This window comes from Pelobates fuscus, chromosome 5, assembly GCF_036172605.1.
Source record: "Pelobates fuscus isolate aPelFus1 chromosome 5, aPelFus1.pri, whole genome shotgun sequence".
Taxonomy (NCBI): Eukaryota; Metazoa; Chordata; class Amphibia; order Anura; family Pelobatidae; genus Pelobates; species Pelobates fuscus.
This window is the reverse complement of record NC_086321.1, coordinates 269,549,133-269,621,221: the sequence shown is the minus strand read 5'-3', so window position 1 is coordinate 269,621,221 and position 72,089 is coordinate 269,549,133. Positions and strand designations below refer to the sequence as shown.

Here is a 72,089-nt window from a genome sequence, read left to right as displayed (position 1 = left end):
ATTGTATGGCAAAACAGGAGGCTTCATATTTGCTGTTTTAAAGCTGAGAAATCATACATAGAGAAGCATGGGACACAGGTCTGAAATAGAAGGTCCGGAAAGTAGCTTTCCTAGACCAATCTGCCGAGGATAGGAGATTGGTTAGAGAACTTCCTGCACCCAAGGCAGAAGATGCAGCCGCACCTCTGACTGAATGAGCACCAAAAGAGGGGTCAATCCCTGCTAGAGTGAGTAGCCACCTAATCCAATGGGTAATAGTCGGGCAGGAGTCTGGTTTATATGACTCCTATGACTTATATGAGGTCGGACATATGATACGAATAGAGAACCCGAGGGTGCTCTGAGTGGAGTCGTAAGAGAGATGTATTGGTGAACGCATCGAGCCACGCAGAGGGAAGGTCTATCAAGAAAATTGGGATAGAAAACCGATGACGAACTAACTTTAGTACGTCTCGTAATGCTAAAGTGTACCCAGTCCGGGGCAAAAGTAACTGAGTGGAAATCGAAAGCTCAAATGTCATAAACTTGACAAAAGGACACTAAGCAGAAAAGAAGTGCCACCTTAGCGGAAATCTGGCACAAGGAAAGTGCATTATTGGTGGGGCCAAGCTTCCAAAAAGGAAAAAACGTGCCCGACATCCCAAAACTTGGAATATCTGGTCAGACAAATACCTCGTAAAAGCCTGCAAATAGATGGGTCAATTGGGGTATGAGCGGCTGAAATGGCAGATCTGAAGACATTGATAGAGTGATAGGATTTGCCTTGATCATATAGGGATGAGAGGACATTCAAAATGTGTGTGAGAGATGCTGAAACTGGATCCGTGTTCCTTCCCACACACCAGCAGACCCAAATCTGCCAAACGGAGATGTAGGCTTGTTGAGTCCCATACGAGTGATTGAGCCATGTTCAAAAGTCCTGCGACATGCCAGGATCCCCTGAAACGGTAGAGTCTATGAGCCATAGATCACACTGAAGAGCGAGGGGATGAGATTTGCCTGCTGGGTTCCAGAGTAGATCCTGATAACGAGGTAACAGCAGAGGGAGGTGTACTGACATCTCCAGGAGGGTTGGGAACCATGACTATGCTTGCCATAATGGCGTTATTAGAACTATCTGGACACCATGAACTCGTAGAAGTTAGAGAGTACGTGAGATCATGGAGAAGGGGGGAAAAGCATACGCCCCGTCATCGGCCAGATTTGGAGAATCATCTACCGCAAGGGAGAGTGGATCTGGTAGCCAACTGAAGTAGTAGTAAGACAAGACGCAAAGAGATCTATGTTGAGTGGTCCAAGTAACAGATGAATGCTGTGGAAGATCTGTGGATTCAATTGCTAGTCGCTTGCATCCATCCCTCCAATGTCAGGAGAACCAGCGACTAGATTGTCGGGACCTGGAAAGTATTCTGCATGAATGGACAGATTCCTCAATAGGCAGAACTGATATAGTGATGTTTCGTGATGTCGGAGAGGAGTTTAGAACGGGATCCCCCGAGGCGGTTCACATAACGGACCGCGGATATGTTGTCCATTCGTAGTACTAAGGAGATATTGTACATGTCTTTTGGGAAGTTGCGAATCGCAAAGGAGAGTGCGATAAGTTCCAAACAGTTGAAATGGAGTGCTTGTTCCGCAGGGGACTAAAGGTCTCCAGTTGAAATTTCAGGGCATGCTTCCCATCCCAGACGACTGGCATCTGACTCCCGAATAAAATCTGGTTTGGAACCGAATATGGCTTTTCCGTTCAAGGCGTCCATATTGTGGAGCCACCAATGAAGTTCCAGCCGTACGTTGTTTGTTAATTAATTTAGTTGATTGTATGAGGTGGACAGATGTAGGTAAAAAGTCTTCAAACGTTGCATTGCTCGATAATGCAGTGGTCCCGGAAAGATGGTTTGTATGGAAGCTGAGAGGAGACCGACCATGTGTATGAGATCTCATAGGTGAATGTGTTGAGAGAACAATAGTTTCAAAATGTCCTTTTTTATGGCTCTGATCTTGGATGAAGGTAGTTGAAGGATAGCTTGTATGGAGTCTATCTTAAATCCAAGAAATTGCACTGTTTGTGAGGGTTCTAGAGCGGAGTTTTGAAAATTTATCATAAATCTTAGATTTTGGAGTAGTGTGGAGATCATGTACGCTTGGTGACGCAGAGTCTGCCGATCTTGAGCCATGATTAGAATGTCGTCCAAGTAAATGATAGACCGAATTCCTTGCGAGTGGAGTAGAGTCATAACTAGTTTCATCAACTTGGTGAAACCCCAAGGGGCGGAACAAAGGCCAACGGGGAGACAGGTGAACTGCCAAATGTTTTGTAGCCAATGGAATTGGAGAAAAGGACAATGTTTTTGAGTGACCGGCAGTGAGGCATGCGTCCTTGATATCGAATTGGGAGAACAAGTCTCCCACACAGATGATGTCGCATACAAGATAGCTTTCCATCTTGAAGTGCCATCATAGAAGCCTTCCATCTTGAAGTGACGATACATGATGTGTTGGTTCAGGTCCCTCAGATGACTGGACGGAAAACTCCCGTCTTCTTGCGGACCAGAAACATATTGCTGATGAATGTGCGTGGGGAGGACGATCGTTCGACAGCTCCTTTTTTGACAAGTTTGTCTATTTCTAAATGCAAAGCAGTTTAGTTTGTCGTGGACATCCACAGTGGGGTCGTTGGATTGGATAGGTTGTGAAAAAAAGTTATGCACTTCGGCGTAAAGAATGCACAAGCACCTCAGACTGGGCAGCCTTTTGGGAGGCCACAGCAACTATAACAATATGCGTCACGCATAAAGAGCAGGCCTATAAGACCCTCATGCAATGGTACATTACACCGCTGAAACTCAAGCAGATGGGACTATCCACCTCAGACAGATGCTGGAAGGGATGTGTCCAACAGGGGACCTACTACCACCTCTGGTGGGAATGCCCTCTTATAACACAAATTTAGAGAGACATTGCAACGCTCGCATCACAAGTCCTACACGACACCATCCCTACAGACCCCTGGCTGTGGCTTCTATCCAAACCCCTGCCCGATACACCCCGTGCCCACAGCAAACTCCTGGCCAAACTAGCCCTAGCAACTAGAAGAGCTATAGCTACCCACTAGGGAGTGGCCACGACCCCAACACTAACAGACGTCAAATGCAAAATGACTGAAGCGAGGACGATGGATAGAATGTCGGCCCTCATCCACGAAACCACAACGCATTGCGACAAAATCTGGGATCCATGGCTTGCAGAGCCCTCAACCCATGTCTAACACACTATGGCGGTGCGCCACCCCCTTCTCCCATAACCCAACACCCCATCCATCGACCGCCACCAACAGACCCCCGACACTGCAGACGGCGATCACGACAACTCACTACTACCACACACTTACACTACCCCCATCGCACTCCAGCAGCAAAACAAATGCGGCCAGTTGACCGCTAGGATGCGAACTGCAAAAATAAAACAGAAGTTCCTAGGATCAATCCCCCACCCACCTCCTCCTCTTCTCTGTAACCCCAGCCTAATGAAATGAAGGCATAACTAGCAACATTAGGCAAAGACACCCCCACAACACAAGGGGACAAATGCGAAGATAAGATACGCTCACAACGCAAAAGAGATGGGCCAGTGGCCATGAAATAGGCACAGTAACAATACCCCCTGTCACCAAGCCTGTCACAACCACACGACACCACCCACCGAAGCCAAGAAGACGTTGTGACGAAACCAACCTCGCCACTGAGAACTGGAGAAGCCTGGTTGCCCGCCTGCTGCCTTTGGACTATGGCCCTGGGAGATTGGGCCCTTTACAAACAGTATTCGGCCCTAACAGAGTGCATGTCACTCATTCTGGCCCTTTAAATACAGTGGGGCCATTCGGTACTTGCCCTGTGTGAGCAGTGATACCCCCCAGATAGCTATGCCATGGAGCCTATTCATATAATGAAAGACAATGGGAAAGACTTTGGCTCCATGGCACCATGGCAATTAAACTGTATTTGTGTGGTCTGCGTGCCATTCACCTAATAATGTGCACGCAGACCTGAGCTATCTGGGGATATGTTAAATGTCTGTGTTTAATGTATAAAAAGTGACTTTATGTATTTTAAAGAGTTTTATGTTGTTTTGCAACCATGTGGTTAATGGAGTCTGCCTCTAGTCCTGGATAATTAGATTTCCTCTCCAATTATCTCCAGGGCAGAAGGGAGGAAGCCAGGATGCATTGTGGGGATGTTTTACTTTTACTGTTTGAGCCAGAAGGAACAAAAGATACTTTTAGTAACTTTTTAACCCCTGGTCGGATTCATGCCATTTTTTAATATGTTATTCCCCTGAATGGATTGATTGTGGGTATGTATTTTTATGTGAATGTGATGTATGGTTTTAAAGTTATGAAAGTTGTGTAAAAGTATATTTTGAACTGTACACATAATGGGATTAAGTGTCACACTAAGGGGAGGGGATGTGTGGGAGGTAACATCTATGTTATTGGTTATTTTATGCCTCACCCTGGGTGTGGCCTGTATGTGTACTCATGTAATAAAAACCAGGCTGGGTGCCCAGCACCTCAGACCACTGCTTGACCTTCAACACGGAGCCTTGTCTCGTTCTTGGGGGGATTCACTGTATGCTGATGGAGATTTGACTGCTAGGAGTGTAAGCTGATGTCTGCTTTTCCTATTCATCTGCTAGCAGCTATTTGTGAGGTTCCAGCTGGAGTGCTACCTTATTCACCTATATCCAGTTCGTGAGTTCTGATGTTCTGCAGTAGCTGTGCCTTTCTGAGGAAAGGGGATTATCGCCTAAACTGGGTTTTATCCTCTTGTATGCTGAAACGGTCCGTTACAATTGGTGGCAAGCGGCGGGATCGTTCCTACAGCCAGAAGGACAGCTACAGAACACCATTTCTTTGGATTTACAATTTGAGGGCAACGCATGTCTGAGTACAGCGACCCTGACAGCACCAGGATGGAACCAGCAGTGGAGTACAATAAGGGTGACATGGATGACCGGGATGCAATAAGGAAAGGCATCTGGTACCAGGCCCTGGATAATGTACAATACCAGCGGGGTGAGAGTCTCCCCAGTGAAGAGCAGCGGTTGCAGAAGCAAGTGGCCCTGCGGATGCCCTTCCTGGGAGAGCAGCCCCTGGAGGAATGGGTGAAGGAACTAGAGCACCGGGTATGGCAGGAGCTATGGCTGGAGGATGCCTACCAGGCGCTCTGGTGGTATATGGCACAGTATATACCCTGGACAGCCGAACATGACAAGCCAGAGGGAGAGGAGTTTGATGGTCCTGGCTTGTTATGGGAGTCCTTTGCAGAGCCTGGCTTCGGGAGCCCTGCGCAAACCAGACTGCAGGACATTTTCTATGAGAGGGAGGCTAGGCATGAGTGGGATGACCCCCATGAGGTAGAGCAAGACCTGGCTCACCTAGCAGCCCTGGAGTGGGAACTGGAGCAAAACTACCAAGATCTCTTCCGCTTCATTGGGAAGGCTCAGCAGGACAGTAAGGTGACAGACCCAGATCCAGACCCCTTCCGCTGGGAAGATATTGTAGAGATTTACTGGGAAGAACCCCAGGTGGCCTGTAGAGATGGGACCGAGGTCTCTCCACCAGCCCTGCAGGGAATTGGGAGCCCAGTCTCCATTCCCCAGCGGCAGGCTGAGTTACAGGGGGCAGAGGTAGTTGGTCCCACCCCCCAGCAGCAGAGTGATATGCCGGGAAGGCAGTGTGAAGTGCAGGGAGAGGAGAGCAGCGTCCTCCCTCCCCAGCGGCAGGCTGAGTTACAGGGGGCAGAGGTAGTTGGTCCTACCCCCCAGCAGCAGAGTGATATGCCGGGAAGGCAGTGTGAAGTGCAGGGAGAGGAGAGCAGCGTCCTCCCTCCCCAGCGGCAGGCTGAGTTACAGGGGCAGAGGTAGTTGGTCCTACCCCCCAGCAGCAGAGTGATATGCCGGGAAGGCAGTGTGAAATGCAGGGAGAGGAGAGCAGCGTCCTCCCTCCCCAGCGGCAGGCTGGGTTACAGGGGGCAGAGGTAGTTGGTCCTACCCCCCAGCAGCAGCATGATTTTTTGGGAATTGGGAGCCCAGTCTCCATTCCCCAGCGGCAGTGTGAAGTAGAGGGAGAGGAGAGCAGCGTCCTCCCTCCCCAGCGGCAGGCTGAGTTACAGGGGGTAGAGGTAGTTGGTCCTACCCCCCAGCAGCAGCGTGACTTTTTGGGAATTGGGAGCCCAGTCTCCTTTCCCCAACAGCAGGACACTGTATTAGGAGAAGAGACAGTCGGTCTCCCTCCGCAGATGATGGAAGTATGCATGGGAGAGGAGCTTATTACCACCTCTCCCCAGCGGCGGATTATTAATGGGCAGAGTGTTCTATCGGGAGAGGAGCTTGTTACCCCCTCTCCCCAGCGGCAGTTTAATGTACCAGGGGGAGACTGTAAGCCCCCCACCGGTGCAGATGGGACCGTGGTCTCTGCACTTACCACACAGGGGGTAGGGATGGTCGGTCCTACCCCCCCACGACAGAACTATGTATCCAAGGGGGAGACAACCGGTCTCCCCATTCAGCAGCAGAGCTATGCAACGAAGGGGGAGACAATCCGTCTCCAGCAACCAGGCTCCAACCAGACTACTCCGGTGGTAGTGCTGGCATCAGGACAGAGTACCGCTGGTCTCTGCCCACTCAGCAACCCACCAAGGCAGCCTACCAGTCCCCTGCACAGCCGGGGTGAGGCACCTGGACATGGACAACTTTCTCCTCTACCCAGGTGTAGTAACCATTTATTGTGGGTGGGCTGTACTGATGTTTCTGCTTTGTGGGTGGGTTGCTGGACTAACAAGGGCACTGACCGGCAGGAGGTCAGGTACCCTGTTAGTCTTTTTGGAAAGGGGGAGAGATGTGACGAAACCAACCTCGCCACTGAGAACTGGAGAAGCCTGGTTGCCCGCCTGCTGCCTTTGGACTATGGCCCTGGGAGATTGGGCCCTTTACAAACAGTATTCAGCCCTAACAGAGTGCATGTCACTCATTCTGGCCCTTTAAATACAGTGGGGCCATTCGGTACTTGCCCTGTGTGAGCAGTGATACCCCCCAGATAGCTATGCCATGGAGCCTATTCATATAATGAAAGACTATGGGAAAGACTTTGGCTCCATGGCACCATGGCAATTAAACTGTATTTGTGTGGTCTGCGTGCCATTCACCTAATAATGTGCACGCAGACCTGAGCTATCTGGGGATATGTTAAATGTCTGTGTTTAATGTATAAAAAGTGACTTTATGTATTTTAAAGAGTTTTATGTTGTTTTGCAACCATGTGGTTAATGGAGTCTGCCTCTAGTCCTGGATAATTAGATTTCCTCTCCAATTATCTCCAGGGCAGAAGGGAGGAAGCCAGGATGCATTGTGGGGATGTTTTACTTTTACTGTTTGAGCCAGAAGGAACAAAAGATACTTTTAGTAACTTTTTAACCCCTGGTCGGATTCATGCCATTTTTTAATATGTTATTCCCCTGAATGGATTGATTGTGGGTATGTATTTTTATGTGAATGTGATGTATGGTTTTAAAGTTATGAAAGTTGTGTAAAAGTATATTTTGAACTGTACACATAATGGGATTAAGTGTCACACTAAGGGGAGGGGATGTGTGGGAGGTAACATCTATGTTATTGGTTATTTTATGCCTCACCCTGGGTGTGGCCTGTATGTGTACTCATGTAATAAAAACCAGGCTGGGTGCCCAGCACCTCAGACCACTGCTTGACCTTCAACACGGAGCCTTGTCTCGTTCTTGGGGGGATTCACTGTATGCTGTTGGAGATTTGACTGCTAGGAGTGTAAGCTGATGTCTGCTTTTCCTATTCATCTGCTAGCAGCTATTTGTGAGGTTCCAGCTGGAGTGCTACCTTATTCACCTATATCCAGTTCGTGAGTTCTGATGTTCTGCAGTAGCTGTGCCTTTCTGAGGAAAGGGGATTATCGCCTAAACTGGGTTTTATCCTCTTGTATGCTGAAACGGTCCGTTACAGACGTCAAGTTAATATTAAAGGGACGAGGTGACCTTCTCTAAATAGAACATAACCTAGACTACAACACAAAACCTAACAGGTCAGGTATCCGAGTTCCAGAGTGTCAGGGACCAGGAACCAGACAGAGACGGAACTAGATGCAAACACACCTTTATTGATAAATAACAAATAAATAACATAAGCAAAGTCCAGGAATCAAGCAGGGGTCAGTCACCAGAGCGGGTAGTCAGACAAGCCAGGGATCAGGAGCACGGAGAGCAGCGGAGCCAGGAACAAGGCCGGAGTCAGGAACCAGGAACAAACAGGAAACACAGGAACAAGGAGACTTCTGGGAAACAGGAAACCACGCAAGGGCAAGGAGGTTCTGGGCTTAGCTGCTTAAATAGGCAGAACTGATTAGCAGCAGGGTTGATTACTGCTCACAGGTGAGTAACCGTGGCAACAAGCAGAAGCAGCTCATAGTAATTGCAGCTGAAACTCAATCACTGAAACAGAAAGGGTTGCTGTTTAAAACAGCAAAGAAACCCTGACACAGAGTTACCCTTTACTTTTTCGGGAAAACACCCAATGTGGTGTCTCCTGTCTTAGGACCCCATGACTACATAACAAAGATGAAAGTAAAATATATGACAAAGACCATTGACAGATAGCCGCCATAAGAAAAACTTCAATGATCGAAAAGACGGGCCTTTCAAGAACCGAATGTACCTTTAACCAAATCATTATCTTCTTTCTGTACCTGTACAGTTTCATTGTACCTCATGTAATTCGGCTTTTGCACAAGCCTAAGTTCTGTTTACAAGTTGTATTGTATGTCAATGCAAAAATAAAGAATTATAAAAAAAAAAAAAGAATGCACAAGCAACGTATACCCTTAATGGAAGCGAATTAGGGATAACAACACACGAAAAGGACTTGGGAATTGTTATAGACAACAAACTATGCAACAATGTGCAATGTCAATCAGCAGTGGCCAAGGCCAGTAAGGTATTGTCATGCATGAAAAAGGGCATTCATTCTCGGGACGAGAATATCATTTTGCCTCTTTATAAATCACTGGTAAGACCACATATTGAATATGCTGTGCAATTTTGGGCACCTGTTCTAAAGAAGGATATTATGGCACTAGAAAAAGTGCAGAGGCGGGCTACAAAATTTATAAAAGGAATGGAACATATCAGCTATGAAGAAAGGTTAACAAATTTAAACCTATTTAGTTTAGAAAAACATTGCCTGAGAGGGGATATGATAACATTATACAAATATATTCGGGGCCAATACAAACCATTGTGTGGAAATCTATTCACAAACCGGACTTTACATAGGACACGAGGCCATGCGTTTAGACTGGAAGAAAGAAGATTTCGTCTAAGGCAAAGGAAAGTTTTTTTTTACTGTTTACTGTAAGAACAATCAGGATGTGGAATTCTCTGCCTGAAGAAGTGGTTTTATCAGAGTCCATACAGATGTTAAAACAGCTACTAGATGCAAACTTGCAAAAACAGAATATTCAAGGATATAATCTTTCAATGTAGGGTAATAACTGCTTTATCCAAGGATAAATCTTACTGCCATTCTGGGGTCAAGAAGGATTTTTTTTCCTAGCTTGTTGCAAAATTGTGCTTCAAACTGTTTTTTTTTGCCTTCTTTTGGATCAACAGCAAAAAACAAATGTGAGGAAGGCTGAACTTGATGGACGAAAGTCTCTTTTCAGCTATGTAACTATGGAACTATGTCATAAATCTGTTTTCAAACCTCTTACTGTGTTTAATATCCATGGGTCCCGAGAGAGCATTTTCAAGTTGATAAAAATGGGTTAAAGGGAAACTCCAGTGCCAGGAAAACGATCCGTTTTCCTGGCACTGGAGGGTCCCTCTCCCTCCCACCCCCCAATCCCCAGTTGCTGAAAACCCCTTCAGTCTCTTACCTGAGGCAGCGACAGGTCCCACGTCGCTGCTTCCTCCTCCGCCGCCGCTCCTCCTTCTGCTTATGTCGGCCGGTGGGCGAGACTGATCTCGCCCGCCGGCCGAGGAGACCTAATGCGCATGCGCGGCAATGCCGCGCATGCGCATTAGCGCACCCCATAGGAAAGCATTGAAAATGAATTTCAATGCTTCCCTATGGGGAATAGAGCGACGCTGGAGGTCCTCACACAGCTTGAGGACGTCCAGCGACGCTCTAGCACAGAAAACCTGTGCTATAGAGCAGGAAGTGTCCTCTAGTGGCTGTCTAATAGACAGCCACTAGGGGAGGACTTAACCCTGCAAGGTAATTATTGCAGTTTAAAAAAAACTGCAATAATTACATTTGCAGGGTTAAGCGTAGTGGGAGTTGGCACCCAGACCACTCCAATGAGCAGAAGTGGTCTGGGTGCCTGGAGTGTCCCTTTAAGCGGCCTACAATAGGTACATTTGAATAATGTAGGTTCATTACCTGAAGCAGTGCGACCGCGCAGGGAAGCAGATCCACGTCCTCAGAGGGACCCTCTGTAGCAAACTCGCCCCTTTAACGGAGTTTGCCATGTATTCTTGGAGGGGGCTGCTGGCCCGCCTCCTACCCAGTGATTATGGTCCCGGGAAGATGTGGCCCTTTAAGTACAATACCCGGGCATATTGGATTTGTATGGTGCTGCTAGCCCTTTAAGAACCATTTTGGGGCATGGCGAAATTTTGGGAAAATTCCCCCTTAAATCTGTGTCCCCAGACCTATTTGGGACAAGGCCCCTTTATGACTGTGTCCCCAGACTTGTTTGGGACACTGCCCCTTTAAGACGGTGTCCCTAGACTTAGGAAATAACTTTTAAATGGCTTTTTCCCTTATGGTTCAGTAATTGGGGCTTACCGAGCCATTCACTGCACAGGCGGACCACCCAGAACTGAAAGTGTGCAGGCAATTTATCACCCAGGCTGGAAGCCTGCTGTAGGTAAATTGCCAAGATGCATAAAAGCAGGGAATGTGAAATTAAACCTCAGTTAAGTTCTGCTCCTGATACTGTGTGTCGTCCAGTTATTGGGAAAGGTGATGGGATACTATTGGATTTTTCTGTTGATTGTGCTTGTTATGCTGCTGGATTATTCTCTCACTGTGGGTACTGTGCCTGGGATTATTGCTTGTTCCTGAGCCACACCTGGACTACCAACGAAAAATAGTCTGTGAGAGACCAGCGTTCTGCTACGCCCTCTATTTGGGAACAGCTGTCAGTGAGAAGGGCAGGTAAAGCCCATGTTCCAGTTGTCGTTTGGTCGAGGCCTGTAGTCTGTGAAGGCAGCTCTGCTGGTGGCATGGTCTCGAAAGCGACCAGCTCTCCCAGAAAAATGATTATGTGAGCGGAATACCCTGCATAGGGACGATTGTGCTCTATTCAGGGAGGTGAACACTGAGATGTGCTTGTTCAAGTCTCTCATGAAACTATCCCCAAAGAGCAGACCATTTGCATCTGGACTAATTCTTTATTACTAAGGTCGACTAATTTGGTGTCTATTAAGAACAAGGCAGCATTGCGTCTCCCTGTAGAGATAACCACATTGGCGTTACCTAGGAGGCATAGTGCCCTTTGAGCCCACTCGCACACCATGTGCGGGTCTAATTCACCGCTCGTAAGAGCTTCTTCAGCCAATATAAAAATTTGGATCAATGGTCTGGCAACATCCAAGAGTTTATTGTGTGCCGATTTGAAACCTTGTTCAATACCTTTGCGTGGTCTTTCCCCCGATTTAGTTAGGAATGTGACAAACAGAGGATCGAAGTCAGAAGTTAAGGCCACTTTAACCGGTATGGTGTGCTGGGGACATTCAGCTCGTAATCTGGTTCTAATCTCTTTTTCTAATGGCTTGTTGAGCGACATCGCAGAAATTCCTGATATGTTCTGGTGGTGCCCACTCGGCAGAGCATGGGTGCTGAATAATACATGGGTCAAAAAAGGGTTGTCAGATGCATCCAGAAGTGTGTCGGTAGACTGGTCTGGAGTCTTTATTTTGTCAGAGTAATTTTTTGACTGAGTAGGCTGTATAACAAAGAAGACTCTTTAACGTATTCGGACGAAGAGGAATCTCGGGGCATATTTACCATGAGATCCTCATCCTAATAGTCGGCATAATATTCGTCTAGAACCTGGAGATTCTGGTGCGAAGTAGAACCCTCTAGAGGGTCTAAAATTTTGTAACGCAGGTGGTGTTAAAGATAACTTGACAGATTTAGCTGGTGCTTTACCTCTGTCCGCTGATGCGCTGTCCCCTTTCCAAGGGCGCTTGCGCAGCGCTTCATGATCTGACATATGAGAATTGTCTGAATCAGAATCTGCATGAGCAGGAGGTTGTGAGACGCTTAAAGGTTGCTGCTATAGCCTTAGGAATAAAATCCGCTATAGCGGAGTAGAGCAAAGCACGAAGCTCAGCGGAGATTGTAGGCTGATTGCTCAGACATTCTATAATAAATGTATGAAAATAACTATGCACAAGCTATAAAACAAAGTATATATTTGACAAAAAGGTTTCAGATATGTATATGTTGGAATATTGGATATTGGTGAGGTTACCACACGGTGAATAATAAGTCGGGGTCACCCAACGTAAATAAAGTGGGGTTAACCACTTAAAAATATTAAGGAAAGTGGGGTCAGCCACAACACGATATAGCATAGGTGGGGATCACTCACAAAGTTTGGTATAATAAAGTGGATTAAACAGTCAATTTGATGCAGTGAGGGTCACCCACAAAATATATCCCTGGTTAGGGAGTTTAGATATATATAAAACAGGGGGTCACCCAATTGTAAGGCTCAAACAAATAAATAATACAGGGGTCACCTGTAGGAATTGAATAATAAATCAATTTGATATGTGGTGGTCAGCCACAAAATTGTACAGTGTTCATTTGGCAGAGGGGGAGCAGGCCAGAGCACATCAGAGGATAGGGGAGCAGTATAAAACTGGCAAACAGTAAAAGTGGATGGACAATAATTTAACAAATACTTCTAGGTAGTTAGTTGAAGGTGTATAAGGAAAAACAAATATAATATAAAATATAAGATCACAAATATATCATATATGAATAAAAGTCAAAATGTAGAAGACTATAATTAGAATAGACTCACCTGAGAGGCAAGCAGCAAAAAAAGAGGAGTTGGGAGGAGCAAGATTACAATACATACTACTGTCATGCTCTCTGATTAGTTGATTTTTATTTATCTATTGTTAACAGTTTCTTTGCCGCTGAAGGTTTCAGTAAAGAAAGATATGCAAATATGAAGCCTCCTGTCTTGCCATAAAATTCAGTTCTCAGTATACCAAGAATTGACTGTCAGGTTAAAGCAAGACTTCAACTAAACTCAGCTCCGCATGCGGGGACTCATAGGGAGGGGTGACATGTGGTAGTAACATGGCGCCTTATTGACTGGTGGCTAGAGTTTCCGGAAGTGGAAGATGGTGTGTTGTGATTGGGAGAGGTGAGTAGGTTATCGATAAATTACAAGGCTGATACCAATTATCAGAAATATGCTAGATATCAGCAGAACCGATCATCGCTTTATCTCTAATCTGGAGGACATCAACCCAGCTTACTAGCAACATTACTACTATAATGATCTTGTATGGTTATGTTGCTTAGACTAGCAAGCAGCATTATTCAAAATCTGTGAAAGGTGAAAAACACAGAGCAAATTCCACATTTTAGGACAAATTTAAAGGACCACTCCAATTTAGCATTAAGCACATGAGAACTAATGGATACTCCAGCTTAGAAACTTCCAGTTATCCGGAGATGATTGTATACATTGGGAGCGGTGCCTGTCTGTTCCCAGGAAATAAGCAAATCGGTTCACAAATGGTTTGTCACATTGCAATGAGTTGGGGTGGGGTGGGGTGGGGGGGGGGGGGAGGGGGAGTCAATTGTTTTGATAGCTGGGTCTTAAGTATATGTTTATCAATAGTTTATGCTAATAAAAATGTAATTCAGAAGTTATTTTGATATCTTATATTAATAGACTAATTTGTAGACACCTTTGTTGTAGATTAAAGACACAGTGTGAATTTAATTGCTACAAATCCATATAATTTGCCTAAACGCCAAAATAGTCAGTTCTGATAAAAGATGGACAGTAGGAAATAGAAGGACAGAACATAGATTCTGATCGTGTCTCCTAACTAGGGAGCCTGGGCACAAATTGCAAACGAGGAGATTTATCAATTTATTCTAAAATTTGCATTTTGTTTTCAGTTGCTAATTTATTCATATTTATCAAATTGTTTTAAAAATGGTTAAATTTCAATATCTAAATGCCATCATTACTCGCTGAAATATCCATTTCAGCAATTTATGCAGTCACTGTTTAGATTAAGTTGTTATGGTGACTGGAGTGTTCCTTTAATTTCTCCCTTGGTAGAAGGAAGCTTGCTGTCTTCTTCAGATGAGGTGTAAGGAAGGCCCTGGGGGTTTGTGTTGCCATTTTCTTTCTGGGTACTTTTGCAGGCTGGAGGAACAAATCGCCAATATTTTCAGAATCTGACATCTTATAGGATCCATAGCACTTCTAGTTCTTCCATATTTTTTTATCAAAGCGCAGCATTAGTTTTGGACAATTTATTAAATATAATTTTTTTTAAATCTTTTGAAGGGTTTTGGGGGGGGGGGGGGGGGGAGGGTGGGTAGAGATTGCACTTTTTCTGCAAGTAAAGTTTTCTTATCTCAGTAAGTGTAAATACAGCAGTATTTTCTGAAAAATGTCCCTTTACCAATGTCAATTTCTTTTTGCAGCTGACATATTGAAGCCCTTACTGCTGAGCTCCAACTAGCTGAAATGACTGGCTCACCGAATAGATGCCATGGAGTGAATTGATAGAGGCAAGAATGTTAAAATGTTTTAATGTGCATAGTTCTGTTATCACACATGCTCTGCTCTCTCTACATCACACGGTGTGGGCGGGGAATTCGTTCCTGCGTGAAGACGTCACCGTAGCCAGCTAAACGCTCGAGGTCCACTTCGGACTCCTCTAAAATGGCGCCTCTGTTCTAAACAAAGAATCGGCGACAGCCCAGCCTTCCGCTTCACAAGTGCAGGATTGTTGTTAATTCAATGCAGAGGCTCATTTGATAGCGGCGTAACCGACTGATTCTCTTGAAGTGTCTAAGAAAAAAAAAACGCGATGGAAGGAAACATAGGCCCGATGACGTGCTCGCTAGAAGCAGGTAAGCCAATCAGAGAACTAATTTGTGTCACATGACGCATAGTGTCCGCCATCTTTACTGTGGGCAACTAGGCACCATGTGGAACTTCTACCATAAGCACTATAATGGATACTGTACAATGAGCTGTGCACGTGTGTGCTGTGATTGTCTGTTCATCAGTGCGGAGGGATCTAATGTATATTAAGCAGCCACTGCTCAACAGAGCTGTAAAATGGGATAGCCCAGTAAATCTGACCTTTTTTATTTTTTTTATTTATACCTTTGAGACAGTGGGTCAGTTGTAGTAAAATAACTGTTTTGAATTATGTGTGCCATTAAACTCAGCCATTACTGAAAAGTAGGATATGATTTTTGTGCCATGAGGTGCACTGAAGAAAAACACGGGTTTCATCTATATTGTTTACTCACTAAACAGTTTTGGCCGAAAGTTTGGAATTGGGTTTAAATACAAGTGTATAAAGATTAATCAGCAGATTTAGACAACAAATGTCTAGGACGGCATAGTGTCTCAAACCTAGCACATAAGGATATCTAAAGTTGTAAACCGAACATAATAGTGGTAAAATACTACATATAAAAGTTCAGTTTAAACATGCAGATGGGTCAAACATATAGATATATAATAGATGTAACACACAGAAGACCTGTTCAAAAGTTTTCAGAGTGCCTCTGACACATGTTCATTGCAACAAAACAATGTTGCAGTTACTGCTTGGTAAAAGTAGCTAATAATGCTAGATCACAATATAGAGCTTAAATAGCTCTGATGCATATTCATTGCCACAAAACAATGTTGCAGTTCATGCTTGGTAAGAGTAGCTAATAATGCTGATCACACTATAGAGCTGAGATAGCTCGAGCTGAATCACTCACTCTGTTAGAAAAATCGGGAGCTAGACTGTCAGAACTAACCTATAATAATAGGTATGGAACTAATGCAGCTGCTAATCGGAAAAAGTGAATAGCCACCCATCTCTGGAGAATAAAGAGGATGGAGGCTAGTTCAAAACGTCTGCTCACGAGCTAACAGAGAAATTGCTCGGGATTCATGAAGGAATGTGGAGATACCGGTCAGACTCCACACTTACAGCTGTTACTGTGAATCTCCGATGGCCCCTGATGCGCGCGTTTCGCCACAACTCATCAGAGGGGAGCCGATGTGTGGTAGGTACCTATTATTTAAAGGTCTTCAAACCAGCTGATAGGGGAGTTCAAGAAACCGTTGATTAAGATTAACCTATCACAGATACCTAAAAAAGATGACGAACATAAATCGTCACAGTATAGTTAACCCTATCGGGTCTCCGTGATCATATGTGGAAGTAAATCGATTATATATGGGATTGTTACTTACCCAGACTAAAGAAAATAAACAGAATGAGAGGAAGAGGAAGAAATTAGTATACAAATTGTGGGAGTGATAAAAATCAGAACCCTGTAAAAGAAAACCGTTGCAAATTGCAACAGTGATGGTAGTAACCCCGAGGGCAGTGTAAAACTTCTGTAGGGATAGAGATACACCACCTCCTAATTTCGTCTAATAGCACTAGGAATAGCAAAAAGTATTGAAAACATTGTACTTTGTGCAGAACTAAATACCCGGGAAGTCGTGATTACAAAGTAGCAGGTTGTTCTGAAACCCGAGAGGACGTGTGGTCAATGGTGAATATAGAGGGTTAATTCCGTGAAAAACTGAATAGTGCCTAGCTGGGTGCAGTTAACCCCATGAAGGCTGCACACAGGATAGATGTAGAACTGTGTGTGAAAAAGAATATATCATCGTCCATCGTCTATGTAAATATGTGGAGGACAAATTAGTCCCAAGAGGACTCAGGTCAGATATTTCAAGACCTGAGAAAGTAAAAACCGACATACAAATCAAAGAATGGAACAATATTTTAATTGACAGCTATATTAGACTAATGGAATTTCTGATTAAACTTGAAGAATCTCATTTAGAAATTGTCAATCAGAACTTGCAGACAGAAATCAACAACATTAAAACATTTCAAACCCATTTGGATTTCAAACAAATGGAAACCAAATTAAACAACAATCTAGAGAATTTTAAAAAATACATTAGGGAAAAGAAACATCTTAAGTACCAACGTGACTATAGGGACTTCAAGGAAGGAACCATCTTCAGACAGAGAAACATTAGGAAACGCTACAGTAGTAAACAAAGTTCCACATCGGGTGACACAGAATGGTCTGATTCTGACCATAGCTCAGAAAGAAACGATAGATACCCTGCTAGAAATAAAAACTTTGCACAAAGAAAAGGCATATTAAAACAAGCAGATAAAAATGTATCCTTTCCAGAACCACAGAACACCGTTTCTAGCATCAATACTAATGCCTCGAACTTATGCACTCCTTCACAATCTGGAGCACCTTCCTCTTCCTCGTCTTCTTTTTTGGAACATGAGTGGCCTCTACCCCAGAGAGGCAGACTCAGGGACAGAAAAAGATGGGGGTACAAGATCAACAAGGAAGGATACAAAAATCAATAAATCAAGACACCAGTGATAAAAATCTTATCATCAATCTGTCCTCCTTCCAACTCACCAATAAACACACATCTCTTCTCAGCAAGGGTCTATCTTTTGTTACCTCCCCCATTACCAACAAGTTTGACTGGGTGAAGGACACTAACATCTTCGGGCGCAAACTGGCGCTCAGCATCACCCATAAAAGACATGAAAATAAACTTGCTAGAGATCTAGGCATAACCCAGGAGGATTATCAACATGTCAAAACGATGGTTTCTCTCCTGGATGAACAAACCATCTCTTACCACTTGCAAACCCCCCAGCTGGTACACCCCTAACTTTAAAGAAGTATCGAGTGTAGACCTCTTTGTCCAGATGACTACTAAATCTCTTGAGTCCCTTCCTCCCCCCACCAAGGACATAGACAACTTAACAAAATTAGAACGAGAAGCACTTAGAGATTTGAGTGCAAATAAAGATATAGTCATAAAACCTTCGGACAAAGGAGGAAATATAGTACTCATGGACCAAGACAAATACATTAATATGTGCATGGAACACCTAAAGGACGACACTCAATACAGAGTACTTTCTCAAGACCCTACAGTCACCTTTCTCAGTAAATTAAAATCTCTGCTAAACCGAGCCCTGGGGGATGAACTAATCAGAAAAGAGGAATATCAATTCATGATTCCGACCTGTAACCCCACAATCCCTACTTTTTACTGCCTCCCAAAAGTTCACAAATGCCTAACTAATCCACCGGGGAGACCCATTGTTACGGGGAACAATTCCCTGACTGAAAAGACTAGCAAATGTTTGGAACAAGTCCTTCATCCATTCGTTACCAACCTTGACTCATATGTACAAGACCCAAAACAGACACTGCTGGCACTGGAGAATTTAGAGGTCCCTCCCTACTCTCTTCTTGCAAGTCTTGACATTGTATCTCTATACAACAACATCCCCCATGATATAGGACTACAGGCTACCTCCTATTTTCTGCATAGATCGACCAAACATAATCCTGAACAAATCAAACTAATTTTGACACTTCTTGAGTTTGTTCTTAGACACAATTATTTTGTATTCGATGGGGTATACTATTTACAACTCCGGGGCACAGCTATGGGCACTGCTTGTGCCTCTAGCTATGCCAATCTCTATTTGGGGTGGTGGGAGGAGAACCTTTCCAAGGACGCACCTATCAATCATTTTCAAGAATATATACACATATGGTTAAGATATATTGATGACATATTGATCTTTTGGACTGGCTCCTGTTCCAACTTCACTGAAATGGTTAAGGCCCTCAACAACAATCAAATTGGGCTACAACTGACCTATGTCATCCACGAAACACAATTAGAATTTCTGGATCTCAGAATTTTACTAAATATGGATGGAACAGTTGACACCGAACTACATAGGAAAAGTACCGCATCAAATAGTCTCCTACATTGGCATAGCTTCCATCCCTATCATTTAAAAGCTGGAATTCCATATGGACAGTACCTCAGGGCTAGGAGGAACTGTTCCAATGAGGCATCCTTTAAAATTGAAGCAGACAAATTAAGGATACGCTTCAAAAACAGAGGTTATCCCAATAAAATTCTAAAAAAGGCATTTCAGAGAGCCCTTTCTCAGGATAGAAGTTCCAGCCTCCATTCCATCAAAGCCACCCCATCCAACCAACTGATCAGATGCATTGGGACCTTTGATAAACAGTGGCAACCCATCAAATAAATTTTCACTAGGCACTGGCCAATTTTACAATATGATACGGATTTGAAACCAGAATCAGTGGCCTACCCAAACATCACTGCACGCAGGTCCAAAAATCTCAGAGATCTCTTGGTACATAGTCACCTTGAGAAGAAAACTCCATCCAAGAATTGGCTTAATGCACCTGTTGGAATCCACAAATGCGGACATTGCAAAGCATGTCCATTCATCAAACAGTCCAAAATTATCAAATGTACCAACACCCAAAAATAATTCAAAGTAAAGGAGTTTATAAATTGCAGTACCACACGGGTCATATACGTCATTACATGTTCTTGCGGCATGCAGTACATCGGCAAGACCTATCAAGAACTTAGGAGACGCACTCTGCAACATGTTAATTCTGTTAAAAACTTACATTTAAGCACTCCGGTAGCTAACCATGTATGGAATTTTCATGATGGGAATCCGAACCACCTTTCTTTTCAGGCCTTGGAGAGAGTTAATCTCAATTCTAGAAAAGGAAATTTTAATCTTATTCTCCTTCAGAAGGAGTCCAGGTGGATTTTTGAGTTTAAAACTCTTGCTCCAAGGGGTTTAAATGAAGAATTTAATTTTACCCCTTTCATCCATTCTCATTAAATATATATAAAAAAAAGTTTTTTGGACCCATGTACCTCATCTAAGTGCTTTTACCATTTTTCATAGGTGTACTTTAGGTATGGTGATATCTCTACATCAGTTAGTAGTTACACACATCTATAAACATGACGAACCATCAGTTCCTGTTTTCTACATGTTGATAATTTATTACATCCTTATTTGCTTATTTCAACTTTCTGAACTCAGGCAACCTTTTATCCAGGTTTTCATTTGGTTTTATTCAAGAACTTTGGCATCTGCATAGTGGACGATCTACACAAAGACTTACATCTTCTCTGTGCGCAGCCACTACGGGGTTATTGGTCACTCAGCAATGCGCTATTCCGTCTATACGGGACTACCCCTTTGTATTCTCAACCTGCCACATACATGAGATCTTTATATATGATTCTCTCTATCATAAACAAACAGTATTTGCGACTTATATGTTGGCAATAAATTAAAACCCTGTGACTTAAGAATTCTTTCCCTGGGATCCCACTCGGCTCAACTTATGAATTTTGGGCACTGTTTAGTGGACGTATTACTCCACGCACAGATCTACATCCATTCTGTACATAACCTATATGGGGTCAATTGGCACTCAGCTATGCACTATTCCGTCTTCACTGGACCCCTTTTTTTGTATTTACAACCTGTTAGTTGCATTTGATCAACTAATGTATTTTGGGGACTGTTTAGTGGACGTTTCACTCCACGTACAGTTCTACATCTACTCTGTACGTAACCTATATGGGGTCAATTGCAACCCAGCTATGCGCTATTCCGTCTGCACGGGACCCCCTTTTTGTGGTATTTACAACCTGTTAGATGCATTTGATCTTTTATTAAGATCTTACATATCATTGATTAAAAGCTAGTTCTTATAATTTAAATGCTGGCTTTATATCATTATTTGCTCACTTTAATTAGGCATCCTTTCCACTTGGATCCCATCTGGATTAATTCACCAATTTTAGCAGGTGTACAGTGGACGATGATATATTCTTTTTCACACACAGTTCTACATCTATCCTGTGTGCAGCCTTCATGGGGTTTACTGCACCCAGCTAGGCGCTATTCCGTTTTTCACGGAATTAACCCTCTATATTCACCATTGACCACACGTCCTCTTGGTTTCAGAACAACCTGCTACTTTGTCATCACGACTTCCCGGGTATTTAGTTCTGCACAAAGTACAATGTTTTCAATACTTTTTGCTATTTCTAGTGCTATTAGACGAAATTAGGAGGTGGTGTATCTCTATCCCTACAGAAGTTTTACACTGCCCTCGGGGTTACTACCATCACTGTTGCAATTTGCAACGGTTTTCTTTTACAGGGTTCTGATTTTTATCACTCCCACAATTTGTATACTAATTTCTTCCTCTTCCTCTCATTCTGTTTATTTTCTTTAGTCTGGGTAAGTAACAATCCCATATATAATCGATTTACTTCCACATATGATCACGGAGACCCGATAGGGTTAACTATACTGTGACGATTTATGTTCGTCATCTTTTTTAGGTATCTGTGATAGGTTAATCTTAATCAACGGTTTCTTGAACTCCCCTATCAGCTGGTTTGAAGACCTTTAAATAATAGGTACCTACCACACATCGGCTCCCCTCTGATGAGTTGTGGCGAAACGCGCGCATCAAGGGCCATCGGAGATTCACAGTAACAGCTGTAAGTGTGGAGTCTGACCGGTATCTCCACATTCCTTCATGAATCCCGAGCAATTTCTCTGTTAGCTTGTGAGCAGACGTTTTGAACTAGCCTCCATCCTCTTTATTCTCCAGAGATGGGTGGCTATTCACTTTTTCCGATTAGCAGCTGCATCAGTTCCATACCTATTATTATAGGTTAGTTCTGACAGTCTAGCTCCCGCTTTTTCTAACAGAGTGAGTGATTCAAAATAGCATTATAACTGCATTACCGACAACAAAAAAACGGCTTAAAACATTGGATACTTTGAGGTAAACGAGATGTCACTGTCCAAGCAAACAAAATTAACGGATTCGATCTGCTCCAACAAAAAAGATAACCACAAACAACATCAAGATGGCGCTGATGCTCAGGCACACTCTCCTGCCTCGGAGGGAATCTCAGATCATGTGATGTTCGGTGCCAGCTATTTAGATAACCTGGCCACGGAAAAGACCCTGCACACAATGATGCAAGATTTTAGAACCACCCTACAGAAAGATCTCAAGCAGATTGCTGCGACCATGACTAAGGAGTTTGCTGAGTTGGGGGATAGGACCACCCATCGAACGGAAGAATTATGCCAGGCCCACATCAAAGTAGTAGACTAAGTGCAAAAACTGGCTGAAGAACAACAAGCCATAAAGTACAAGCTGGCGGATATGGAGGACAGGTCACAGAGGAACAATGTCCGTTTCCGAGGAATAGAGGACAGTGTCACTCTGGAGGAATTACCTCTCTTCCTTAAACATTGTGCACTCGATTAACCCAAACGCTTCGGATTAGGCCTGGACTCTTGACCGTCTACACTGTCTACCCTGGCCGCAGAGATTTGCGGTGGATACACCAGGTGACATGATTGTCCGTTTTCATTATGAACTCCTGCTGCTAGGAAGCTTAATGAACTCCCATCTCCTTACCAGAACATCAGCTTGTATGCAGATCTCTCAGCCGCCACCATGGCCAGAAGACGAAAATTTGTGAACATCACCAAGACCCTACTAAACAACCAGGTAGCCCCGATGGGGTTACCCCACAAAGCTTTCAATCTGGCACGACCCAAGTCATATCGGATCCGGAAGAATGGATGAAAGTACTCACAGACTGGAGCTTATGGAAGCCAGAGAATACAGCTTCACCGATTTACGCATCGCCAAGGAAGATCCAGGGAGAGTGGACCATGGCGTCTCTGACATGGACAAAGGATCCAATACTTATAGTCAGGGGAATCCAAATTTTAACAGGCGCCTGGAGAAGCAATTAACACACAACACAAATGGTTGTGAGTCCAGAATTACTTCCTGTTCGTTTATTCAAAGTAGGGTGTATTTATACACAATATTGTTGCAGCTTAGCTTGAAGGTTTTAAAATGAATGTAGTTAAAGATAGGAAAGTCCAAAGATAAAATTAGTTAATGTGGCTACATATTTCAGAAGATCTAAAATTAGTTTACAAAACAATATGTGGTTACATATTTCGTGAGATAGGAAGGTCGCAGATAAAATTAGCTAGTCAAACAATGTAGTTTCTCAAAATAAGTGCTCCGGTGGGGGCTAGAATACACAGAGAACACAACTTATGCTGACTCATATACAGCATTTTACAGAGGGAAAAAAGTTCATAACCTATAAAGAGCATCAGATGTAGGCCTTAATTTAATTACGCTGAACATTGGAATCAAGATCTATTCCCTCACATCTCCTACAAAACCAAACTGATTCTCTGTTTAAACCTATAGAGTTACCTTCCTGCTCTGTTATGCATATCCCTTAAGTATTCTCAAGTCTCACTTACGTCTAAGTTACAAATATTGAATGTGTTAAGTTATGATTGTGTGGAGGGTAGCTAGGTGTATTTTCTTAACTTGAAAACTGGTTTATTACCGTATTGTGCGCTTTACTTCTACCATTATGGGGTGCTGCTAAGTTGTCATTTTTTGATGTTCCTTTTATGAGCCTTGATAGCAGGCGCGAACGATGCATAACTTGTATGTAAAATAGTTGTTTAGTATTTATTCTCCCTGGGACATCTACCCGAATTGTGGGGACAACTTCCCTTTACAATTACCTACTAATTTGAAAAAAAAAAAAAAAAAAAAACGAAAATCACAAAAAAAAATAGTATTCACCTAGTTCTGGTAAATACAGATGTCACTGTATAACTATGAATAGTGATGTCGCAAACATAAAATTTTCGGACAATGTTCGCGAACGGGCGAACCCGGCGAACCGCCAGAACCGCCATAGACTTCAATAGGCAGGCGAATTTTAAAACCCACAGGGACTCTTTCTGGCCACAATAGTGATGGAAAAGTTGTTTCAAGGGGACTAACACCTGGACTGTGGCATGCCGGAGGGGGATCCATGGCAAAACTCCCATGGAAAATTACATAGTTGATGCAGAGTCCATAAAGGGCATAAATCACCTAACATTCCTAAATTGTTTGGAATAACGTGCTTTAAAACATCAGGTATGATGTTGTATCGATCAGGTAGTGTAAGGGTTACGCCCGCTTCACAGTGACAGACCAAACTCCCCGTTTAACGCACCACAAACAACCGCAAACAGTCCATTTGCACAACCGCAAACTCAAACAAGGTTGGATATTTAGCTAGCCATGTCCTGTTCCTGATGTAATTGAAGGTCTCTTCCTCCACCCAGCCACGTACAACACCAAGGGTCCCCGAATGGTGACAACAAGCCCCCTGGGACGCCTGCTGTGTTTGGTCTTCCACCTCCTCAAAGCCACCTTCCTCCTCTGACTCCTCTTCTTCAGACTCCTCTCTCTGCGTTGCCTCTCTCTGCGTTATTATAAGGTGTGTTAAGTAGTACTATTCCTATCAGGGGACGTGTATATGGCATCGATTTTAGGAACCGGGAGATGGAAAAAGATGCTTGGTTGGTCCTCCTACTTCAAATTTGGGACACTGCGCGTGTAATCTAATGTGCCACCAGATAGGAGTGGTGTGTTAAGTAGTACTATCCTTATCAGTTTAATCCCTGTTATGTCCCCTATCAGGGGACGTGTATATGGCATCGATTTTAGGAACTGGGAGATGGAAAAAGATGCTTGGTCGGTGCTCCTACTTCAAATTTGGGGCACTGCGCGTGCAATCTAATGTGCCACCAGATAGGAGTGGTGTGTTAAGTAGTACTATTCTTAGCAGTTTAATCCCAATGTCACGACTACTAGTGTGGTCCAGCACGCAGAAACTATGTAAACATATACATAGGCAAGAAAAGGAAAATAAAAGGACAGAGCGTAAACCGTACTAATACGCTAGAGACAGAGAATGGTCAAAGGGAAAGCCGAGGTCAAGGAAGCCAGAAAATACACAATACCGTTTACACAAGCCAAGTCAGGGAAACCAGAATTCAGAATAACCAGGGAAAAGCCAAGATCAGGATACCAGGAAATCAGATTCACAATGATAAAGCACTCTCAGGAAACCAGGAAGCCGCGACACCCTGTTCGTCCCCCTCATCAGGCCTTTTTTAGTCGAATGTATCGCCCACTGTCAGTCCCTTAGGGATCCATCCCTCATTCATCTTAATAAAGGTGAGGTAATCTAGACTATTTTGACCTAGGCGACTTCTCTTCTCAGTGACAATACCTCCTGCTGCACTGAAGGTCCTTTCTGACAGGAAACTTGAAGCGGGGCAGGCCAGAAGTTCTATCGCAAATTGGGATAGCTCAGGCCACAGGTCAAGCCTGCACACCCAGTAGTCAAGGGGTTCATCTCTCCTCAGCGTGTCGTTATCTGCAGTTAAGGCGAGGTAGTCTGCTACCTGTCGGTCGAGTTGTTCTCTGAGGGTGGACCCCGAAGGGCTGTGGTGATGCATAGGACTTAAAAAGCTCCGCATGTCCTCCATCAACAACACGTCTGTAAAGCATCCTGTCCTTGCCGTCATGGTCGTGGGAGGAGGAGGATTACTTTCACCTCTTCCCCTGTTAGATTCCCGTTGTGCTGTGGCATCACCCTTATACGCTGTGTAAAGCATACTTTTTAATTGATTTTGGAACTGCTGCATCCTTTCCGACTTGCCGTAATTCGGTAACATTTCAGGCACTTTCTGCTTATACCGGGGGTCTAGTAGCGTGGACACCCAGTACAGGTCGTTCTCCTTCAGCCTTTTTATACGAGGGTCCCTCAACAGGCACGACAGCATGAAAGACCCCATTTGCACAAGGTTGGATGCCAAGCTACTCATGTCCCGTTCCTCGTCCTCAGTGATCTCACTGAAGGTATGTTCTTCCCCCCAGCCACGTACAACACCACGGGTACCAGATGGGTGACAACGAGCACCCTGGGATGCCTGTTGTGGTTGGTCTTCCTCCTCCTCCTCAAAGCCACATTCCTCCTCTGACTCCTCTTCCTCAAAATCCTCTTCCAGCGTTGCCGCAGGTCCAGCAAGCGATGCTGATAAGGCTGTTTCTGGTGGTGATGGTGACCACAACTCTTCTTATTCCTCTTCACGCTCATCCTTATCCTGATCCAGCACTCTTCGCAGGGCACGCTCCAGGAAGAAAACAAATGGTATGATGTCGCTGATGGTGCCTTCAGTGCGCCTGACTAGGTTTGTCACCTCCTCAAAAGGACGCATGAGCCTACAGGCATTGCGCATGAGCGTCCAGTAACGTGGCAAAAAAATTCCCAGCTCCGCAGATGCTGTCCTAGCACCCCAGTCATACAAATACTCGTTAACGGCTTTTTCTTGTTGGAGCAGGCAGTCGAACATTAGGAGTGTTGAATTCCAACGTGTCGGGCTGTCGCAAATCAAGCGCCTCAATGGCATGTTGTTTCTCCGCTGGATATCTGAAAGTGCGCCATGGCCGTGTAGGAACGCCTGAAATGGCCACACACCTTCCTGGCCTGCTTCAGGACGTCCTGTAAGCCTGGGTACTTATGCACAAAGCGTTGTACGATCAGATTACACACATGTGCCATGCACGGCACATGTGTCAACTTGCCCAAATTTAATGCCACCAACAAATTTCTTCCATTGTCACAAACCACTTTGCCGATCTCCAGTTGGTGCGGAGTCAGCCACTGATCCACCTGTGCGTTCAGGGCGGACAGGAGTGCTGGTCCGGTGTGACTCTCTGCTTTCAGGCAAGTCAACCCCAAGACGGCGTGACACTGCTGTATCCGGGATGTTGAATAGTACCTGGGGAGCTGGGGGGGTGCCGTTGATGTGGAGCAAGAGGCAGCAGCAGAAGAGGACTCAGCCGAGGAGGTTATGGAAGAGGATGGAGTAGGAGGAGTAGAGGAGGTGGCAGCAGGCCTGCCTGCAAGTCGTGGCGGTGTCACCAACTCCTCTGCAGAGCCATGCATTTCATGCTTGGCAGCCGTCAGCAGGTTTACCCAATGCGCAGTGTAGGTGATATACCTGCCCTGTCCATGCTTTGCAGACAAGGTATCAGTGGTCAGATGGACCCTTGCCCCAACACTGTGTGCCAGACATGCCATTACTTCCTTTTGCACAATCGAGTACAGGTTGGGGATTGCCTTTTGTGCAAAGAAATTTCGGCCAGGTGCCTTCCACTGCGGTGTCCCAATAGCTACACATTTTTTGAATGCCTCAGACTCCACCAGCTTGTATGGTAAAAGCTGGCGGGCTAAGAGTTCAGTCAAGCCAGCTGTCAGACGCCGGGCAAGGGGTTGACTTTGTGACATTGGCTTCTTATGCTCAAACATGTCCTTGACAGACACCTGACTGTGGGCAGATGAGCAGGAACTGCTCAAGGCGAGAGACGGAGTGGCGGATGGTTGAGAGGGGGCAAGGAGGACAGCAGTGGTTGACGTGGCTAAAGATGCTGGACCAGGAAGAGGATGGCGGCTTTGAGTTTGTGTGCTGCTTGTACTCATGTGTTGATCCCAGAGGCGTTTGTGATGTGCGATCATGTGCCTTCGCAAAGCAGTTGTACCTAGGTGGGTGTTGGACTTCCCACGACTCAGTTTATTTTGGCACAGGTTGCAAATGGCATCGCTGTTGTCAGAGGCAGACACACAATAAAAATGCCACACTGCTGAGCTCTGCAATGACGGCATTCTGGTGGTGGCAACAGCATGCGTTGATTGGCGTGCTGTCTGGCTGACCCCGGGTGCCGATGCATGCTGTCTGACTGTGCCACTAGCTCCTTGCGACGACCTCCCCCTGCTTCCAACTCGTCTCCTCCTCCTCCTCTCTGTCTCCCCATCTGAACTTTCCCCCTGTTCTTCTTCTGTTCTAGCGGGCACCCACGTGACATCCACGGAGGCATCGTCATCATCAACCGCTTCACTTGTATCTGACAACTCAGCAAAGGAAGCAGCAACGGGTACAACATCATCATCATCACACCGTACGTCCATGTGTGTAATGCTGCCTGACTGAGACATATCCCTGTTATCTACATCCTCTGGCAATAATGCTTGCGCATCGCTCATTTCTACCAACTGATGTGTAAATAACTCCTCTGACATACAAAGTGAAGCAACTGTGGTGCTAGTGTTGGTGGTGGCGGCAGGCGGGCGAGTGGTAACTTGAGAGGTGCCCGAAGCTAAGCTGGAGGAGGATGGTGCGTCAAGGTTCCGAGCGGAAGCTGTAGAAGATTGGGTGTCCTGTGTTAGCCAGTCAACTATGTCCTCAGAACTTTTCGAGTTCAGGGTACGTGGCCTCTGAACACTGGGCATTATTCTAGGGCCAAAGGGAATCACAGCACCACGACGGCCCCTGCGGGTTGGCCTGCCTATGCCTGTCATTTTTTTTTTTGATTAGTGGTACTATGCGTGCAAGCTACTGTGACAACAGATATGAGTGGCACTGTGCAGTGGCAGAAGTTGGCAGAGTAGACGCTGTAGGCCTGGCACACACGCTTGCAGACAACTAACTGCTATTCAATCTATTAAAGTCAAAATTGTATATTTTTTTTTAAATGTACACTACTGTTACACCAGATATGAGTTGCACTGGTGTGACACTGTGCCCTGGCAGGCCCTGAAACGCGCACGTGTGAAGGAAACTGACTGCTAGTATATTACAGTCCAAAAAGTTGGACTGTATGCATAAACTAATAAACTCTTAGAAAAGGAAACCCCCAAGGGTTTCACAACACTTGTCATGGCTCCCGCTTAATGCAGGAGGTCTGGGAATCCCCTGTATACGCAACTATTACAGAGCCTCGGTATTAGCGCAAGGCAATGACCTTCTATTAAAACTAACAGAGCTGGTATGGGTCTGTATGAAATATGCATGCATTTTCCCTGCTTCTTTAGTAAACCTACTCTAAGGCGAGGAAACTATAGTGTATGGAATACTGCTTTGTGTTGCTTGCACTATAGAAATAGCCTTTGTATTGCACTTAAAGGGATTTAACCCCTTAACGCCGTTACAGCGTTCTATGCAGTCCCGCTTTAATTGGGCTTTAAAGCCGTTGTGGCGGCATAGAACGCCGTAACGGCTCTGAGCCCTGGAGCGCCCGGGTTACTTACCTTCCCGACGCTCCGCTATGGGAGGACTGCCTCACAGCTCAGGCAGCCCTCCCCCGGCAAAAGAAGCCCCCGGGCGCCATGTGATCGCTCTCAAAGAGCGATCACATGGCACCCTATAGCTGGTTGTGGATCTACTAGCAGGGGGACTGTCTGAAATATGAGACAGCCCCCCTGCTGGTGGGTAGTGTAAAAAACAAACAAACCATTAAACATGTTCTAAAATAAAATATATGTGTGTGTGTGTGTAACGTCATACAAAGTTTTATTTTAGTATTGATATAAGTACATATATCAGTATTAAAATACACTTAGAATTACGTTATATATATATATATATATATATATATATATATATATATTATAGATATATCACATATAGTATATATAAAAATACGTATAATTACAATAATAAATAAATTAAATAATAAAATTAATAAATAAAATATTGAAACAAAATTTTATATAAATTATATATTCATATGTAATTTCATTCTAACTATTTTGTTATTAATATATATATATATATATATATATATATACAGTTGCAAGAAAAAGTATGTGAACCCTTTGGAATGATATGGATTTCTGCACAAATTGGTCATAACATGTGATCTGATCATCATCTAAGTCACAACAATAGACAATCACAGTCTGCTTAAACTAATAACACACAAAGAATGAAATGTTGCCTTGTTTTTATTGAACACACCATGTAAACATTCACAGTGCAGGTGGAAAAAGTATGTGAACCCCTAGACTAATGACATCTCCAAGAGCTTATTGGAGTGAGATGTCAGCGAACTGGAGTCCAATCAATGAGAAGAGATTGGAGGTGTTGGTTACAGCTGCCCTGCCCTATAAAAAATACACACTAGTTCTGGGTTTGCTTTTCACAAGAAGCATTGCCTGATGTGAATGATGCCTTGCACAAAAGAGCTCTCAGAAGACCTACGCTTAAGAATTGTTGACTTGCATAAAGCTGGAAAGGGTTATAAAAGTATCTCCAAAAGCCTTGCTGTTCATCAGTCCACGGTAAGACAAATTGCCTATAAATGGAGAACGTTCAGCACTGCTCTCCCTAGGAGTGGCCGTCCTGTAAAGATGACTGCAAGAGCACAGTGCAGACTGCTCAATGTGGTGAAGAAGAATCCTAGAGTGTCAGCTAATATTCTGTGGACAGATGAAACCAAAGTTGAGTTGTTTGGAAGAAACACACAACACTATGTGTGGCAAAAAAGAGGCACAGCACACCATCATCAAAACCTCATCCCAACTGTGAAGTATGGTGGTGGGGGCATCATGGTTTGGGGCTGCTTTGCTGCGTCAGGGCCTGGAAGGATTGCTATCATTGAATGAAAAATGAATTCCCAAGTTTATCAAGACATTTTGCAGGAGAACTTAAGGCCATCTGTCTACCAGCTGAAGCTCAACAGAAGATGGGTGTTGCAGCAGGACAATGACCCAAAGCATAGAAGTAAACCAACAACAGAATGGCTTAAACAGAAGAAAATACGCCTTCTGAAGTGGCCCAGTCAGAGTCCTGACCTCAACCCGATTGAGATGCTGTGGCATGACCTCAAGAAAGCGATTCACACCAGACATCCCAAGAATATTGCTGAACTGAAACAGTTCTGTAAAGAGGAATGGTCAAGAATTACTTCTGACCGTTGTGCACGTCTGATCTGCAACTACAGAAAACGTTTGGTTGAAGTTATTGCTGCCAAAGGAGGTTCAACCAGTTATTAAATCCAAGGGTTCACATACTTTTTCCACCTGCACTGTGAATGTTTACATGGTGTGTTCAATAAAAACATGGCAACATTTCATTTTTTGTGTGTTATTAGTTTAAGCAGACTGTGATTGTCTATTGTTGTGACTTAGATGATGATCAGATCACATTTTATGACCAATTTGTGCAGAAATCCATATCATTCCAAAGGGTTCACATACTTTTTCTTGCAACTGTATATATTGGTAACAAAATACACTTAGAATGACATTCTATATTTATCTATCTATATATAAAATGCAAATAACCGCAAATATATCTATCTATATATATATATATATATATATATATATATATATATATATATATATATATATATATATAATATGTATATGTATTATACATATCATATATATATATTACATGTATTTATCTCTCTCTATATATATATATAGAGATAGAGATAAATACATATAATTACATAAAAGATTACATTAGTATACACGTAGAATTTAAATACCTATAAATGCATATATATTAAAATTCTACATGTACATTTAATTAATCTTTTAACATGATTAGGTGATTTGATTAATTAAAATTTGATTGACATGCCTGACAACACAGGGAGAAAGTGCAGAGAATTTAATTCGCAAGCACTATATTTGACCCTGTAACTCTCCAAGACGCCGTAAAACCTGTACATGGGGGGTACTGTTTTACTCGGGAGACTTCGCTGAACTCAAATATTAGTGTTTAAAACTGGTAAATTGTATTACGATGATATTTTAAGTAAAAGTGACGTTTTTAGAATTTTTTTTTACAAATGAACGGCACTTTTATGGACTATATTATTGTTATTGTCTTACTGTTTTAAAATCCTAATATTTGTGTTTAGTGAAGTCTCCCGAGAATAACAGTACCCCCCATGTACAGGTTTCATGGTGTTTTGGAAAGTTAGAGAGTCACAAATAAGGCTTGCATTTCATTTTTTTGACATTGAAATTTGCCAGATTGGTTATGTTGCCTTTGAGAGCGTATGGTAGCCCAGGAATGAGAATTACCCCCATGATGGCATACCATTTGCAAAAGTAGACCATTCATGGTATTGCAAGTGGGGTATGTCCAGTCTTTCTTAGTAGCCACTTAGTCACAAACACTGGCCAAATATTTGTTTTTAGCTTTTTTCACACAAAAAACAAATATGAACGCTAACTTTGGCCAGTGTTTGTGACTAAGTGGCTACTAAAAAAGACTAAACATACCCCACTTTCAATACCTTGGGTTGTCTACTTTTTCAAATGGTATGCCATTATGGGGGTAATTCTCATTCCTGGGCTACCACACAGTCTCAAATGTAACATTACTAATCTGGCAAATTTCAATTTGAAAATGGAACATTCTATATTTGACCCTGTAACTTTCCAAAACGCCATAAAACCTGTTAATGGGGGGTACTGTTGTACTCGCAAGACATCGCTGATTACAAATATGTGCATTTTTTTTGCAGTAAAACCTAACACTATTATGAAATTCACAGTTAAAATGTCAGACGGAAATACAAATTTAAAAAAAAAATCTTATTTTCTCACATTTTTTTTTATTTTATGTTCCATATATGAATAGTTAATTATAAATTAAAGCCCTGTTTCTCCTGAACAAAATGATATATAATAAGTGTGGGTGCATATAATATGAAAGAGGGGAACTACGGTAGAACAGACATATAGCGCAAATTCCAGTTTTTGTTAACGTTTTGTTTTGATCAGAACGTGCACTATTGACTCCGTCCTGAAGGGGTTAATGGAATAAAAAAATAGAACTATTCTTCAACATAGAATAGAACTATTCTTCAAATTAGCAAGAAGCCGCATAATATAGAACCTATATTATGCGGCTTCTTGCTAAGTTGAATAGTTCTATTGTGTTAAATTATCTATTTATTGTTCCTTTTTTTTTTTTTTTTTTTTTAAACAATGTTTTAAAAAGAGGTTATAAGTATTTTAAAACTGTTAAAATAAATTACATATTTTCACTGACTTACACTTTTTTTTTCTCTTTTTTCTCAACAGGAAACATATTAACTAAACCAATTGGTTATATTGAATCTTGCTTCAACACAAAAAATGGCACACCCAGGCAGCCATCTGTTTGCAGTTTGTCACGTGCCTGCTTAAGGATAAGCAAGAGTGTCTTCAACAACCCTGAACATTCAGTTATGGGCTTAGAGGAATTCTCTCATGTATGGTAGGTATAATGGTATGAAAACCGCTATGATACCATGCCTGAATCTGATGTTTGTAAAGATGATACACTTTATCAGTAAGTGAAGACTAGACAATAAAATTGTACATTTTAGGTCACAATAAACTGTGTGCGCCATGTTTAATCAATAATTATGTGATATTTCCTGCACAGAAGCATTATCTTCGCGCTCCAGACTTAAGTTTCCATGAACCCCTCTATGCCATGTTTGCTTTGGCCATATTCTGCTTTTCTAACTTTTCTGATTTGGCTCCCAGTAGGCTTACTGACCCCTTTCTGGCTTTACAAGATCACCTCCTCCTACTGGATGATGAAAGTAGTCATCTGTGGAACATTCATTATCTGCAAACCCTGTTCTATAGATGGTGTTCAGTTTCATGATATGAGTCCCAGACCTCCTAAAGCAGTGTAATCCTTTTGTCATACCCCTGTCTGAATTATACCCTATTTTTCTTGTGCCCCTTCCCTTAAAAAAAAATTACTATTTTTTTTTTCCATGAACCTTCTGTTCCTATCTACCCCAACGCAGTTTGCTGTGTTCTATTATTGGAGAATGGGCGGTTATGGCTGCAAACCAATTAAATAGAATAGCTTTCACTATGACCAAAGAGCTAATCATTATATTTAGACCACACTCTTAGATCTGCTGGAAAACATGTTATCACTGTTCTGGTTGCACATGAAGAATTTTCAGCTCACTTAGCTGTTCTTTCTCCAGCTGGTGCAACACACTTCCAGAAGTATCAAGAGCAGAGAAGATGGATAATACAGACTTCTGTCAATGGTCTGCTGGTAACCATGCAAATCATAAACAGATGTCATGGTCTAATGTCCTCACTTGTTATGCCACTGAATAATGTCTAGTGGTGTCTCTGGGGATGCTCAGATCTCATAAACGTGAACAGCCATAGGAAAACCTAAAAATGCCCCCTTTTTTCTCTGTTGTAATCCCAAATACATAAAATCAACAAAGAACCAAAACATTATGCCTCAACGGATCTAGCCATTGAATGAAACGGTGAGAGTCGTTGTGGAATGGATCTTTAGACTTTGAGGAGTTTGCATTTAATGTAAAGATGGCAGAAACCATCCATTTGCTCATAGTAGAGATAGTTAGTTAGTGCTTGACCTGTGCTAGGATCAGTAATAGATGCTGGGAATTGCTGCATGACCCTGTTCACCATATATAAGCAGACAAACAATGCACAACATCCAAGGTGTGCCAATATTCCTGTAATGTAGATGGATAAAAAGCTGAAGGTAAAATGTCCTGATTGACATGGAAGGCCAAGACACAGTTGGTTCGGAAAACTGGCACTGTTCGAAGAACTACCTAACCCAGAAGAATCACAATTAAAGGGACTCTCCAGTGCCAGGAAAACAAATCCGTTTTGCTGGCACTGCTGAATCCTGCAGTGCCCTCTCCCTCCTACCCCCCTATCCCATGTTGCTGAAGGGGTTAAAACCCCTTCAGTGACTTACCTGAATCCAGCGCCCATGTCCCTCGGCGCTGGGTCAGGCTCCGCCCACGCTCCTCCCCGCCAACGTCAGCTAGCGGGGGAGACCTAATGCGCATGCGCATCAATGGCCGCGTGCGCGCATTAGACCTTCCCATAGAAAAGCATTATTCAATGCTTTCCTATGGGGATTCCGGCGACGCTGAAGGTCCTCATGCATAGGGTGAGGACGTCCAGCGTCGCTTAAAACTTTTCGTGTTTTAAGAAGCCGGAAGTCTCTCTAGTGGATGTCTGATAGAGGAGGAGTGCTTAACCCTGCAAGGTAATTATTGCAGTTTATAAAAACTGCAATAATTATACTTGTAGGGTTAAGGGTAGTGGGACTTGGCACCCAGACCACTCCAATGGGCAGAAGTGGTCTGGGTGCCTGGAGTGTCCCTTTAAGGGCTCATATCTTGACAAGGCATGGAACTCAGATATTTTTTTTTTTCAGATGTTCAAGCCATCAGCAACAAAATCTTTAGTCTGAATAGCTAGTCAGATAAATCTAAGAGGCTTCAGCACTGAGATAAACTACAGTAGCTCTTATCAAGAATGTGGCAAAGAAAATATGGTAGGAATTTTGGCACCAAGCATAAACCTAGCCACCGCCACCACTAGATTCAATGTACATTTAGTACCTGTGAAAACAGGAAAGAGCAATGACAACATTTTCAGGGTATTAAGATTCAGGCCCATAGCAAAGCTCTCCTGCTGAAAATGTAAGATATCAACTTGACGAAACGGGTTATCGTATGTTCATAAAATTGCAAGAAATTACCAATTATGTGCTAAGTAACTGAAGTAGATTTTCTCTTGGTTTGTAAAAGTGTAGAGACCGCTCTTTTTGAAGGAATAGAGATTTGCACTAAACTCCAAACAGCAAACAAAGCTAGGCAGGTGGTTGATTATTGACTGGACCTTGATATCGGAATGATGATAGTTCCCAGGGCAACTTCAGCAGCATGTGAAGGAGAAGCAGGAAACAAGGACTCCTAAAACGAAACAGAATAACTGCTTTCACTTCATTTTTTTTGTATCTGTTTAGATCTTCTTAATTCTAAATCAGAGTAATAGATGCACAAGCTGAATAATGGAGTTTGTGGTCCGTCTCCTAATATGAAATATGTATATAAATGTTGTGAGGCTTTTGACCTGCAGCTTGTGGCTCTGGTGGATCCAGAATTCCATTTCAGGACTGTCACTAAATGTTTAAAATTGCAGTTTGGTGTGTGTGTGTGTGTGTGTGTGTGTATATATATATATATATATATATATATATATATAGAAAAAATTCCAGAGCCAGGCACTCCTCCTTAACAAACAACTTTCAAATATATAGATAAGCCTAGGTGCAATCCCGCGTTATATATATAGAAAAACAATAAAGGGAGCACACTAGGTCTTAGTTATAGTGCAAAATTATTTACTGCATTCCAAAGAATACATAGCTGTGGTATACAAAAAAATCGCTATCCATTACTGAAGAAAAGGCTCAATCTGTACTATGGCCACGCAGCTCACAGGATTTACCACATACACACACAGCTAAGGATCTCTATAACGACTTATCCAGACTTAAAAAACGAGAGGTGGACCTTGATCTACACGGAGTGTTTTTGTCAGATTATTATAGATCCAAATCGATCCCCAGGGGTTTTCGTATAAAAAATGCTCCCCCCATAGGGAGACAAAACCCTGAATTCTGTAAAAAGTGGATGAACATCTCTAATAAATGCTCCCTAGATTGGTTGGTGATTGTAATCGAAGAGGTTGGAACAGAACTTGTCCAAGTCAAAAAATCAATACAAGACTTTGAACTTACCCATGTTAGCGTTTTACAATCAACACCATCCACAGATTTCATACTAAGACTACAAGACGATATACAAAGATACCAGAACGAACTCATCCGCTTTAAAAAGGTAAAATTAGAAAAGGTAAATCACGACTACAAGTTCCATCAGGTCTACCGCTGGCTAAGCGGTTCAGACTCAAACACACGTAACCCGCCTCCACGATTTCGTACACGTATAAGAAAGCCATCATTCCAAACGGTGGATGTGAGTTCAGGGGAATCTGCTTCAGATGGTGACACTCACGTTGATCAGCAAACCTTGAAACAAGTTACTTTTTTAAAAGCAGGAGAACACTCAAACGATCCACCACGGATATACAATACCAACAGACGGGATGGAGGAGACGTAAGAGACACCCTAGACGTGGACAAAAGGGTCACAAGAAATACAGGCAACACGGGAAAACCCCCCAGACAACGGAGGTAATATCTATATTTAACTTATCACAAAAGAAATTGGATCATAACCACCTTTCAGTTTTGCAAAAGGGACTTACATTTATACCTGTCACTCGTCCGAAACAATTTGAGATGGCAATTGATTTATATAAACTACAAAGAACTCTTTACAGCAACGAGATTATGAAAGAAGGGCCTCCAAGCAAAGCATATGTTTTTCCAAAACGGAATAAGAAGGACATATATACACCTAATCCCTCGATTAAGACCTTCATGCAAACTGTACGACATGAAACTAAATCTTTATGTATCACACCATCTTCCCACCGGGATAACTTGTCATCAGAAGAACACACAGCACTTAAGGATCTAATGCAAGATCCTAAAATCATAATTCGGCCTGCGGACAAAGGCGGTGCTGTGGTAATTCAATCATATGAGGATTATAGAAATGAAATTTTACAACAGCTACAGGATGAATCGACATACCTAAAACTCACATTTGATCCAGTTATAAAATTCCAGAAGAGAACTACAAAATTGATTGAGGAAGGATTAGCACACCGCTACCTGGATGAGCACACTGCAGAATTTTTATTTGTAAAGTATCCAAAACACCCGGTGATGTACACCCTACCAAAAATACATAAAGACGCGGAACATCCACCTGGCCGGCCCATTGTATCGGCGAAAGAAGGGTTATTAGAGCCTATTGCCCAATTCATTGACTTCCACATTAATAACAGCGTAAGAAAACTATCTACGTGCCTACTCGACACTCAACATTTTATCAGACAGATAGAAAATATAAGGTTAACCGATAAAGAAATCATTCTAGCCACCATGGATGTCAAAAGTCTCTACACCATAATACCTAAAAAGGAAGGTATTGAAGCTATTAGTGAAATTCTACATCAAGACGAGACGTACCAAGGTCCTCCGATTCCATATCTAATGGAATGGCTAGACATTGCTCTAACTTGCAATTACTTCAAATTTGAGGATCATTTTTATTTACAGACCTCCGGCACCGCCATGGGGGCGGCTATGGCGCCGGCATATGCCAACGGATTCATGTATTGGTTTGAGAACACGCATATTCTACCTAAATACCAACATCAGATAATTAAATATCTGAGATATGTGGACGACATCTTCATGATTTGGGAAGGAACCATTACCACACTCGAAGAGATGGTGCAAAATATTAATATTTTACCAATTCCAGTAACTCTTACATTGAGCTGGCATAAAACCAACATTGAATTTTTGGATGTTTCTATCTTCAAGGAAGAAAACCGGTTGGGCTTTACTTTATACAGGAAGGTGACTGACCGCAACACACTACTATCGGCCACCAGTTTCCATCCTCAACATATCAAAGACTCTCTACCTATATCACAGTTTCTACGAGTGCTAAGGTTCAACAGCAACTCAATCAAATGTGAAGAGCAATTACAAGAAGTCCGTGACCGCTTTCTAGCAAGGGGATTCCACCCCAGGACACTGGATGATGCACAACATAAAGCTTGGAATAAATTTAAACAAATTAAGACAGCAAAGTCCAACACGAAAGATAAGCTCTTTCTTCCTTTGACATATAATACGGCAACCCCGTCGCTTAAAAAATCCATATACAAAAATTGGAATATATTCCAATCGGACCAAAGTCTTCCCAGCAAATTTAAACAGAGTCCAATGATTAATTACAGACGGGGCCGCAATCTAAGGGATTTGTTGGTTCGCAATGATCCTCGGCACTGCTATGCCAAACCACCATTTATCCAAAAAAAAGGCTGTTTTAAATGCAGTGGCTGCGTTACCTGCAGCCATATGCTAACAGGATCGACATTTGCCCATCCACACAGTGGTAAAAGAATGGCAATCAAACACCACATTACATGTATGACTACATATGTCATATATATGATTACATGTCCCTGTGGACTTTCGTACGTCGGGAAAAACGATATGACTTTGAGGGATCGCATTAGAGGACACCGGTCCGGAATAATGACGGTGTTTAGAGACCAACGGACCGACAAACCTGTTGCTAAACATTTCTTAGCCAGTCAACACCATCTACCTTCACTCCGGTTTATTGCAATCGACCACGTCCCTGCACAACCGAGAGGAGGTGACAGATCCAAGCTGCTCCTACAACGTGAAGCCCATTGGATTCACCATCTAAACACAGTGACCCCGAATGGACTTAACGAAAACCTTGTATTGTCCATGTTCCTTTAAATCAGCATTCCTATAGCTGTATAACTTTGTCATGTCCTAATAGAGTGATCCATAAATAGTGTCTGTAGTTCCATAGCACACTTTCCGTTAGACTGAAATAATCAATTTGTAGTCCCCTGTCTCTAGATTATAGAGTAGGATATTATTCTATGCTGTTCCTTTTAATTTGTACAACCACACACATTTTATTCTGTAATAGGCAAGTTAATTACTATAGCTGGTTCCCTGATGTGTTAAACATATGGGAATTATCTAAAATATGAGTCTCTAAGCAATCCCTTATATATAGTATGTAAAAAGAGATAGGGTATAGTTAAAAATGCCCAGATGTACACAGAATAAATGTGAATATGGGACCATTTGTACTTATGCCTATAAATATACTAGGTCCAGCTACAATATAATGCTATGCCTCCAGCTTAATGCCTAAACTATGTTACACCAGTAAACATTAGCCTTACATATCTTATGTTGGTATATAGTACAGTGTGACCCTTTAACTATTTGTATGTGCTATAGCCCGATCCCAGTCTGCACGTATGCTCTATGTATATATTTTGTACACTGTAATTTTTCACTTTGATGCTGTCTGCACATTTTGGTCTACTTCACATAGATTTGGCACGGACATAGATCTATGTATGCGGATTCTGGGGATATGGGCTTAGCCTTTCTTTCTGCACACCTCTGTAGGCTTGTGTAGTATTTTCTCTCCGGTTTTCTTCCACCGGGCGTTTGTTTTTACTCTTTGTACGGAGTTGCCTAGCAACTACGCCATTTACGTAACACGAATACGTCACACGCACGATGTCACGTGGTGTCTCGCACTTCCAGGTTTTCAGCCCGCCGGCTATCCGATCATCCTACTGGTAAGCTCATTACACAGTTATGTATATAATGTAAGCAATTTTCACCTGTCACTGTGATCTTGATAAACGTTGATTTTTTTGTATACCACAGCTATGTATTCTTTGGAATGCAGTCAATAATTTTGCACTATAACTAAGACCTAGTGTGCTCCCTTTATTGTTTTTCTATATATATATATATATATTTACAAATTCCTGCGAGTGCACCTTCCTTGATACTTATATTTTGGCATAATTGAATTGCGCCCAGGTAAGGACAAGACTGGGAGAGTGAGTGCTAGATCCGTGTGTGTGTGTGTATGTATATGTATATGTATGTATGTATGAATGTATGTGTGTATATATATATATATATATATATATATATAGTGTGTATGTATGTGTATATATATATAATATATATTGTGTGTGTGTATATATATAATATGTATGTATTGGAAGGCTTGGCCTGGAGTTGTGGGAGGGGCTTATGTACCTTTAAAAGGGACTCCCCTGCCCCACCCTCCACACACTTTATTCACCATACTCTTCTAGTGTAGGCCCACTTTATTTACTGACCTACAGCAGACGTCGGCTTCGGCACACCTCAAGTAAATTACTAGTCAAACATAGCAGTATGCAAAATTACTTGGCTGGCAGCAACACAGCAATTTTACCTTGTCTGGATACACATACCAGCCGGTCACAACATAATAGCTGAAGCCTTGTCTTAATCCCATTTCAGGTATTCCTCCAAACATTCAACGGCTGCTTAATCACATACTAAAACTCCTAAATTTCATGATCTCATTCTGGATTAGCTCATCTCATGGTCATGGTAGATTGCCGGCACACGCGGCTCTGTCTGCTTATACCAACCATTTATATACCAGAACTCTGCCCATTTTTTATTTTTTTTAATTCTTTATTTTTGGTGCAGTTTCAGCAAGTACATATAAAGGTAGTCATGCCACAACATCAGATGCTCGATAAAACAGTCACATTACAGTCGTCTGATGCGTTGGGCCGAGTTGAGCTATGCACATTTTGTGGTGATGAGGGCTATGTAGTTGAAGCGAGGGTCTGGCCATGCCAGTGGTGCGTGTTCTATATGTATCTATTGTCGTCCCAGGGGGACTATACGACTATATTGGGACACTGGCACAGGTTATGGCCTGGGTAATCACTTAGTTCCTTGCGTGGTTTAGCGTGTGTCATGGTGGGTAACGGGCAGGGTCTAAGCCTTTGTGTCTCGTCTATGTGTAAGTGCAGAATGGTATGGAGTTCGGGTTATGTGTCGTAGTGTTCCGGCCAGTCGGTGTTCTCGCCTGGGGGCCCCATAATGTACTGTGCCCTGTAACCCTGGGCATTCAGGGGGGTGGGGGGGTGAGGGACACTGGTTGGACCTGGGCCATCGTTTCATCGTCACGGGGCCGTGTAGTCGGTACCACCCGGTGAGGTTGGGTCAGCGGTACAGGTTGTGTGTGATTTAGTTCGTCTTCAAAAGAGATAGCAAAACAGGGTGTGATAAACAGTGAATAAAGATTACATAAAAACATAAGAACAGTAAATGGTAATAGTCTGGCATTGTGACCAATGCAGGTTTCAGGTTGCCGGTCCCGGCAGTGTTGTGACTGGTGCCCTGGTGTTAATGGACAGTCCCAGAGTGGTCAGTAGGGCCGATCCTTCTCCTAAATTGGAGATCTTGTAATGTTGGTCACCTTTAGTCACCCATAATGTCCTGGGAGTAGCCCATTTGTACTTGAGGCACGCTGCTTGCAGGGTGGTCGTGATGGGCTGCATGCTCTTGCGCCAAAGGAGAGTGTCTCTACTCAGGTCCTGGAAGAAGGTGATTCTGTGTGTTTCAAAGTCGTTCATTGTTTTCTTTTTGATGGCCGTCATCAGGGCTATCTTATCTGTTAGGGATTGACATCGTAGGATGATGTCACGCGGGGCTGCCTTCGGTGCCTGCTGCGGTTTTGCAATGCGATATACTCCGTCAAACATGAAGTGTTTCGCCTGTCTTTTGGGGATGAGTGCAGGTACCAGGCGTCTGATAAAATGGGGCAGTTCGTCCCGTTGTACCACCTCTGATACACCCCTGATTTTAATGTTCTTTCTCCTGCCCCTATCGTCTAGTATAGCCAGTTGTTTGATGGCGTTTGCTTGTGTGGATTGTATTTGGGAGACTGTGTCTTTAAGGGAGGTGATGTATTTCTCTCACCTCTTGTTCTGCGGCCTGGGTTCTTGCCGTTACTGCCTGTACCTCTGCCGCCAGCCCCTTTAGGTCAGCTTGCCACATGTGCTGAAGGTTCTTTTGGAGACCGGCCAGCATGTCTTGGATGTCTCGCTTCGATGCCGGTACCGTGTCATCCTGGGTGTACATACTTGCGCTTCCCGTGCCTGGCAAAATCATACTGTGAGTGGAGTCTCCATCCTCTGACCCCTCGGGTGATGCCGCCTCGACGGCTTGGGTCCGTGCAGGCGGAGGGGATTGCAGCATGCTGCTTATGTCCCTTTGTGGCTTGGGAGTGCTCGGGATCGGTTTGTGAGATTTCCGTCCCATTTCTTCCGTGGTGTGGAAGTCGGCGTCGGTGAGTAGTGAGTTCCCGCCGAGCCACGAAGTCAGCTCCCTGGTTAGGTGGTGTTCACTCGTGCGGTAGGCCCCGGGTCCCTTGGTGCGGCGTTTAGTGCCCGATTTTTGAAAAAAAGGCATCTGCAAGATCCGCCGGTTGTCCGGAGAGTGACCCTGCAGTTCTCTTTTGTCGATGGGCTATTGGTGCCGTGTTTTGGCCTGTTTAGCGCGCTGGCTTGTCGGAGCCGTTGTAAATGGCGACCGCTGCAGTGTGCCGCTAGCTCCGCCCCCCCCCAACTCTGGCCATTTTAATAAGTTCACTTTGGAATCGTAAATACGTACTCCATCGAAACCATGGTGAAATTCACATCCTTTTGTCACCTCAACTTTAAATTAGCTTACAACTCTTGAACTTATACCCACCTGCAGACATACACCTATGTACTATCAACAATAAATGGTGCCCAGTCAACATACTAGACCAATTTGTCCTACACTCAAAGGACTACACAGGCATGCGCTCTCTTTTAAGGTTACATGTTAACCATTCACTACTTTAAATACATCCTGTACGTCAGGACAGAATTCATAAAACTCTGATACGACCCTTCATCATATTCAGGTCATTCTTTTAGAATAAGCACTACTTCTGCAGCCTTTAGTAAACATCCCAGCGCACATCATAAACTGGGACATTGGAATCGTCTGCATACTCCAGATATCCCTCAAACGGAGTGGAAACTGAGGCAGTCATATAAAGTACTGGTTATGTAATGTCAACACCTAGTAAGGATTAAATTGTTAAACTTTTTACCCTCTTTTACAGGCCTACCCGAACGTCGGTTTCGGCACACCACAACCGACTTGTACCACCACTACTATAACTCTGCTTATTATCCCCGACTACAAATATATATATTTTGTGTACGGCACATTTAGAGGAACGTATGGTTATAAAAATATAAAAAATCTTGGGGCTACTTTTGGAGCCAAAAGTTTGTCTGGTTGCGAAATAAAACTTGTCTTCCCACTTAATGCCATGCAAGTGCCAGAGTGATTGATGGATTGACAGTAGTTTGAATGCATTTGTAATATCTGTTTTTTACTTAACCATGCTGCCTTGCTGGAGTTAATGATCGCTTGTATGGCATTGTCTATTCTTGCATATTGTAAAGAGAAATCCTCGGATGGTATCAGTGCATTTAAAGGGACACTATAGTCACCTGAACAACTCAATCTTAATGAAGCAGTTTTGGTGTATAGAACATGCCCCTGCAGCCTCACTGCTCAATCCTCTGCCATTTGGGAGTTAAATCCCTTTGTATATGAACCCTAGTCACACCTCCCTGCATGTGACTTGCACAGCCTTCCATAAACACTTCCTGTAAAGTTGCAAGTTCTGTTTAATTAAGATTTTCTTATCCCCTGCTATGTTAATAGCCTGCTAGACCCTGCAAAAGCCTCATGTATGTGATTAAAGTTAAATTTAGAGATTGAGATACAATTATTTAAGGTAAATTACATCTGTTTGAAAGTGAAACCAGTTTTTTTTTCATGCAGGCTCTGTCAATCATACCCAGGGGAGGTGTGGCTAGGGCTGCATAAATATAAACAAAGTGATTTAACTCCTAAATGGCAGTGAATTGAGCAGTGAAATTGCAGGGGAATGATCTATACACTAAAACTGCTTTATTTAGCTAAAGTTATTTAGGTGACTATAGTTTTCCTTTAAGCTAGGTGTCGTGAAAGAGTGAGGTGCTGAAAAATCAATGATGAGTTTTTATTTATTTATTTTTTTTATTAAACTTCCCTGTAGCTATGCCTAGAGGGTTCGTTCTCCAGGAGGTGAAAGGTGGGGTAGTAAATGGCCCAATCATGAAACCGTTGTCGATTTTCTTTATAGAGGAGTTCCTGTAGACTACTAGGGTCAGTGAGTTCTGACTGTAGGTTGGGGCATTCCAGAATTCCTGTGGAGAGTGCAACGAAACCCGTGTGAAACCCATTAGAGAAACCAGAGGTGAGAAATTCTACCAGATCTGAAGAAGGATAATTAGACAGGCAATGTTGCAAATTAGGTATGTTTATTGGTGTAGACAATCTTTTAGGGTACAATCTGTTTAGGCACATTGTTTTAGCATGTGCTCTGTAACAAAGTGAGCACACGTGAAGGAGTCTGCAAGCACTGTAACTACAACCTCTGGCATTGAAGTTGTTACAGACTTGAGCCTTGCCAAGAAAAACTATCAGCCTGCCTACTTTATCTCTCAATTCTCTTTGGGCCATGTTGGGCTGAAACTCGGGGTTGGCATTGCTAGTGGATGGAATTGCTACATTGCTGGGACAAAAGTTAACAGTATGAGCTGCTGAGGAACATATTGAACATGAAGGTGTTTTAAGACCTGCAAAATGTCTACAAAATAATTCAGTGTCTAACTGGCCCCAGTCGGTAGGTGTATTATATTGGGCCAGTGATGCAGCAGATCTAGATGCTGCGTCACTGGCCCAACATAATATTTTAGCGTATTTATACGCCAAGTCTATTAACTTATGCAAATATAAATCAATTTCCTCTCTATGGAGGGGAAAAGCAGAACAAATGATGTCCCTATACAGGCCGAAAGCCAGGACAAATTCAGGAATTTTTACCTTTCTGTTCAGTCTCGGGTCTCTAGATTTCATAACTACTGACAAGTCATCTAACGTGTATGATCTGTTCCCAATTACGTCTTGAGAAGCTATAAGCAGAGAAGCCAAATTAATGTCTTGCCCTTCTATTATGTCCCGTTTAATGTTTTGTGGAATTAGATGTATTGGGTTGATGATATTGGTACTTTTAGCAGGTAGAGGGTTAGCGTTACCTCCTTGGTTAGGCTGTGGCTGGACTATAGGTACTGGAGTCTCCGGAATGGTTGGTCTGTTATTGGATTCCAAACTATCCCTTTCATTATCCTCATTTGAATTTAACAATCGAAAAAGTTTTTGGCTTTCCTGGCTGTGGCTGGGAAGGGAATATTTTTTTCTTTTTAAGTTCGGCAGTAATTTTAGGTATTGTCCAGGATCTATAGCTGGATGCTGGGCTGGCCAGTACGGTTTGCCTGGTCTGGTCGGGGTGCTGGTAACCGACAGGTCATCTCCTTGTTTGGAAGCGTTAGACATGCTACGGGTGTGAGGCAGATAACTTAGTTAATATGGTATCCGTGTGGATATGAAGTAACCCAGTTGACTAGTTTAGTGCCCTAAGGCAAAATTATATTATTCTCACTATCTTAGGTGACGGATGACACCCTTACTACTTGCCAAGTGGCTTTGAGAGGCTCTACCTATGACTTGACTTGCCTCGTGGGACCGTTGTTCCACTGAGGTAGGTGGCCCGTATAAGATTTTAATATTGATTGGCTGTGACAAGTGAGGCCCTAACTATAACTTGATGCAAGGCGATAACTATGCGTTGGGCCGATTGGGCTTGTACCTCTGATCGTAGGGATGAGAGTTGGCCTTGCGGGACCACTCAACTAAAGGCGAAGAGGCCTATGGAATTATACCTAATTTGCGGGGGTTTGTTAACCATGCGTTACTACCTAACTGGGTTTTTTTAAATTAATTTTTTCACACATACTTGCTATTGGCCTGGAGGACGTAGTCAGTAAGAATGACCCCTACTTGTTCCTAAAATATGTCATAATGATTGAGTTATAACCTAAAGCCCCAGAAGTATGAAAAATGACAAGGACAAAGCTAGGAAAGAAACTTGATACTAACCATATATAATTGGAATAGAGTTGGGAAAGCTTGGACTTGTCCTGGAAGGGTTGTCACTTGAACTAATGTTTACAGTCCTGGTTATACCAGAAAAGGACTATAGGGGGAAAATACGGTTAGGTAGGTATTAATTTAGAGGCTTGCCTCTTTAAATAAGTTGTATTTTATAAATAAAAGATGGAACAGCTGCAACCAATGTCAGTAATTGTAGTATCATGTTTAAATATAGGAGGGAAAACAAAACGTCATGTAATCTGCTAGCTTAATTTATATTACTTGCTTAACTGGTATTGACCGAACAATCAAATGTAAATACATGAAATGCATTTAGGGAATATGACCGTAAATTATGTTGAGATGCATCAGACATAAATAAATGCTAGAGTGTAAATACAATCTCCTAATTAGCATGCTTTATATAGTACTATGCAAGATACACTAGCTACAGCTTTAAGGGAATGAACCTGCAGGATTTTAGCCGAACGGGCTTTTAAATGATAGTAGGTTGGTGATTATATACGAACGTAATAACCTTCAATATGTATTACAGTATATGAGAGGTAATATATGCTGTTCGTCTGATTCTATACGAATAACATTATAAGTGTGGTAAACGGAGCGGATTGATTGACCGGGGAAATAGACAAATGTATTAACGAAATGCAGCAGTGTTGAAAGAGATGGCTTTAACATGACTGTTTCAACTAACAGAATTTTAAATGCTATTACACGAATGAAATTGTGAGCATGGAAAACAGACCCAATTGACCGATCGGGGAAACAGGCGAAAGTTTACACGAAATGCAGCAGTATTGAACTAACGGTTTTAACATGACCGTTTCAGACGAACAGAATTTAAATGAACGTATGTGATTTAACGAACTGATCATAGTTGCGTTCGTATAATTGAGCATGACTTACAGTTAGCCGTTCGTATGCTGGCTTCCTCTACTATACTCACGAAATTCAGTACGAAAGAAAGTTTGCACGAACTGTCGTCAGGTGGGAAAACTGACGTCAGGGTCCTGTGAACCGGAAGTAAACAGAAGAACGTCCGAGAACGTTGATGACGGGTAAGCAGGGGCTCACTGGGCTTAAATAGGACTAATAGTCCCTCCCACAATTACAGGCCAAGCTCTCTCTCTCTCTCTCTCTCTCTCTCTCTTTCTCTCTCTCTCTCTCTCTCTCTATATATATATATATATATATATACACACACAGTAATTACTCACTACTAGTGAACTTCTTCCCATCTGTGTCGCTTCTTCCAGTGGTGTCCCTTTTCCATACTCCCTTAGTGTCCTTCTCTCTTCAACTTCCTCCATATTCCTCTTCCCATAGTCTTTAGGAGGTAACGCTAACCCTCTACCTACTTACATTCTGCCCTTCACACCTTCAGCTTTCTCCTTACTCCCCCTCCCCTTTACCACATATTTTGTCCTGTTCTAAATATTTTTTCTCTCTTTCCGCAATAGTACAGTAATTCACACTCTACCTTCTCTTGTGCTTGTTTGAACAGCTAGGGACTGATGGGGCAATGGGACTGATAGTCCAAGAAGCGTGCACAATTCAGATGGCGCCATCTGCTGTGAGGGACGGGTCATAGAATATAAAGATATCCCTGCTGTCTGTTGCAGCCCTGGCAAGTGACCAGTCCTGACATACTACATGCATACTACCAGAACTCTTACTCCCATGCCATGCGGGTGCACAATGCAGTTGTGCAGTGTGGCTGTACACACACACACACACACAGACTATGTAATAAAAAAATGGCCTATACATGCAGTAGACTGAATCGTCATGTACCCACTACTGGTAATCCTGTGTGCATATGTGTCTGGCACATCATGGGGGATTTGCACTGGTACCACTCCCCAGTGTCTGCCCCTGACCTGAGGTGTACCATGACTACAGGGTACATCTCGTTTAAAAAAAATAAATAAAAATAATAATAATTCTAAATGTTAACAAAAGAAAATATAGTAAAAGGCATGAAAAGTTTCAGGCGCCTCTCAGAACTAGGGGCCATATCGTTTATTAGCTTTTACACAATGGCTAAATTATGCCTGAGGTGCAAAAAGAAGTAACATATTAAGGATATAGGCACAAGACCAAAGCAAGTCACAAATGATAAACATCTAGACCATGAAGGAAATAACTTTGATTTAAGTTGAGCTGGGAGCAAGCCATAGGATGTAATGATGGAAGAACCAGACTCGACCCTTGGAAAATTGCTCTTTGGTAGTGTTAGTCAAATATGTAGTCCGTTCTGACACCCATGCAACTAACACATGTAAGATTACTTGTTCTGAGTACACATTACATTACAGGTTAAAGACGGCAGCTTTAACCCCTTAAGGACCAAATTTCTGGAATAAAAGGGAATCATGACATGTCACACATGTCATGTGTCCTTAAGGGGTTAATGAAACTTGGATGTATGCCAGAATTATGCATACTTGAAAAAATATTATCTCAGATGTGGTGGGGACATCAACACAGGGAATATGTGTACCTCTTTTGTCATGCATTATTGTTCCTCTTTGGGTATACTCTGACATACTCAGGGTTCTCTGGATGGAGGCATTTTATGACTTGCACATATTCAAATATATGATAGTCCCTAATGTCCAAAAATACTTTTTACACCAGTGAAATAAGCCCAACTCATAAACATGCAATGTAGCAGAGCCTTAGTCCTGTCCAGGACACTCCCTTTGCTATGATCAGGAACTCTGGAACAAGAAATAGCCAAGTGAGTTGCCAACCTCCTCCCCAGCAACTGGACGACACACCGTTCTGGGAGTACAACTAATTTTCTTCTGTCCACACACGGCTTTTATGCACTGACCCCTAGCATGAGGTCTCCACATTAAGAATTCAAGGGTTTTCCTCCCAGGAGCCTCTGTTTCTGAGAGATAATTGAGTGAGAAAAGTACAACTCGGTTATCTCTCAGATACAGGAAAACATATACAATATTACACATCGTCATAAAAATAAATTTTAATAATATAGGAACCCGACGAAAGTCATATCACCAAATCGCTTAGGTCTGAGCACCCACTTTGTTGAAATAGCGCTCAGATCCCTTCGGTGGTTCGGGAACGCCATTTAAATTAAGTTTTGACCGGTCAGCCACGAGGTGATGCCCCAAAATAGTTCCATAGAAAACAAGGCAACGAGCGGGCATCTTTCGGGGGTTTTCACACGAACACAGACAAATGCTGTTAAGGAGTGAATTGTCCCCTTGTTAGGTAAATCCTATCTCCCGAACGCTGTTTGTCTAGTTGGTCAGGAAGTTGGATGAGCAGCGCTACCATCTTTGCCCGGGTTCACAGAGACGCGAGTCCAAAAATACTTCTAGGTGTTCAACGACCAGGTACCGCTGCCTGCATTCGGGAGACAAAATGGCCCTGCACAGGACCGCATGCATTCGGTTATACAAATGGCGGCCACACAGGGAAGCACCTCTGTCTGTGGTGTAGCAAAATTAAACATTCATATCAATCATGAACTGTTTTTGTGGATAATGTAGGTAAATGTGTTTCATTCCCAAAATGGTTTCCAAAATGTTTGGATAATAGGTCTTTTTGTGCTTGTGTTCTAGGATTTTGTTTGTCTTTCATAAAAATGGACGTTTGAGTTTCAAAGCAAAAGTAAAACCACCAAGACTGAATGGTGCAAAAACAGGAGTGTTTTCTACAAGAAGTCCTCATCGCCCAAATGCAATAGGACTAACTCTCGCCAGGCTGGAAAAAGTCGAAGGTAAGGAAACAAGTGAAGGGAGCCCCAACATCAAACACGGGTACCTCTGTTCATTGTTTGTGATACTGGTGGTAAATATGCATTTTGATGCCTATTCTAATAGAATGATGCGACTATCGGCTGCTTTCCTGTTTTGAATTGGTTTTCCTTTTCTCCATGTCTTCTTATAGGCCCACTGCTAACTATTTGACGTAGAAATGTCTAGTGTAAGAGAATATCATCTGCAGTTTGTCTTTATTGCTGTTTTGGGAGATTATTTTAGAGAGTCAGACTATACATATTTTTATATAAGGATGTGTAATGTTAGGCTTCATAATATTGTTTCATTATTTTCTTTGTTTATTAATAAACATTCATAAAAGCACCCTCACACTGAATCTCTACACACCGTTAAAAAGAGGTCTACTTTTTAAATACATCATATTGCAACATATGTTTAATTTAGAAGTATGTATCTCTTGCTCTGTAAATGACCTGCTAGAGCCTGCAGCAGCCTCGTGTGTGATTACATTTTAATAAACAAAGTGGAAGATACAAACTTCTAAAATAAACACACGGTTTCATTTTTTTTCTCCCTCATTTTATTTTATTTTAATTATTTTATTTTTTTCCATAAAAGCACCCTCACACTGACTCTCTACATACCGTTAAAAAGAGGTCTACTTTTTAAATACATCATATTGCAACATATGTTTAATTTAGAAGTATGTATCTCTTGCTCTGTAAATGACCTGCTAGAGCCTGCAGCAGCCTCGTGTGTGATTACATTTTAATAAACAAAGTGGAAGATACAAACTTCTAAAATAAACACACGGTTTCATTTTTTTTCTCCCTCATTTTATTTTATTTTAATTATTTTATTTTTTTCCATAAAAGCACCCTCACACTGACTCTCTACATACCGTTAAAAAGAGGTCTACTTTTTAAATACATCATATTGCAACATATGTTTAATTTAGAGGTATGTATCTCTTGCTCTGTAAATGACCTGCTAGAGCCTGCAGCAGCCTCGTGTGTGATTACATTTTAATAAACAAAGTGGAAGATACAAACTTGTAAAATAAACACACTGTTTCATTTTTTTTCTCCCTCATTTTATTTTATTTTAATTATTTTATTTTTTCCCCAACGTTTTGTACGTGATTTTCTTCTTTCCTTTTATGTTGGTTGCGTTTTTTCCATTTTGCCCATTTTATTTTTTCCACCTTTCCTTTGTCTTTTTTATTGTATCTTGTCCCTCTTTAACTTTTGTCATTGGTTCCTCAACTTTATTTTCCTTATTTTTCCATTTTGTCATTGACTTAATTCCATTGTTTTCTCTCTCTTTTTTAGTTTGTGATGATTAGTATCTCTACCCACAGTAGTTTTAATGATGCTATAACATATGAGCAACAAGGTGCACAAGTTCATCAATCAATGTTGTTTTACAACCGTGCTAATAACTGTAACCTTATTTATATATTTTCATTTTTTAAAAATTATTATTTTAACCTTCTCTTTAGCCTTTTTTTTTTTTTTTTTTTTACATGCTTGCTAAACATTGGCTTGCATATTATAAATGTTTACTTTGAAAGGTAGTTAACTGAAATTCAATCTAAACATTTGTGAAGAAACTGCTGTCTTTTGGGAATAATGAGTATTGCAAGAATGTACAATTCATTCATCAGTTTTTGTGTCTTCTATATGCAGGTAGAGGAAATAATCATTTACCCTATTGTAGTCTGATCATTCTCATGAGAAGGTTCTTAATCCATGCTAAAGGACCCAGTATCACTTTATTCACAAGTTCATTTTATTTACACATTGTTCTTGCCAATTTTTTTTTAAAATCTTTATTTTTAGAAAAGTGTTCATATGATATACATTATATATTATTAGATATATATTATATAGTATACACATTTACAAGTACAATTAAGAAAGGCTAAATTAGGAGAGGGTAAATAGCTATCAAAGGAAAGAAAGATGGAGAGCGACCATCCAGGGTGCTCCATCTACAACAGGGTTAGTTGCACCAAACAAGGAGATCAGATTTTGTAGAAATGGTGTGGAACATTTGCAAGTGTCCTGTGAGCTTTTTAGTCCAATATATGGCTATGGCTCAGGCATAGGCAGAAATAGAAACCTCAGGGCCCCGGTACAAGAATATGTTAACGGCTCCCCGGCCTCTGTAGAGCAGAGGTGGCCATTAGGTAGATCCTCAGCTGCCATACAACTCCCAGAATGCTTTGCCAGCTGTGTATCTATTTACTATTTTATATTTATAATTTTTGGGTTTTTTTTTACCCATTCTTGCAGGGTTCTATTTGTCTGCCGTATCTGTAAATGTAGCCGTGGTTTTTGTATGGGGTATATTTGTGTGAATGTTTCTGTATAATGCTAATGTCTGAATGCAGGAGGTATCTTTGCGTGTAGTGTTGGCATTTAAATGCATGGGTTTGTGTGTATTGTTTTGTGTTTGTAAGCAAGGTTATTTTATGTAGTTTTAGTGTATGATGAATACATGCAAATGTGAATTCACAAATACATATACACTGCCACACACAAGGGCACATTGCAATACACAGAAACACTCATACACTGCCACACATAGATGCTCACAGATAATACACTCTGAGAAATAAATACACATTTACTTTAACACATACTGACATATCCACAAACACTGACACACATGGATAGATACATACACTGACGCACTCAAACACTGACACACGTGTACAGATGTATACACTGACACACACAAAAAACATGCACAGAAACATACACTGAGACACATGCATAGATACATACACGGACAATCACAAACACTGACATACACAGATACACGGACACTCACAAACACTGATACACATGTATAGATGTATATACTGACACATACATGTAAACACTGATGGTCAAGTCATGTATTCCTTCATGGTCCAGTGGAGATAGGATTTCAGCAAGGAGTGCAGTGTCGCCTATCATACACTCCCCCTCGTGTTTCCAGCAGTCAGTATTGAATCAGAGTGCAGGCCTAGAACCCCTTTGATTGCGCTCTGACTCACTAACTGAGCATCGAAGTTGCAAGGGAGAAGATATGATAGAAGGTTACCGGAAATGGTGCGTCACATATCACCACTAGCACACTAAGGAACCATGGAGTCTAGTCCGGTGCTAGACTCCATGCAAGACAGCATCAAGCTTGTAAATAAAGTAAGCTGCCTATTGTTGCCTTAATCTCTGCTACTATCCCTGCTGGGCTTAGCAGACAGGTGAAACGCCAGGGTTCTGTTTCGGTTGTATGCTTTGCGACCTCTGGTGGTTCCACCAGTGGGTTTAAGTGCTGCAAAGACGCTTTAGCTATTTCTTTATTGCTAGCATTTATAGGTAGTCAGTAAGCGACAAGAGGAGAAATGCCCAAGGTTTTATTTGTTAATCCAGTGCCAGAGTGAATCTGGAGGATGTTCGTATCCGTGATAGGCGTAGTTTATTTCATGTCCACAGTTAACGTAAATAGGTGCTACCTGGCCATGTGCTTTCCAACACTTGATGAATTGCTTTTATTTGGTACAAATGGGAAGGAGTACCACCTCATTAGATTCTTGGATCATTGTTCCTAATGGGTGAAAACTTGTAGACCCCCTCAGCTGTCCTACAAGCAGGGCTGGTGTGTCCATGAGGCAGCAAAAGTGGCCGCCTTAGGACGCCAGAGCAGGGGGGTGCAAAAATCCGAATCCCCTGCCTCTGGCTGGGGACTCAGATCTTTCAAATTACCGGTCTCTCCCTGCAGCCAGCACAGAGCGGACATTGAAGTCGGCCGTACACCAAAAAATAAGTAATAGTATGGCGCTAAAACAATTATTACAATCTAATATTAATAAGAAATAAGCAGCACTATATATTGTGAAAAAGCTCCACTCACATATGACCACATAAAACCAAAAATAAAGTGCGCTATGCCTTTTAAGACTACAATTAATTAATTAATTATTTTTAGATTAATACCATATAATGGTGTTAATAATTAGGAAACATTAGTGAAAAGATTTGTGACCAAAGTGCACTTGTGAAAAAAAACACTTTTTTTGTGTAATGTGCAAATTTTAGAAAAAATCTTTTTTTACTCACTTAGGAATAACCCTTTTTTCTTTGGTCAATGTTCCAATATCAATCTCAAATAGAAAAAGTGAAAACACAAACTCATAGGGCAATAAGTATATATACAAAAAATAAATTGATATGAACCAAAACACGCACAGCCTCTGTGCCCCCTCCTCTGCACAGCCCCTGTGCCCCCTCCTCCCCACAGTCACTGTGCCCCTCCTCCCCAGCATAGATTAGAGGGATTCCCTGCTCTGTTGCATTCATCTATGTTCAGGGACATTTTCTCAAACCTAGAAGAACGCAGCAGAGCAGGGAATCCCTTAACTCCTCACTGACAAATTCGTTCTATGACTGGGTCGTAGGAACGAAACCCGGTCAGTAAGTTAGGAGTACCTGTAAAAGTTACCTGATTCCAGGGCTGAGGTCCCTCAGTGCTGACTCTGTCTCCACCTCCTCCGACAAATGAGCGGGACTGAAAGTTCATGCATGGCGAGCGCCAGTAGCCCATTAGGCCTTCCCCATAATAAAACCATTGAATTAATGCTTTTCTATGGGGATTTACAAGATGCTGGATGTCCTCATGCAAAGTGTGAAGATGTCCAGCATGGTTTCATGGAGTTAAACTCAGACACCCACTGGAGGCAGTCTTGGACTGCAAGGTTTTCAGCTGCCAGGTTAAGGGGACAGGGATAAAGCACCCAGACTACTTTAATGAGATGAAGTGGCCTGGATGCCTATAGTGTCCCTTTAACTTTTTTCAGAGGTTTCTACACCTTGAAAACTGGTGTCCTGAACTATGTGTTTTTTTTTGTTAATAAAGTTCCCATACACAAGATAGAATAGAAGTGCTATAGTGAAAATGAACCAGTCTTCAAATGTGTATTTTTCACCTTGATATATAAACATGTATCAAAATATTAATCAATATCCATTTTCTTGATTGTTCTACAGGCGGAACACTATATTTGTCTGGAATTGATATGATAGAAGGGACTCCGGTTCTTGACATTAAGCCACATATTTCAGAGTATGACTCCCCCAAAGCTACTGTCCTCTTTCCAGAAGATCTAGAAGGAAAAGACAGAAAACATAATGCTGGGACTGATAAGTTGGAAACCACCTTTACAGCTATTGGAAACCCTCAAGCCATATCTCAAGAGCTACCAAATGAAAAATACCCTAACCCGGAAAGAGAACCTGACACATGTATGAGTGAAATGCCAATCATTCCTGCAGAGACACCAGAAGAGATTAAAAATGGCAAGGATTTTGAAATAACAAGTGCATCATCATCTCTTGTTATAGAACACCAAAATACATGCAATGGAGATGTTCCCAGCCAATTTGCAGATTATCTGACTGTAGCAAAACAGGGGCCAGAAGATAGACATCAGTGTGATGATGGTGATCCCAGTCAACCACTAGATTATCTGACTGTAGCAGACAAGATGCATGAATTGACTAGGAAAGGTGTCACAGAAAGACCTGAAAACAGAAACCCATGTAACCCTGATGACACCTTTGTTCCAACGTGGATAAAAGACGCACCTGTGGCCAATTTAAAGGTCAGGTTCACTCCCCACTCTGAAATGGAGCTGAGACATTTTAAACAGTGTTGTGATTCAGGTACACTTGACCTTTTTATATTTTAAGCTTTCTTTCAATATATATATATGTCTGTGGGATGCTACGACCCAGCAGTTCTACTTACCTATGAGAAGACTCCATTTAACCTTTCTATTGCTTCATAGACTTACCCCAAATTACAAACGTTTGTCGTTTTCTTTGATAATTTATTTATACACTGATCAGCTACAACATTAAAACTAATTACAGGTGAAGTGCACCTGACAAAGGGTGGAATATATTGGACAGCAAGTGAACAGTCAGTTCTTGATTTTTGTGTGTTGGAAGCAGGAAAAATGGGCAAGCAGAAAGATCTGAGTGACTTTTACAAGGGCCAAATAGTGATGGCTAGACGACCAGGTCAGAGCATTTCCAAAATTAAGTCTTGTGGAGTGTTCCCAATATGCAGGAGTTAGTACCTACCAAAAGTGGCGTAAGGAAGGACAGCTGGTAAACTGGGTCATGGAGGCCCAAGGCTTTTTGATGCATGTGGGGTGCACAGGCTAGCCCGTTTAGTCTGATCACACAAAAGAGCTACTTTAACTCAAATTGCTGAAAAAGGTAATGCTGGCCATGATTGTAAGGGTCAGAACACACAATGCATTGCAGTTTGATACATATGGGGCTGCATAGCTGCAGATCGGTCAGAGTGTCCATGATTACCCTGCCCACCTCCGAAAGCACCTTCAGTGTGGAATGTGAGCATCAGAACTATACAATGGAGCAGTAGAAGAAAATTGCCTGGTTTGATGTTTTCCTTTAGATCAGGTGAATGGCAATGTTCTGCTAGGAAACCTTGGATCCTGGCATTCATGTGGATGTTACTTTGACACATGCAACCTTCTTAGAGATTTTTGCAGACCACATACACCCCTTTGTGGCAGTGGTGGTCCCTCATGGCAGTGTCCTCTTTCAGCGTGATAATGCACCCTACCACACAGCACAACTTGTTCAGGAATGGTCTAAAGAAAATGACAGAGTTCAAGATGTTGCCTTGACCTCCAATTTCCAATATCTGATCCGACTGAGCATCTGTTGTATGTGCTGGAACAACAAATCCAATCCTTGGACTACCCACCTCACAACTTGCAGGACCTAAAGGATCTGCTGCCAATGTTTTGGTGCCAGATACCACAGGACATGTTCAGAGGTCTTGAGGAGTCCATGCCTCAATGCATCAGAGGTGTTTTGGCAGCCCAGGGTGAACATACACGACATTAGCTAGGTGGTTTAATGTTGTGGCTGATCAGTATATAGAACTATTAAATTGTGCAGAATTTGATACAATACAATAAATACTTGCATGTCTAGCATCACTTTCCCACAACTCGCCTGCCGGCTCATTTGTTTACCACAGTGAAATGTAATTTCGATTGACACTGCTGCACATTTGTATAGTTAATGCAGAAAAAGCTGTCAGCAACACAAAATGCTCTTTTTAATTGTTTATATGTCAAGATAACTTTTTTCATAAATGCATTCACATTTTTCAAACAGGTAATCCTTATAACATTTTTGTGAATGTTCCAATTATATACAGCCTCTCACACAGATATACACACACACATATGTATGAACTAAAATGTGTTATGTTACCCAGTTAAACAACGCTGTGGGATCACTCTCATGATTCTGAACCAGGGAGAAGAGTCAAACTGGAGGAACATTAATTACAACTGGCATGGCATATGATATGAGCAGAGTAGTACAGCCAAATGAAATAATTCAGTAAGATCATATGTCTCCTAAATAAATATATATATTTTAGGAATCCAAGAAAGGACTGGAGGGTGCAAGTATATAGTAGGATGGGACATGGCATTTAAGTCTTATGTAAGTTAGCGGCGGTGGTTTGAACAGTTAGGTGAAGGTAAAAGCAGAGGTATGTTTGTTATGTAATTCAGGTTAGAGCTCGGGAGAGCTTTGTAGGTGAATGTCAGGTTTTTAAATTAGTAGTAGAAGTATACAGGAAAACATTTTAATAATTGACAAAGGCCTGAGGTGTAGGAAGAGTGTCAACTAGGGATGGTAAGCCTGGCCGCAGAGTTAATAACAGTCTGTATGAAGGTAATTTTTGACACAGGTAAGACCAATAAACTGGATTGCTGGATGCTAATAAGTACATGAACAATAACTTGGAATTGCTGTACTGGAGAGTAACATGTTTGGAAGTTAATTGGTCAGATAATTTTATGGATATGAACTATTTATAAAAATAGCTTCCAGAAAGACCGTACCATTTTCTGGGTTTCCAACTAATCCTACATATGATATGTAATGGCTATGATGCTCACTGTCACTTTTAAAGATTAGTGGCGGTGCAAACAGTCCAACCTACCCTTGGTACCATATGTACACCTCTGGGACAATCCAACTTTGGCATGTAAAAGTATTTAGTATTGATGTACTGTTATTACCTTTAAAACACTCTGATAACAATTTCTGTTATTGTATTAACTATAGGTGGACCATCATTCCGTTACTTTAAGTCTTTTGATGAAGCCAAATATGCGATTTCTACTGTGTTGTCTGCAGATCCACGCTCCGTGTACAGAAGAAAGCAGTGTCAGGACCGTTTGTTTTATTTTAGCCTTGACACTATTCACATCACTTGCTGGTTTGGTGATGGATTTGCTGAAGTACTTAGAATACAGCCTCATAAAGCACACGCTGAATGTTCCAAATGATGACCAAAAACTATTTGTTAAGAAGTTGTTATACTTAAAGACTATTTGGAAAAAAGTTGCATATTTCAAAATTGTTCAGAAAAAGTATTCTTTTCTCTAAAGACCTAATGTGCAAGAAAACCTTCCTCTGCAATTCTTATGTTATATATGATCATGCATTGTCAGGAGCTCCTCTCATTACCAATTCACAGTTGTGTTTCATTCAGATATATTTGTGACAATAAAAGTGTGAAAATAAACTGAAAGTGTTGTTTTAGCTCTAATTAGTGTCTTAATTCAGAAAGGCTGACCAGCTTTGTAAGTTGGAATCTCATACATAATTATAGATTATGTTAGCTTTAGTGTACCTATAATATTAATTTTATTAATGACAGGAGGTGAATATTTTGCTTAAGTCTCTCTTTACTTAAGCTCCACAGCAGTACAGTTTAACATGGAAACAGTGAGAACCAATCAAAACAAGTAATACAGCATAAGACTCTGCTCTTCAAGCCACTCCCCCTCTTTCAAGCTGCGAATTCATCCGGAACAGAATAACCGATGAAGATAACCGCCCAAGATGATGAGATGAAACTGGAACTGAGGCCTTCAAGCTTGGCAACTGATGTAAACTTGGTAACTGATGTCAACTTTAAACTGAAAGGAGAGAGCAGAGTCGAAAAACAGGAATTAATCTTGTGAAGTAGACTACTAAAAACGTGCAAACCCGGATAGAGTTACTGGTCCATAACATTCATAGTAGACTGTGGCTCCTAAGCAAGTGTAAGCTGACATGCTATCATCAATTTAAAATCCTCAGGGGGGCGGGGCCGGGCCGCCGACCTGGACGGTCGCAAGTCAGAGCGGCTCCGGCAAAACACAACGAAAAACACGCTAAAATCCTGTATATTCTTCACCTAAAGCGAACCGACAGCACCGACGCCCAGTGCCGCGGTACAGATGGACCTGGGGAGAGGCTGGCTCGCTGAGCTACAGTCCCCCAAGGGAGAGAAACGCGGTGTCGTAACCCGGGCCTTCTCCGGCGGTGAGCGAGGCAGATGGCCGCTGCCTCGCTGTCCTGCACCACAGAGCCCGGCCAAAAGCACTGATCGGCTCAGACCCGGCTCCGGGGGGGTGATCCTGGTCCTCACCCGGTGACCATAAGCAAGATCCTGCATCTGAGGCCGGGGAACCTGATCGCTGCCTCCAAGATGGCGGGCGCCACGTGCGCCGGCTGCATGAAGGTAAAACCCCCCTCCTAGTGTCCTCTACCCACAAAACGGCTCCTAAGAGAAGATCCCGCTACACAGGGAAGCAGAAATGGTCATACTAATCCCCGCAACCACACATGCCACCAACGCAAGCAATAGGAGCTTTGAAGGTGCGGGTAACAGCCGCGGCACCACGGAGATAGGTCACCAAGCATCGACCACTCCAGTCCGGGGTGACATCTGCCCAGCAAGACACCTCTGCTAACAACCCAACCCTGTACCCGCTTCCAACTCGGCCTTTGACATAAAAAAATATGTGCTGTATCAAAATGCCACTCAATTGAAATGCCATGAATATGCCTTCAGTGGCTGTCGTGGCCCTGCACGCCTGTCTGTAACTTATATGCAGATGCAAAAATAAAGAATAAAAAAAAAATAAAAAATCCTCAGATGAAGAAAATAGTTAGATCATAAATCAATGTAAGGAAACAAGCAATCATTAACCTAAAACAATCAAGTGGAGAAGAACCAATTGAGAACATCGATAAGTGTGTCTACTGACTTACCCGAGTAGAAAACAACTGGGCCTGGGAAAAGAACCCCAGTGGGAAAATATTTGCCTACTGTCATTAATAAAATTAAGATTATAGGTACACTAAAGCTAACACAATCTACAATTTTATTACATGACAGGAGGCTTCATATTTTGCCGTTTTAACGCTTGGACAATAAAGTAAGAGAAGCATGGGACAATGGCCAGAAATAGAAATGACGAAAGGTCCGTTCTCTAGACCAATCTGCGGAATGGAGGATGTCCTGGAGGGACGCACCCTCACTGAAGGCTCCCGAAGCCGCAGCCCCTCTGACCGAATAGGCTCCGAATGAGGGATCGATACCCGCCAGGGAGAGTAACCATCTGATCCAACAAGCCAACATGGTAGAAGAGATGGTGCCGTGATAGCGGACATTGGAAATCATGAGTTGACCTCCGTGGGCGGAACGTAGAGAAGAGGTAACATCAGCATCATATCTTGATAGGACCGAATCCACACAAAATTTCAGGAAGTACAGGTAAAAGACCGTGGACAAATCCGATTTAGTGCATCTGGAGAATGAAACTCCTTCCGGGGGGGAAGGTGAATCCATCACAGTCGAAAGCTCTAACGTCTGATACTCGACAAAAGGAGACCAGACATAATAGTAGCTTAAATTTTGCTGATAGCTGGCAAAGGGAAAGATTTTCGTTCTCGGGCCAATTCAGTAGAAATCTGAGGATTATATTCACATCCCAGAGATGAGTATATTTAGGTGCAGGAGGTCAAGCTAGCTTGTTGCCTCTAAGTAGTCTGCATACCAGGGGGCCACTGGGGTGACAGCGTACCAGGCGAGCAATGCCTCTTTGACTGTGTGGTAATGCTGGATCTCGTTATCGGGATAGCCCTGAACGCCTCCACAGCTCTCCCTGATAACTTTCCTGCCAAAATGGTGACCCATTCGTCGGTGGGTACCTTGTGTAAAGTTTACTGTCTCTCAAAGTCAGCAAGGTACCCATCTATTTTACCTACTGTTTCTTGAAAAGTCTTAAATGTGGCAAAGGGTACCTTTTTCCTTTCCAGAGGACTCTCGGTTGCTGGGCTCCCTGAGCACTGGATCTCTGCCAAGCACAATCAATACTCTCGCTTGGCCCGGGTTTCTGCTTCGGCAGTGGCCAGCACTTGCATCACGATGTCGGCTGGAGGATTTGGGCCGAATGGTTTGCATCTGTTCATCGTCCTCCACATTCAGGACCACCGTTTTGGGCATAGTGTTGGTTTGATCGATTTCCAGCAATTAGTTCCGCTTGGGGCGGTTGTTTGCCGTTCGGCCACGGTTCTCCAATAAATCCGTTAAGGAAGTTTGCTTCTGTCGTTTGTATTGATTCTCCATCCACTATTCTGCTGTTACATCCAGGATTAGCATCTTCTCTGGGGAAAAAGAACCATCCCACCACTGCCACCAGATGTGGCAGACACCCCGAGAGGAAGAGGGGTTTCGCCACCAGAGATGTTTTTTTCCCCCTAGTGTGAGTGATGCTATATCAATCCCAATTAGCGTTTCCAATAGCGATAATCCAAGAGTAGGCAAGATAGTGTTATAGCAGGTATAGCTTTCTCCCATACATATGAGACAATGCTCTATGTTGGGGATGAATTGATTTATTGGAAGTCACACACAGCCGTTATGCAACTCTCCATGCAAGGGGTTTCTTACATTGCAGGGGAATCCCTCCGCTATTTTCCTCTGGACCTGAGAGAGAACTAGGTGAAAGTGAACAACACTTATTTTAACCACGTTACACCTCTCTGCCAATACGACTTAAGGCGCTTAATATCTCCATGACGCATACTCTTTACATCAGCACGTACCCACGTCATCACAAGGCACACGGAATTGACACAGTTGAACACGGGCGATAGACACCTGGTGTAAATTGTACCACTTATTCCTTTTTTAAATAACACTGTTTGTTGGTTTGTTATGCTGTCCTGAGGAAATACTGGAAATACTGGAAATACATTATAACATGGAGGAATACAGTGTACAGTGATAATCTGAAATCTGCCATAAACGTGAGCCATACGATGACTAAGGTAATTGTAGTAAACTTTTAAGACACTAAACCAATATATACCTTGCAAACAATTGAGGGGTTAATACAGTAGCTGACCGGGGGAACGCTGTAGAACAAGATTACTATAAGCAATTAGACTAAACCAGGTGGCATGAATACAATTAACAGCATATAACGTGAAACGTAACCTATTAGTATTGAGACATATATTTAAAATTCTGATAATGAACCTCTTGAAAGTATGTGAATTGTGAACCTGTCACATAACCACACTTGATGTCCGGTAATTGACGGATACATGAGCCAATGTTGCCTGAAAATTAATGGATAGCCCAGAGACAGATAAGTGGTAAATGTAGATAAGTGATGAACATAGCAAGCGTCAAGTTGATAAAACCAGCATATACAGTTGCAAGAAAAAGTATGTGAACCCTTTGGAATTATATGGATTTCTGCACAAATTGGTCATAAAATGTGATCTGGGGGCGGGGCCTGACCTGCAAACGGAGCAGTCGCATGGTGGAGAAGCTCCCGCCAAACAAACAGCTTCAAAGGGAAAAACTCACCGTTTACAAGCCTGTAATGATACCGGGATACGCTACCCATGTCGGGGGCCACCCGGTGAATCACCCGATACCAAACTTGAGTGCATCCCACAACCGTGTAACCAAGGCAGCAGGCGGTAGCCTGCGGCAGATGGAGCTGGGGGAGACGGCCGCTCTCCTTGCCCCTACGCCGGAGACACCAAATCACCAGCTACCCGTTCCCCCCCTCAGGACCGGTGGGGGTGATCCCGGTCCAAACTCTCCAGGCAGCGGGGCCGAGACGAGCGCTGATAACGGGACCGCACAGGCAGCCCTCTGCCACACGGGCCCTCAAGATGGCTGACGCCTCATGTAACCACAACCGCCAAACAGACAGGCACCAAACCTTAACCAAGCTCGATGCCCTACTCGACGCCTTCTGGGCGAAATTGGCCAGCAGAGAGCGACAAGCCAAGGCACCAGCGCACATACCCGCCGAAGAACTCGCAAGTCCCCACTGCAGTCACACAGGCCCCCGCCTGAGGGGACCCACAAAATGGCACTGGAGAAGGAGACCCCTCCCGCTCGCGCTCAAACAGGCAAGACCGCACTGCATACAGATCCCAACCAGAGGTGGCCCACAAGCCTCTCAAAGCACCGGCTTGAAGCAGAGACCCATGAAGCGACCACACACTAGCAACCTCACAGCTCCGTACTAACCTGACACCGCGGAAAGCCCCAGAGAGCCAAAGAGGGACTCCACCTACCTGCGCCATCAAAGCGGACCTCAACAATGACGGGCTGGCGAACCAACCGCTGGAACCAGTGATGCTGTACCCAACAATCCCCCAGCAGGACTTCCAAACACCTCTGACACCTCTCCCTGCGCTGGGCATAGGTTAAAAGTGAACTCACAAGTTGGGACTAACAGAAGTCCGTACTCAAAACCTCTGCTGCAACGGACGCACAGCAACCTCCTCAACAGAGAATCACAGGCAACGCAGAACTTAACAACGAAACCCACTGTTATGAACGCTTTTATTTAGTTAGCAATATCATTATATGTGTTTCCCACATCTGCAATGCCTTACTACTCACACTACTAACGCTCTCAGACAGCCTGTCACCCACTCACTTACCAAGGCAAAGCCCGCCTGCCTGGAAACCCTCATGTATAAACCTCTTTATACACACATGCAACTCCAAAGCATGTAACATAGCAATGCCTCATCATACCTCTTGCTATTATGCCACTTAACCCCAGGATAACCTCACCTGCTACACTAAGGGCACAGGGCAACAGGCAGACACCATACCTACGCTCACACACTCAATCAGCCCCAGAAGCTCAGCTAACCTCATAGGCTTAAACCATGATTAGTCTTGGAATGTTTCAGATCTTTCTTAACCTGTCTATCTTACTCTTCAAAACTATTAGCCTGGTGGAAATTAAGGTTATAGCCAGTACTTCCTAACCTGACCTATAAAATTTGTGCTGTTAACGCTTGCCATGCTACTGTTTATCTTGTATTATTCCATCGACTTGTACCAGCTATCGTGGCGGTATAAGCATGTATGTAATTCAAAGCACAACAAAAATAAATAATACAAAAAAAAATGTGATCTGATCATCATCTAAGTCACAACAATAGACAATCACAGTCTGCTTAAACTAATAACACACAAAGAATGAAATGTTGCAACATTAGTTTAAGCATGATGATCAGATCATATTTTATGACCAATTTGTGCAGAAATCCATATCATTCCAAAGGGTTCACATACTTTTTCTTGCAACTGTACATGGGAAAATTAACTGCGAGTAGAATAGGTGGAGAACTGAAAGAGTAGCAATATTGGATAACCAGAAAGTGTAAGTAACTAGGATCAGTATCAACAAGACTATATGATGAATAGTATTCACATAGACCATAAAAGTGTATTGGAAGCCAACCATCAACAACCCCTAATTAGGATAACTAAACCAAAGTAAATGAGCTGCATGAGTGCTACGCATGATGTATGTACAGTGAATGTATTTACAGGTTAATGTTGTATTTCTTAACTCTATGTATCAGCCTAAGTATGTGTCAGGATTACTGTTTGATCCAGCACGTAGAACTGTATAGCACGGATGACAAATAAGTAACGTATTACCGGTCCTTAGAATGGCCGGATTTAACGTACATAGAATAGTCAAAATACTAGCCGAGGTCAGGGAACACAGAAAGGGACGCAGCGATGAGGAAAGCCAGGAGTCAGGATACCAGAATATAGAGAAGTCAATAAACAAAGCCAAAGTCAAAAACCAGGTAGAAAACTAATAACAGAAACTCGCTCTCAGACAACCACAAGGGAAACCACGACAGGGCACTGAGCAGGATGAGAACTGGGCTTAAATACCCCTCCTTTAGTTCTGATAGGCTGTAACCGGCCTTTGACCCCAAAGTCAGTTACCAGGTTTCATTTGCATAATTGCTGCTCAGCATTAACCCTTCTGTGGATTAGGTTGCTGCTCGGCACAACTTTTCCTGTGTGGACAGAAAATGTCATTAACCACATTTCTATAAGCGGATGAATACGTGACACCAGGTTTCATTTGCACAATTGCTGCTCAGCATTAACCCTTCTGTGGATTAGGTTGCTGCTCGGCACAACTTTTCCTGTGTGGACAGTAAATGTCATTAACCACATTTCTATAAGCGGATGAATACGTGACAGTATGAGCCTGACCTAAATTAATATAGTCATTTGCGACACCTGCTATGTAGGGGAGCCAAATTGAATTTCATAGTATAGAAATTGATATCCTAGTAAGGGGCCTAATATCGTAAGCTGAAGGAGGTATTGCTGTGATGCTATGTTTAATGAAATGGCTGAATGTATTAGTATGATCAAAACATAGTTTGTCGAAACTGTGAAATAAGCTGCGGTTCGCAAGCCATAGTGGCTTCTATGAGTACGAGAAGGAGTGGCTTAACTTAATGATGACATGTTTTAGTATAATAATTATGATATCGCCATGAATCTGATAAGCATGATATCACAATTTATATGTATGATAATTCACTTATAGTTGTGCAACTTCTGGAAAAAAGGACAGATAGCATGTCAGAAAGTCAATATCCTGTTGGATATCTTAAACGTTGATATTATGAATATTGAATTATGTAACGTATGCTCGAATGTGTACAGAGGACCTAGCGATACAAGCCCCAAAGGGGTTTTGAATTGTATTTTGTAGACGTAAAGGAGAACCAGAGTGAGGCCTTGAATTTGATATGAACGTGAATAAAACGTAATGTTGAATACCTGAAAACATAAATTCATAGAGAAACTTTTTTTTTCTTCTTCATATTTGACCTGCTAATGGCTTCTATCTGAATGGTATTGTAATGATTGACATATACATGTTTTACTGGTAAACCAATGCAACTGAACGCACCTAATATTAGTTTAACACCACGTGACTTTTTAATACATATTACTGTAACAGATGGAACTCATGGTACCTGCCACATTACTGCTTTAATACATTTAATTGTGCCGGCATCACAAATTAAACGTGCAAGCTCTTTAACCCCTTAAGGACACATGACGTGTGTGACATGTCATGATTCCCTTTTATTCCAGAAGTTTGGTCCTTAAGGGGTTAAACCTGTTTTATAGAATAATAACAACAGGGCATGTTTCCAATTCTAGGCACAATTCTAATTCTAAGCAGATGCTTCCCTTCCTATAAGTCTCTTTAGCAGTACATATTTATATATTTGTGTGTATATATGTATTTATTGTGAATGGGTAATTTTGGTTATCTAGCTGTTGTTACCGTATGTGTTGTTTAACCATTCTACTGTAATGCAAGGGATAGTCCAAGATCTTACAGAAGTAGGACTAGCTATGTCCCCTTTGCGTGAAGGTGTATCAGTCCAAGCAGGAGTGCTGTGCAGGGACAGGTCTTTCCACCTTCTTGTCGTTGAGACATGTTTGAATAACAAAGTAATTATTGTATACCCTTATAACGTACTGGCTTACTAGTTAATGCCAAGAGGCGAAACTATTAAACTTGGTTGGTGACGAGTGAGGCCCTGCTAGATGCCAAGTGGCTTGAGAGGCTCTATCTATGCGTTGGCGCGAGTGGATTGCCTGACCACCGAACGTTGTGGCTGGGTGTAGGTCTCTCTGTTACTTTTAAAGCATAAGATAGAATGGGAGTGACAGGTGAGGTCCTCTCTATGTCACCATGCAAGGTGACTAACTATAAGTTGGGCCGATGGGAGTAGTACCGCAGAGTATGAGGATGGGTGTTGGCCTTGCAGGACCACTAACCTGAGGCATAGAGGCCTGTGAAATTATTAACTATTGGACTACTGGTGCCCTATCAGCCAGTAATAAAGCTATCTAAGGGAAGAAGGGTATGGTAGCATATAAGCATGTGTACCTGAGAAAAGTAAGTCAGTAATGCGGTTTAACATAAGAAGTGGATTGGAGCAGACCTATAGGAGTTAATGAGATAGTTGTAGAAAATGTGGTATGTGACATAAAATTAGCTTGTTATACCTACAGGATAAGTAGCGCAGTTAGTTTCAACCATAAGTAGGACGTTGCCGTAAATAATAGATAACTAGCACCTAAAGATGCGATGATGTAACATACATGTGTGAATTGTAAGTACTAGCTCGTGGACCAATTGAATAAAACTACAACAGACCTACCTAACTGGCATAGTGTTGCCCTAAATCCTGAGCACCCTGTAACCTGTAAATAAACATAGTATGAGTAATGCCCTTGATACAATTATCCTATAACCTATGACCCATTTTGAAAAAAAAAACAGATACAAGTGAAATCAGTAGTCCTAAATTATGAATCTAATGGTATAATGAAAAATACAAAGAGTATGTAAGTGGCCCCCGTAACTTATTCTACAAAATTAGTAATGTCGTCTGAGCCCATATATGGCCAATGGCCTGGGACCTTCTTGAGGGTAGAAAACAGATTTAAGATAAAACAGTAGTCCTGTTTAAGGAAAATAAAAAGTGGTAATGAAAGCAAGAGAGTATACTATATACTTGAGTAGCATTTAAGTAAGCAGTTAGGGAAGCATAGAATATACTGTGTTGATCCCGTTGAAGCAGTATGAGAATTGAACCTGCAGGTGATTTAGGTTATAGAACCGAGACTTAGTAGTATGAGTATAGGAATACACCAGGCAAACATTAGAGGCGTAGTTGAGTGAAAACCTTCATGCAGAAATCACGTTTATTTAAATGAACCATATAAGGAGACTGATGAGTCATTTAATGGATAGTGAAATTGAGGCCCCAAATGAATGAGGGGGACAATACGGGTAGGATAATTTCCTAGCGTGGGGAATAGGTACATCATATAAGATGCTACATAACATTCACGCATAAACCAGGGGTGAGGTAGTATAGAATTGAGAGTGTTAGTGATTTATGAAACCTACATTTATTTATAGGATGGGCCTACACCAGAAGAGTGTTTTAGAAGCGTATTTGATAGAAAACTGTATGCAGAATTACAATAGTTAATTAAACCATACATCGAGTACCACCAGATATATTAACATACACGGACTTGGGTTACCTATATCAGTAGTATTATGATAACCAGCTATTTATTTAGTAAAGTGACATGTTGATATATATTTAGCAATTAACCTTATATTTGTAATGACCGCTAGAGGTCAGTATTTCATTTGTATAACCATAATGCATGGTGCAGACTAGTTTCGGATGAATTTGAGAACCGTGTGCTTAAATTATACAAATTTTTGCACAAAATGCTCTATCCGGCCATAGGGCTTTTGTGCTGACTGTTACACGAAAAGGGGAGCTTTGGTTGAAATTAAACAAAAGTTTCCCCGATCAATACAATGAATGCGAACTCATGCGAACTCATGCGAACAGACTTAAAAAACCAATATACAAAAAAGTGGAAACCACCCAGAATACGTTTAAATATATATAGAATAGAATGACCTGTATATAGGTAGACTCTCCAAGCGTATGCTCTTTGTAAAGAATCAAATAGCTAACATAGCGTAAAATAGTATAATATAGGGATGTGAATGAGTAAGATATGAATGCACTCACAAACGGATGAGAAAATCAGGCCTTTCACCCACTCAGGGGTACTGTGATGAATATGAGATGAAATATCTTCCAATCAAATATGTAAGATAAAAAAATCAAATATAGTGAAGTACGTAATAAAATTATATAAGACACATTTATTGGTCGCACTTACACATAAGAGGTATAAAAACAGCGTGTCTCCAAATAATCAAAGGACTCCTGAATGATGTTTTCCAAAATATCCACAATAGGAGTCTAGGAGCAGCGATATAAGTACAGCAGAACATCAAAATAAATAAACATAAATAAAAAGTCCACAAGGAGTAAATCCAACGCGTTTCGTCCGGTAAGATGCTGGACTTCTTCAGGGATGTCTCTGGGTTCGTCCTTGTGGGTTTATATAGCATGAACAATCTCCAATTCTTCCGGGCAGCTGATAGTTTAACGTGCGTTTCAGTCGTGGAACGCAAAAAGGCGCCAAATGTCCGGGATTCCTGATTAATAGTTCCGGGTATAAGGACGCATGCGTGTGACACGCACATGCGTAAACAAAGAGTACCGCAACCTGAGAGGGACAAAAAACATGTGGCGAAAACGCCTGAATGTCTGTCTAATCGAAAGAGTAAAGTTAGTGTGATAACACCAGAACCACCAATGCATATTAAAGGGATATGTATATAGAAATATATATGGAGAGAATATAAAATAAATACAAATTAGTACTATAAAATAGCCAAAAAAATAATATATAATATGCTCACTAATCCATTATACGCATAGTGTTCTGATGTATCATACTGAAAATATTAATATGACCATATATAGCCATTCATTTAAGAAGGAAATACCATGAATAGAATATAATTACTTAACCAAGCAATATAAAGGTGATAGCCATTAAAGCCCAACATACTCATACAAACATATTGTGATCTATTAGTTATACACATGTGAGTTTACATACATAATTATGAGAAACACAAAGAAAACAATACTTTTAAATGAGACCCTGTAGGTCAATTTCTTGATTTAGTCCTAAATCCAAAGTTTTGAGGTTAAAAATCCATGAAGCCTCCTTTTTAACTAACTTCTGCATTTTGTCTCCTCCTCTCCATCCCAATTGTACGGAGTCAATTCCGAAAGCTTGGAAAGTATTCAAACAAAAAAAAAGGCAAGAATTGCAGTGTTTTGGTACACTGTGATCAAGCTTATTTTTCTTTATATTGTTGAAATGTTCCAAGATTCTAGTGTGTAATTTTCTGGATGTTCGGCCCACATATTGGGCCCCACAGCCACATTGCAACAAATAAATAACAAAGGAAGAAGAGCAATGAACATGTTTTTTAATAGTGTAAGTTTTTTTAATATAAGTACCCACAAAATCCTTCATTTTCCTTTTTTGGTGTTTGCAAGTCGAACAATGGCCGCAACTATAGAAACCCTGTATCATTGTTGCAAGGAGGTGCTATAGGTAGTAAACTAGGTGCCAATGTGTTCTTTAAGTTGGTAGATTTTTTGTAGATGACCATTGGAAATTCCAGTAGCACATGTTTTAAAATATCATCTCTCTTCAAGATGTACCAATGTATTTTAAGTACTTTTTCTATCTGTTTTGCTTGAGAGTTAAATTGAGTTATGAAAGCAAATTCAAATCTATTGTTAACGTCTTTACTTTTATTTTTATTTTTATTACTATATATAAACCTATTTTTAAAACTGACAGGTAAGTCTCTACATTTACCTGTCACAGCACTCTGATTGGTTGGTTTGAAATCCACCAATCAGAGTGCTCTGTGTCATTTTACACAGCGTGGGAAAGTTCTTTGGAATTTTCCCACGCTGTGTAATTTGACTCATAACATTCTGATTGGTTACTTAATCCACCAATCAGAGTGTTATGAAAATTCCAAAGAACTTTCCCACGCTGTGTAAAATGACACAGAGCACTCTGTTGGATTTCAAACCAACCAATCAGAGTGCTGTGACAGGTAAATGTAGAGACTTACCCGTCAACCTCTTCATTTACCTGTCAGAGCACTCTGATTGGATGGCTTAATTGCAGGGTGGGGCAAGGCTTTATAAGCCTTCCCCCGCTATGCAGAGCTCAGTCTGCGCGGAGTCCTCGCTGGGTGAAGATGGATTTTTTTTTTTTGCGCTGTGTTTTTTTTTTTTTTTAATTGCGTCAGTTATTATGGATTTTTATTTGCCCTTTTTTGGGGCTGAAAAAATAAGATTTTAGAAGAAAGAGAACATCGAATGGTAAGGTATTTAGTTAAAGGTCCCCCCCTCATTATTTTTAGGGTGAGGGGGGAAGGTAGGAGTTTATTTTTTTTTTGGGGGGGGGGAGAAAATGTGACTAGGGGTTTGGGGACCCCTAGCCACCTGGGGGGGGGGTAAAAAAATGTTTAGGGCCCCCACCCGCCGCTCAGGGGTGGGGCCCGGGGGGGGAGGACATTAGGTCCCCCCCTTATTAGTATTTAGGGCCCCCACCTGCTGCTCAGGGGTGGGGGCCGGGGGGAGGACATTAGGTCCCCCCCGTTATCAGTATTTAGGGCCCCCACCCACCGCTCAGGGCAGGGGGCCAGGGGGGAGGACCTTAGGTCCCCGCCCTTAATAGTATTTAGGGCCTCCACCCACCTCTCAGGGATGGGGGTTATGGGGGAGGACATTAGGTGTGTCCCCCCCTTATTCCAATTTAGGGCCCCCACCCGCCGCTCAGGTGTGGGGGCCGGGGGGGGACATTAGGTCCCCCCCTTATTAGTATTTAGGGCCCCCACCCACCGCTCAGGGGTGGGGGGGAGGACGTTAGGTCCCCCCCTTATTTTACTGTAGGGCCCCCACCCACCGATCAGGGGTGGGGGCCAGGGGGGAGAACATTAGGTCCCCCCCCTTATTAGTATTTAGGGCCCCCACCCACAGCTCAGGGGGGAGGACGACATTAGGTCCCCCCCCTTATTCTGATTTAGGGCCCCCACCCGCCGCTCAGGGGGGAGGACATTAGGTCCCCCCCATTATTTTACATTAGGGGCCCCACCTGCCGCTCAGGGGTGGGGGCCAGGGGGAGG

At 42.4% G+C, this 72,089-nt stretch overlaps 1 protein-coding gene across 1 annotated transcript; it reads left to right on the top strand.

Moving 5' to 3' along the window:
* Positions 1–14,954: 14,954 nt before the first annotated feature.
* TRMO (tRNA methyltransferase O) lies at positions 14,955–58,605 on the top strand. Its single transcript, XM_063457257.1, has 5 exons — positions 14,955–15,213; positions 33,056–33,230; positions 50,042–50,199; positions 55,237–55,911; positions 58,375–58,605. Exons 1-5 carry the CDS (start codon positions 15,171–15,173, stop codon positions 58,596–58,598), a joined length of 1,275 nt encoding a protein of 424 aa, XP_063313327.1. The 5' UTR covers positions 14,955–15,170; the 3' UTR covers positions 58,599–58,605.
* Positions 58,606–72,089: the final 13,484 nt, after the last annotated feature.

Excerpts from the sequence above, each read along its gene's own strand:
- TRMO (XM_063457257.1), top strand. The coding sequence starts at position 15,171 with ATGGAAGGAAACATAGGCCCGATGACGTGCTCGCTAGAAGCAG. Across the intron at positions 50,200-55,236 it reads CAGGCTGGAAAAAGTCGAAG|GCGGAACACTATATTTGTCT; the intron begins GTAAGGAAACAA and ends ATTGTTCTACAG. Across the intron at positions 55,912-58,374 it reads TAAACAGTGTTGTGATTCAG|GTGGACCATCATTCCGTTAC; the intron begins GTACACTTGACC and ends TATTAACTATAG.